The sequence below is a fragment of the Gossypium arboreum genome, chromosome 11 (assembly GCF_025698485.1).
Source record: "Gossypium arboreum isolate Shixiya-1 chromosome 11, ASM2569848v2, whole genome shotgun sequence".
In the NCBI taxonomy this organism is placed as follows: domain Eukaryota; kingdom Viridiplantae; phylum Streptophyta; class Magnoliopsida; order Malvales; family Malvaceae; genus Gossypium; species Gossypium arboreum.
This window is the reverse complement of record NC_069080.1, coordinates 89,509,376-89,581,464: the sequence shown is the minus strand read 5'-3', so window position 1 is coordinate 89,581,464 and position 72,089 is coordinate 89,509,376. Positions and strand designations below refer to the sequence as shown.

Genomic DNA, 72,089 nt, shown 5'->3' with positions numbered 1-72,089 from the left:
GTGACATTCGGCATTACTTAATTAACATTAGAGATGAGTGCATGAAAGGCTAGAAATTTTAAATTGGGTTATGACCTTGATTAGAGCAAGATAGGATCGGCCATGAGCATGATTAAATGGTTCGGTCATTGTTTGGCATAGTTGACCATATTGATTGTTTGTTATAAATGAAGTCAATTGAAATAGTTTTGATCAACTTGTGATTTGGCAATTAAAATATAAATAACCATACATGTAGAATTTATTAAATATATAATTTGTCTTAACGTATACATGCTTATAATTATAAACTTGATAATGCCTAGTAATGTGTTCGGTTGTGCATGAGTAGGGAATATATATATGGTGTTTAAATAACTAGTTATTAAGGTCATTTGTACCTTAACTATATGATATACATGTATTAAATTAAATTGCCTATTTGTTAAGTAATTAAATAAATCTATTTGTTTTAAATTAAGCTCAAGAGCAAAGAGGGTCGAAGTTGGATAGGGGAAAAGAGAAAGTAATTGAGTAGCCTTTCCGCAACCGTTCAAGTATATCCGAGGTAAGTTTTGAATAGTCACATTTAGTACCTAAATGATAATGTCTTGATATGTGTATGATAATTGTACTGCGATCTATTGATTCTATTTGAATATAGTTGAGTGACAAATAATTTATGTTTAAGGCTTAAAGCCAAATAGACATTAGAAGTTAAGCTTGGAAAGTAAAATGGATATATATTCTTATGTATGTTATTGAGCCAAAAGTTATATGAATGGTGCTCATGTTATGCTATTATTTGAATGGAATAAATGAACTATGATTGTGAGATGTTATGTGAATTGAATTTTCTTGCGAATAAGTATACATGACATTCAGTGAATTATATCCGGACTTAGGGTCCACAGGCTATGTGCTGGAATTATACCGGGTTTAAATTCCCGCAGGCTTGTACTGGTAATTGGTTTCAAGTTCTAAGACCTGAAAGGCTTAATGCCAGTAAGTTAAGTAAGATTACGGTATTGAATGTTCACAGTAAACCATCGTCGAGTAAGTACTATACATTTAAGATGTTCAGGTACGTATTACTTACTCATCGAAGAATTGATTTCGAATTGAATCATTAGCATCAAAGAAGAATATATATATAAATATGATTGATGGTTATATCTGCGAATATGAGAATGATTTAATCGGTCATGGTATATTTGTATATGAATTATATGTTAAAATTTCTTTATGTACTCATGTACATTCAGTCAATGATTTTGTAAATTATTAGTATTAAAGAATGATATTTAAGTGTGAATGATTGTTATATCTACGAGTAAAACAATGACTTATTCGGTCAAATTTTGTTAATATATGAGATTATTTGATTTAAATGCATCGTATGAACTTTAAGTAGAAGAAAAATATGTGCTGAGAAATCTACGTATATGTTTATGTGTATTCGGCCATGAAGCAATTTGAATTGAGAATAAGTCTGTTTAAATGAATGTTTCGATTTTCGATAAGTCTTTAATTGTTTGTGATGCTTAAAACTTACTAAGCTTCGAAAGCTTACTTTGTTCTTTATTTCTCTATTTTATAAATTGTTGATTTTGGCCACGGACTCGAGGATCGTCAGCAGTTCATCACACTATCGATCTTTTTGGGTATAGTTATATTTTGGACTCGATATGGCATATATAGGTTAGGCTGATGATAGCGATGTTTTGAAATTGTAAATTTTTTGGCCATACGAAAATGGCGTATAACTTAAATATCAATATGTATTTCAGCTCGATCCCTATTTATGTTTATTGACAATGTGAATGAGATAATTAAATGTTTAGTTCGATAATACCTCTTAGCCTTAATCCGGTGATCGGATTCGGGTTAAGGGTGTTACATGGGGAGACATCGGACTTTGGAATAAATAGTTAAGGAGTGTTGTGGTTCCGTGGGAGAATGTGTATACCTAAGGACAGTGATCTAAGACAGTCGATTCTGCGAGAAGCATATAGCAGCCTCTATGCTATGAATCCTGGCGGAAACAAGATGTATCGGAACTTGCGGGAGCTTTACTAATGGCCTAGACTTAAGCGCGAGGTTATGGAGTTTGTAATCAAAAGGTGAAGGCGGAACATTAGCTGCCTTCGCAATTGCTTCAGCCAGTGAAGATTCCACTCTAGAAGTGGGAGAGGATCACTATGGACTTTGTTAATGGGCTACCCTTGACGCCTACTAAGAAAGATTTGATATGGGTTATAGTGGATCGATTAACCAAGTCTGCCTATTTTGTACCGGTTTGCACCGACTACTCGTTGCAAAAGCTGGCTAGGTTGTATGTAGCGGAGATTGTAAGGTTGCATGGAGTGCCAGTGTCTATAATATCTGATAGGGACCCATGTTTCACTTCGCGATTTTGGAAGAAAGTACATGAGGCGTTAGGTACTAGGTTGAACTTCAGCACGACGTTCGACCCTCAAACTGATGGACAGTCGAAAAGGATGATCTAAGTGTTGGAAGATATGTTGAGGGGATGCGTGATTGAGTTCTGAGGTAGTTTGGAGGACTATTTACTGTTAGCCGAATTCGCGTACAATAATAGTTACCAAGCAAGTATTGGGATGGCTCCATACAGAGCACTGTATGGGCGAAGGTGTCGAACTCCAACATGTTGGACGGAGTTGGGCGAACGAAGAGTTTTGGGGCCTGAGTTAGTAGCCGATACTGAGGATAAGGTAAAATTGATTCGGGATGATTTGATGAGGCCTCGGATAGCAGAAATCATATGCTAACCTTAAGCGTCGAGAGATAGATTATGTAGTGGAGGACTTAGTTTTTCTTAAGGTCTCTCCGTGGAAGAAGGTATTAAGGTTTGGACAAAAAGGGAAGCTAAGCCCAAGGGTCATTGGGCCATATCGGGTTATAAGGCGGATTGGGTCAGTCGCTTATCAGCTAGAATTACCTTCTGAAGTAAGCTAGATCCACGATGTGTTTCATGTTTCCATGCTAAGACGGTATCACTCAGATCCTTCACATGTCGTGGCGGTTGAAGAAATCAAGGTCAGGCCAGACCTAACTTTGGAGGAAGAGCCCATACAAATAATTGATCGAGATGTCAAAGAGCTGACAAGGAAGTCCGTTCTATTAGTCAAAGTGCTTTGGCAGAATCACAAGGCTGAGGAGGCTACTTGAGAACCTGAGGAAGTGATGCAACGTCAATATCCTCAACTATTTGAATCAGGTAAAATTTCGAGGACGAAATTTCTTTTAGAGGGTAGAGTTGTAACGCCCTAAAAATCTCGAAATCCAAAAATCCCGAAATCTTGAATTTTTTTTTTGTACGTAGCAATTCCAGTTAAGTGTTAATTATGCAAGCGTAGGTCTTGGTCAAGGTTTGAGTTTGAATTAAGCGGTAGAAGAAATTATAATTTAATTATGAAAAGAATCAGGGTTGGCAAGTAGTTGGCCTTTTAAATAAAGATAGAGAAAAATAGCATCAAAAAGTCTTGTGGAAGAGTGGCTAAGTGACGCCACTTAGAGTGAAGGGAAGTGGCGTTAATAGCTAGCAAAGAGGTCCAAGGTTCGAATCCTAGCTTAATGTTTTTAGAAGTTTAATTTTGGTCTTCTAGAAGGTTAGAAGTGGCGTGGAAATGGACTCCAAGGGATGTGTTCAGGAGAGAAATTTAAGGAAAAGATCAAGGGGTTATCAAGGAGAAAAACGAGGGGATGAGAAGTGAGGAGCAAGTGGAGCCAAAATGGGAACTTGGGCTTGAGGAGTTCGACCATAAGGGTTATAAATAGGTGCCGAATGCAAGGGTATGAGGCTAATGCCGAAATCTTTTTCTCACCTTGTTGCCAGAAACCTTCTTCCCTAAAAGCCAAAAACCCTTTTGTTTTTTTCCTTTTCTTTCTGCCGATTTCTCTAAAAGCGAAAACACTTGTTCTCCTTTTTATTTTCCTTGTGTTGATTTCTTTGTTTCACTTATGGGTTTAGCCAATTCTTCTTCCTCTCTCCCTTGGTGCTGAATAAGCAATTGTTGCCATTCAAATCTTTAGAGCTGAATACTCTTTGACCGAATCTAGTGTAAGTGTTACTCTTCCAATCGATTTTCTTTGCTAAGTATCGAATATTTTCCCTCACTCTTTCTAATCAACTGTGGTAGGGAATTAGTATCGGATCTTGGATCTTAGCTTATTGTCAAATTACTCCTCAGGTGTTGCGGTATTGGTAAGTATTCCTCTCCCATTAGCTAAGGTGGCCGAATGTTCATAATTAAGGTAAGGGACTTGTGTTGGATACGACTAATCTATTATTCTGGTTTTAATGAGTAAGATTAATGCAGATCTAGGGAGTACGTGATCAAGGAAAGCTACTAAGGATTGGTGTTTAAGGTAAGGTTAAGGTGAGGTTTCGATTTTTGGGTAGAATATGGATTAAACATACGATTAATGAAAGGGTGATATCATTTAAACATACTTTTCACATACATTTCATCAAATCATACAATCGTTATTCAAACTCAATCAATTTGTCCCTAATATGAGCCTACGAGAACCTAAATATGCTTTGGGAGTGGTTCGAGACTAAACCGTTAACTTATGAAATTTTTTCACGAACTTAGAAATTTTTTCACGAACTTAGAAATTTTTTCCTCAAAAGAGGGGACACACGCTCGTGTGTCTCACACGGCGACAAGACCTATCCGTGTCACAAGCTGTGTGGACATTCGAAATGTGACAGCCCAAAATTGACCCTAGTCGGGAGGTGGTTTCGGGACCACAAAACCGAGGCATAAAAATAATTTATAATTTATTTTGATGCCTATAATATGTGTTAATTCATGTGTGACATTTTGATGTTTCGATTTAGAGTTATAAATGTGAATTTCATTAGAAAGGACCTAGTAGTAAACTTTGAAAGTATGATGGGGAAAGGTGTGATGACTAGTAGAACATGCATGCAAAAATAAGGATTTGCATGTCAATTTCCCCCAACATGAAGTGGCCGCCATGGCAAGAGTGGATGGGCAAAACATGTCATGAAACATGTTTTGTTGGTGCATTAGGGTGAAATAATAAAATAAAGAGCATGGGCAAAGAAAGAAAGAAAAATGGTCTCATCCATGCTTCCCCCTTGGCCGTGAGTTGAGAGAAAGGAAAAGAAAAAATTTGGTTCATCCATTCTCATTTTCTTTGGGCTGAAAATTCTAAGAAGGAAGGAAATTTTGCTCCATTTTTAGTTTAGAAGAGATCTAGAAGGAGATTTGGCTATACTTGCATCAAGATTAAGGTATGTTGAGGTTGTGTCATGAGATTCATGCTTGTTTTGGTTGCTAACTTGATGTGCATGTTAGCCATGGTTCAAATCCTTGCTATGCCATGAAAAATGGTATTTGGCCAAGGTTGATATTGTGTTAAAGCCATTGCATGCTAAATGTGAAGCTTCTTGATGATGCATGTAATGATGGATTGACTACTCTTGAAATTTCCTTTTAGTATTCTTGAGTAGGACATTGAATTCTTTGTTTAACCATGACCGAAGTTGAAAGAGTATGGTTGTGATGTATTCGGCCATGGTGCATTCATGAGCATGATTTATGCTTGTTACTTGATTGGTAAAAATTTGTGTTTGGATGGGTATGAACCCCTTGAGATTGACCTTGCACCTATATGTGTATACATGTTTGCACATGATGTATTGGCATGACATATATACTATTTCAAGGTATATATTTGCTTGTGATGATGTTTGGTTATGAAGTACATGAGAGATGTGTATTGAGCTACAATATGTAATCGTTAGTTAGTAAAATGCATGCTGTTTTTGTGTGGTATTAAGTGCATAATTGGCCTCAACATGGACATGCATATTCGCCACATGAGGGAAATTGGTGTGCATGCATTCGGTTAGAGGCAAGCATATTGATGCCTATTCTTGGCTTAGAAAATTGGCTAAGAGGAATATTAACTAATGTGTTGAGTTCGATTCGTGATTTCCTACATATGCGACTTTGATGCCTAATGAGCATATATATTGGCTAGGTATCTTGAATTCCTCTTCGATTCTCAAATGATAAAACCAATTTATTTGTTAAATTAAGCTCAAGAGCAAAGGGAGCTAAATCCGATAAGGGAAGGAAAAGTCTTGAATAGCCGTCGAAATCGTTCGACCACGTCCGAGGTAAGTTTTCGAGTATCGAAACTTAGATTTTGATTCGATTGAATGAAGTAATAAGCAATCGAAATTGTGCCTTTGTATGTGGCCATTGAGCCGAAATGATATTTTGCTAAGTGAATTGTGCATAAAAGTTGTGTTATGAAATTGAAACAAAGATGTGTATGAATGTTCGAGTGATATCGGGCTAAGCCGAAGGCAATTTCATGCGAGTTATGATATCGGGCTAAGCCCAAGGCAATTGGGCGAGTTATGATATCCGGGCTAAGCCCAAGGCAATTGTGCAAATTGTGATATCCGGGTTAAGTCCGAAGGCCTTTAAAGGGTTACCATAACCGGGCTATGTCCCGAAGGCGTTTGAACGAGTAGCTATATCCGGATAAACTTCGAAGGTATGTGATTCGAGAACTTTGAACTTGCTGGAAAATTTTCAGTTAATGCACTTGTGAAATTCCCAACAACAAGGTATGTTTTGTGTGTGCTTCGCACACTATGAGTAAGTGCGTATGAATATTCGCTCTAATGATAAATGAGCTATCGGCATTAACTAGGCCGTTATTTGTGTATGAATATAAGAGTTGGGATTGTGAAGTAAGCATGTCTTTGAGAAATTGTGCATATGAATTATTGTTTAGCTACTTGAATGCTATGCTTTGGTTGTGTGTATATTATGGCTCGAAACTTACTAAGCATAAATTGCTTACTCCGTTTCTTTGTTTCTCTGCTTATAGATTTTGCTCGTTAGCGATCGGATTCGGGATCATAGAAGTTGAAGTCAACCACACTATCAAAGCCCTTTTGGTACTCCTTTAGTTGAGTTTTGGATATGGCATGTATAGGACTACCCTCGGTTGTTTTAAGTACTTGTGATGTATATGTGTACGGCCATGCGAAAATGGTTCGTAATAGTGGAGTATGGAATTAGACCATTTGTGGTTTGTAATTATATTTGGTTTCATGATGTGATTATGGTTTGGAATGAGAGAGTTGGTGACATGATCAGCCATTGGAATGGCTAAATATGATCATATGTGGACCTAAGTATGACTAGACTATAGTTGGTTCATGGGAACTACAATATAGGTAAAGCCTACCTTAAAAACAGATGCTGCCAGCTGCAGTGACGTGGATGTGGAAAATCACCAAAATTTGTAGGAACGGTTTTAAATAGTGAATAAATTATGTGATCGAACCTTGACGAGTCTATTTTCATATGAAAGTAACGAAACGATCATATGAACAGTATACCGAGAGATATTAAAGTTCTCGTGAGACAGGGCCAGAACAGTTTCTGGGTCCCCTGTTGCAACTTTGAAAATTTACCATAAATTATCCAGAATGAATTAGAAGTCATGCCTTATATGTGAAGATTCCTTTTTCAGTCTAGTTTCATTATAAATAAACGGCATCAGTATTGAAACCCTGTACAGAGAGATATTCAAGTTGTAATGCGCGAAGGTCAGTGTAGTCGACCCCTGTAACATGGGTGACTTTAACTAATAAAATGTACCAATTGGTCCGACCAAAAATTCTAGAAATAAATCCATGGATGGATATATGAGTCTAAATTCAAGGAAAATTTACGGAATCAGTTTTGAGTTGTGAAACTCGAGATATGCTTTTAAGGCGATAGCGATGCAGTTTTCAGCTTGCCAGGAATGTCAAATTGGTCGGTGCCATAAGTGGTTTTGGCTTGTTAACCTCGTGTCCGATAATCGACAACGGTCTCGGGTTCGGGTGTTACAATTTTATTGGTATCGAGCTACGGTTTAGTCGATCCTAGGACTACCGTGATATGTTTGGGGTCTAGCTATACATGCCATTAAGTGATAAATTGATAGTGTGGTGATTTCGACAATCAATTTGTGTTTGTTTATAGCAATGGATCCCGATCCCAACCGAGCAATAGCTGATGATGTAGAGAGTGCGCGCGCTTGCTCAGCAAAGGGACAGGCCGGCGGACTCTCAACTTATGGCTAGCAATCCGAATGATGAGGCTAGGCAAGCCTTTTATAGTGTGATGAATGATTGGTTCAACCAATACATTCGAACTAACACTACTGTTCCACAACCTCCATTCCCGACTAATGCAACCCAGACCTACAATACCTCCCAGAATCGACCAAATAAGGTCAAGTAAGCCCCAATCGACAGGATTCAAAACATGGGGCCACTTGAATTTAAAGCTACGGATAATGACGATGCCGAGTAAGCTGAATTTTGGTTGGACAACACTATCCGGTGCTCGATGAGCTATCATGTACACCGATGAATGGTTAAAGTGTACTATCTCCTTGCTACGAGATTCCGCCTACTATTGGTGGAGTACTCGACTTGTGGTGTCTAGAGAGCAAGTAACTTGGGAGTTCTTCCAAACTGAATTCAAAGAAGTATATCGGTCGAGATTTATGGACCAAAACGGAAGGAATTCTTTGATCTTAAGCAAGGTTCCATGTCGGTTACCGACTACGAACGAAAATTTGTGAGGCTTAGCCAGACGAAGGCTGAATGCATTTCTTCGTGTGATGATGTAAACGCTCAAGATGGATGAACGATGATATAAGTGTATGTTGGCATTTTGGAAATCCGAGAGTTTGTGGCTCTTGTTGAGCGGCGTGCAAAGCCGAGGAGCTCAAGATGGAGAAAAGAAAAGCTGAAGTGGGAGCAAGGGAGTTTCAGAAGAGGTCTTGGGAAGCCCTTCCCACATCATCAAAGAAATTTAGAGATGGCTTAGGCGGTCTAGAGACATTTCGGCCTTTTCTAGACGAGACCGCGATCGACCCCCTATGGGCACGCGAGTCACTTGATCGCCAGTGTTGGCAATGATCGTCGAGACGAGCGGAGTGCCAATATTGTGGCAAGTGGCATTCTAGGAGTTGTAGATTCCGTGACCGCTCTGTTACAAGTGCGGATCAGTCGATCATTTCATTAAGGATTGCCCGAGTTTATCTGAACAAAACGTAAATCAAAGTGGGAACCCGGGTGCTACCACAACTCGAGCTAGGCCACCTTGAAATATGGGCAATGCTAGTGGCGGTCAGAGAGGATCTAGAGATGCTACCATCAGATCCGAGGCTCGTGCTCCTGCTAAGACTTATGCCATACGCGCACGTGAGGATGCTTCCTCGCCAGATGTTATTACCGGTACTCTTACTCTCCTTTACACTAATGTGATTGCTTTGATTGACCCTGGTCCTACTCATTCTTATATATACGAAACCTTAGCATCCAGTAAGACTTTGCCCATTGAGTCTCTCGAGTTTGTAATTCGGGAGTTAAACCCTTGGGTCATTACGTGCTTGTCAACACAAATTGTGTAAGAAAAGTCCCTAGTATTTTGAGGTTCTTGTTTTCCGGCGGACTTGATGCTTTTGCCATTCGACTAATTCGACGTCATTCTTGGTTTGGATTAGTTGACCATGCACGATGCGGTTGTAAATTGCAAAAGCAAGACTATTGATCCGAGGTGCGCAAATAACGAGATAATTCGGGATGAGTCTACGGACTTAAAGGGTTGCCGGTGTAATATCGCAATGTTGGCCCGTAAATACGTAAGAAAGGCGTCATGAAGCATACCTTGCGTATGTTCTAGATGACAAGGAGTTAGAAAAGAAACCCGAATCTGTGTCGCTGGTTTGTGAATACCGGATGTTTTCCCGAAGAATTCTTTGGGTTTACCACTGTTCGGAAATAGAGTTTGGCATTGAATTGGTACTGGTACCACTCCAATTTCGATAGCTCCGCATCGTATGGCACCAACGGAATTAAAGGAGTTGAAAGCTCGGTTGCAAGAATTGGTGGATAAAGGTTTTGCTCACCCGAATTTTTCACCTTGGGGTGCACGGTGTTGTTTGTGAAAAGAAGGATGGAACCATGAGGTCGTAGATCGACTATCGTCGACTTAATAAGCGGCGATAAAGAACAAATATCCGTTATCACAGCGATCGACGATTTGTTCGATCAATCAAGGAGCTTCGGTGTTCTCGAAAATAGATTTGAGATCGGGCTATTATCGATTGTGAATTCAAGATTCATACGTACCCAAGATTGCCTTCAGAACGAGATATGGTCACTACGAGTTCCTAGTGATGCCGTTTGGGCTTACTAATGCCCTGCGGTATTTATGGATTTGATGAATCGGATCTTCGGACCATATTTGGATCGGTCAGTAGTCGTGTTCATTGATGACATCTTGGTCTATTCAAGAAATGAGGCCGAACATTTGAACACTTGAGGTTAGTGTCTGCGAATCTTATGGGATAAGCAATTATATGCTAAGTTCACAAGTGTGAGTTACGTTAAGAGAGGTTAGCTTCTTGGGACATGTGGTATCTGCAGACGGTATTCGAGTCGACCGAACAAAATTTCAGCCATACTTAATAGGAAGCCTCAGAAATATTACTTGAGGTTCGAGCTTTTTGGGGCTTGCTTAGGTTATTACCGATGATTTGTAAAAGGTTTCTCAACGATAGCCACGCCAATGACGAAGCTACTCTAAAAGGATGTTAAGTTCGAATGGACGGAGAAATGTCAGAAAAGTTTCGATCAACTGAAAACTTATTTGACTGAAGCCCCAATTCTAGTGCAACCCGAATCTGGCAAAGAGTTTGTCATCTATAGTGACGCCTCCCTACTTGGGTTAGGTTGCGTATTGATGCAAGAAGGTCGAGTTGTGGCCTGCGCGTCGAGGCAATTAAAGCCACATGAGAAAAATTATCCCACCCATGGTCTCGAATTGGCTGCCATCGTATTCGCCTTAAAGATATGGCGACATTACTTATTTGGTGAGAAGTGCCATGTGTATTCGGATCATAAAAGTCTCAAATATTTGATGACTCAAAGAGACTTAAATCTGCGATAAAGACGTTGGCTCGGTATGTTAAAGGATTATGAGCTGGTCTTTGACTATCACCCGGGAAAGGCGAATGTGGTTGCGGATGCCTTGAGTCGTAAATCATTATTAGCTTTACGAGCGATGAACGTGCACTTGTCCGTTCGATCCGACAATGTGTTAGTAGCTGAATTGAAAGCCAAACCATTATTGATACGTCAAATTCGTGAAGCTCAGAAAGTCGACGATGAGCTGGTTGCAAAACGGGCTGAGTGTGTTCCGAACAAGGAATCGGAGTTTCAAATCGATGATGACGATTGTTTGAGGTTGAGAAATCGTCTGTGTGTTCCAAAGAATTCGGAACATATTTCGATAATTCTGAAAGAAGCCCATTGTAGCCGAATGGCAATCCACCCGGGGAGTACGGAAATGTACAATGATTTGAAACGTCGGTTTTGGTGGCATGGTATGAAACGAGACATCTCCGACATCTTTTTGAGGTGTTTAATATGTCAACAAGTGAAAGCGGAACATCAAGTGCCTTCAGGATTACTTCAGCCGATCACGATACCCGAGTGGAAATGGGATCGAGTCACAATGGACTTTGTATCCGAACCGCCATTGTCGTGAGTAAGAAAGATGCGATTTGGGTCGTTGTAGATAGATTGACTAAGTCGGCTCACTTTGTCCCCGTACGTACGGATTTTTCAATGGACAAACTAGCCGAATTGTACGTTTCTCGGATTGTGAGATTACACGGGGTGCCTATTTCCATCGTGTCGGATAGAGATCCGAGATTTACCTCGCGATTTTGGAAGAAGTTGCGAGAGGCTCTGGAATACGGTTGCATTTCAGCACCGCCTTTCACCCCCAAATGATTGTTCAACCCGGGCGGAGGTTCAGATACTTGAGGATATGTTAAGATGTTGCATCCTCGAGTTCGAGTGGTTCATGGGAACGGTATTTGCCTTTGATTGAATTCGCCACAACAATAGTTTTCAATCAAGTATTAAGATGGCACCTTACGAGGCCTTGTACGGGCGTAAATGCCGTACACCATTGTGTTGGACGGAGCTAGGTGAAAGCAAAATTTTCGGGGTGGACTTGATTAAAGATGCTGAACAGAAAGTGATAGTGATCCGTGAAAATCTAAAGATAGCCTCCGATCGTCAGAAGTCGTACGCGGATCTGAAGCGTAAAGACATCGAGCATCAGGTGGGAGATAAAGTGTTTCTCAAGGTTTCGCCTTGGAAAAAGATACTCAGATTCGGCCGTAAGGGCAAGTTGAGCCCGAGGTTCATTGGGCCATATGAGATATCCGAGCGAGTCGGTCCAGTTGCATATCGTTTGATTTTTGCCCCCTGAACTTGAAAAGATTCACGATGTCTTTCAAGATCTGATCCGTCGCACGTAATTAGTCCATCAGAGGCTAAAATTCAATCCGATGTGAGTTATGAAGAAGAACCGATTCATATCCTAGCTCGTGAAGTGAAGGAGTTGCGAAACAAAAGGGTTCCGTTAGTAAAAGTGTTATGGCTCAAACACGGGATGGAAGAAGCTACTTGGGAACCCAAGAGCCCTATGAAAGAGCGTTACCCAAACCTATTTACCGGTAAGATTTTCGGGACGAAAATTTCTTAAGTGGGGAGAGTTGTGACAGCCCAAAATTGACCCTAGTCGGGAGGTGGTTTCGGGACCACAAAACCGAGGCATAAAAATAATTTATAATTTATTTTGATGCCTATAATATGTGTTAATTCATGTGTGACATTTTGATGTTTCGATTTAGAGTTATAAATGTGAATTTCATTAGAAAGGACCTAGTAGTAAACTTTGAAAGTATGATGGGGAAAGGTGTGATGACTAGTAGAACATGCATGCAAAAATAAGGGATTTGCATGTCAATTTCCCCCCCAACATGAAGTGGCCGGCCATGGCAAGAGTGGATGGGCAAAACATGTCATGAAACATGTTTTGTTGGTGCATTAGGGTGAAATAATAAAATAAAGAGCATGGGCAAAGAAAGAAAAAAATGGTCTCATCCATGCTCCCCCCTTGGCCGTGAGTTGAGAGAAAGGAAAAGAAAAAATTTGGTTCATCCATTCTCATTTTCTTTGGGCTGAAAATTCTAAGAAGGAAGGAAATTTTGCTCCATTTTTAGTTTAGAAGAGATCTAGAAGGAGATTTGGCTATACTTGCATCAAGATTAAGGTATGTTGAGGTTGTGTCATGAGATTCATGCTTGTTTTGGTTGCTAACTTGATGTGCATGTTAGCCATGGTTCAAATCCTTGCTATGCCATGAAAAATGGTATTTGGCCAAGGTTGATATTGTGTTAAAGCCATTGCATGCTAAATGTGAAGCTTCTTGATGATGCATGTAATGATGGATTGACTACTCTTGAAATTTCCTTTTAGTATTCTTGAGTAGGACATTGAATTCTTTGTTTAACCATGACCGAAGTTGAAAGAGTATGGTTGTGATGTATTCGCCATGGTGCATTCATGAGCATGATTTATGCTTGTTACTTGATTGGTAAAATTTGTGTTTGGATGGGTATGAACCCCTTGAGATTGACCTTGCACCTATATGTGTATACATGTTTGCACATGATGTATTGGCATGACATATATACTATTTCAAGGTATATATTTGCTTGTGATGATGTTTTGGTTATGAAGTACATGAGAGATGTGTATTGAGCTACAATATGTAATCGTTAGTTAGTAAAATGCATGCTGTTTTTGTGTGGTATTAAGTGCATAATTGGCCTCAACATGGACATGCATATTCGGCCACATGAGGGGAAATTGGTGTGCATGCATTCGGTTAGAGGCAAGCATATTGATGCCTATTCTTGGCTTAGAAAATTCGGCTAAGAGGAATATTAACTAATGTGTTGAGTTCGATTCGTGATTTCATACATATGCGACTTTGATGCCTAATGAGCATATATATTGGCTAGGTATCTTGAATTCCTCTTTCGATTCTCAAATGATAAAACCAATTTATTTGTTAAATTAAGCTCAAGAGCAAAGGGGAGCTAAATCCGATAAGGGGAAGGAAAAAGTCGTCGAATAGCCGTCGAAATCGTTCGACCACGTCCGAGGTAAGTTTTCGAGTATCGAAACTTAGATTTTGATTCGATTGAATGAAGTAATAAGCAATCGAAATTGTGCCTTTGTATGTGGCCATTGAGCCGAAATGATATTTTTGCTAAGTGAATTGTGCATAAAAGTTGTGTTATGAAATTGAAACAAAGATGTGTATGAATGTTCGAGTGATATCGGGCTAAGCCCAAGGCAATCTCATGAGTTATGATATCGGGCTAAGCCCAAGGCAATTAGGCGAGTTATGATATCGGGCTAAGCCCAAGGCAATTGTGCAAATTGTGATATCCGGGTTAAGTCCCGAAGGCCTTTGTGCGGGTTACCATAACCGGGCTATGTCCCAAGGCGTTTGAGCAGTAGCTATATCCGGATAAACTTCAAGGTATGTGATTCGAGAACTTTGAACTTGTTGGAAAATTTTCAGTTAATGCACTTGTGAAATTCCCAACAACAAGGTATGTTTGTGTGTGCTTAGCACACTATGAGTAAGTGCGTATGAATATTCGCTCTAATGATAAATGAGCTATCGGCATTAACTAGGCCGTTATTTGTGTATGAATATAAGAGTTGGGATTGTGAAGTAAGCATGTCTTTGAGAAATTGTGCATATGAATTATTGTTTAGCTACTTGAATGCTATGCTTTGGTTGTGTGTATATTATGGCTCAAACTTACTAAGCATAAATTGCTTACTCCGTTTCTTTGTTTCTCTGTTTATAGATTTTGCTCGTTAGCGATCGGATTCGGGATCATAGAAGTTGAAGTCAACCACACTATCAAAGCCCTTTTGGTACTCCTTTAGTTGAGTTTTGGATATGGCATGTATAGGACTACCCTCGGTTGTTTTAAGTACTTGTGATGTATATGTGTGCGGCCATGCGAAAATGGTTCGTAATAGTGGAGTATGGAATTAGACCATTTGTGGTTTGTAATTATATTTGGTTTCATGATGTGATTATGGTTTGGAATGAGAGAGTTGGTGACATGATCAGCCATTGGAATGGCTAAATATGATCATATGTGGACCTAAGTATGACTAGACTATAGTTGGTTCATGGGAACTACAATATAGGTAAAGCCTACCTTAAAAACAGATGCTGCCAGCTGCAGTGACGTGGATGTGGAAAATCACCAAAATTTGTAGGAACGGTTTTAAATAGTGAATAAATTATGTGATCGAACCTTGACGAGTCTATTTTCATATGAAAGTAACGAAACGATCATATGAACAGTATACCGAGAGATATTAAAGTTCTCGTGAGACAGGGCCAGAACAGTTTCTGGGTCCCCTGTTGCAACTTTGAAAATTTACCATAAATTATCCAGAATGAATTAGAAGTCATGCCTTATATGTGAAGATTCCTTTTTCAGTCTAGTTTCATTATAAATAAACGGCATCAGTATTGAAACCCTGTACAGAGAGATATTCAAGTTGTAATGCGCGAAGGTCAGTGTAGTCGACCCCTGTAACATGGGTGACTTTAACTAATAAACTGTACCAATTGGTCCGACCAAAAATTCTAGAAATAAATCCATGGATGGATATATGAGTCTAAATTCAAGGAAAATTTACGGAATCAGTTTCTGAGTTGTGAAACTCGAGATATGCTTTTTAAGGCGATAGCGATGCAGTTTTCCAGCTTGCACGGAATGTCAAATTAATTGGTGCCATAAGTGGTTTTGGCTTGTTAACCCTCGTGTTAATACACGCAACGGTCTCGGGTTTGGGGTGTTACAATTTTATTGGTATCAGAGCTACGGTTTAGTCGATCCTAGGACTACCGTGATATGTTTGGGGTCTAGCTATACATGCCATTAAGTGATAAATTGATAGTGTGGTGATTTCTGACAATCTGAATTTGTGTTTGTTTATAGCAATGGATCCCGATCCCAACCGAGCAATAGCTGATGATGTAGAGAGTGCGGCGCTGCTCAGCGCAAGGGACAATGGCCGGACTCTCAACTTATGGCTAGCAATCCGAATGATGAGGCTAGGCAAGCCTTTTATAGTGTGATGAATGATTGGTTCAACCAATACATTCGAACTAACACTACTGTTCCACAACCTCCATTCCCGACTAATGCAACCCAAGACCTACAATACCTCCCAGAATCGACCAAATAAGGTCAAGTAAGCCCCAATCGACAGGATTCGAAAACATGGGGCCACTTGAATTTAAAGCTACGGATAATGACGATGCCGAGTAAGCTGAATTTTGGTTGGACAACACTATCCGGTGCTCGATGAGCTATCATGTACACCGATGAATGGTTAAAGTGTACTATCTCCTTGCTACGCGATTCGCCTACTATTGGTGGAGTACTCGACTTGTGGTGTCTAGAGAGCAAGTAACTTGGGAGTTCTTCCAAACTGAATTCCGAAAGAAGTATATCAGTCAGAGATTTATGGACCAAAAACGGAAGGAATTCCTTGATCTTAAGCAAGGTTCCATGTCGGTTACCGACTACGAACGAAAATTTGTGAGGCTTAGACGCTGCTGAATGCATTTCTTCAGAAGCTGTGATGTGTAAACGCTTCGAAGATGGACTGAACGATGATATAAGTTGTATGTTGGCATTTTGGAAATCCGAGAGTTTGTGGCTCTTGTTGAGCGAGCGTGCAAAGCCGAGGAGCTCAGTATGGAGAAAAGAAAAGCTGAAGTGGGAGCAAGGAGTTTCAGAAGAGGTCTTCGGGAAGCCCTTCCACGATCATCAAAGAAATTTAGAGATGGCTTAGGCGGTCTAGAGACATTTCGGCCTTTTCTAGACGAGACCGCGATCGACCCCCTATGGGCACGCGAGTCACTTCGATCGCCGGTGTTGGCAATTTTGTCGACGTAAGCGGAGTCCCAATATTGTGGCAAGTGGCATTCTAGGAGTTGTAGATTCCGTGACCGCTCTGTTACAAGTGCGGATCGGTCGATCATTTCATTAAGGATTGCCCGAGTTTATCCGAACAAAACGTAAATCAAAGTGGGAACCCGGTGCTACCACAACTCGAGGTAGGCCACCTTGAAATATGGGCAATGCTAGTGGCGGTCGAGAGGATCTAGAGATGCTACCATCGGATCCGAGGCTCGTGCTCTGCTAAGACTTATGCCATACGCGACGTGAGGATGCTTCCTCGCCGGATGTTATTCTGGTACTCTTACTCTCCTTTACACTAATGTGATTGCTTTGATTGACCCTGGTCCTACTCATTCTTATATATACGAAACCTTAGCATCCAGTAAGACTTTGCCCATTGAGTCTACTGAGTTTGTAATTCGGGAGTTAAACCCCTTGGGTCATTACGTGCTTGTCAACACAGTGTGTAAGAAAAGTCCCCTAGTATTTCGAGGTTCTTGTTTTCCGGCGGACTTGATGCTTTTGCCATTCGACGAATTCGACGTCATTCTTGGTTTGGATTAGTTGACCATGCACGATGCGGTTGTAAATTGCAAAAGCAAGACTATTGATCTGAGGTGCGCAAATAACGAGATAATTCGGGATGAGTCTACGGACTTAAAGGGGTTGCCAGCTGTAATATCAGCAATGTTGGCCCAGAAATACGTAAGAAAGGGGTGCGAAGCATACCTTGCGTATGTTCTAGATGACAAGGAGTTAGAAAAGAAACCCGAATCGTGTCGTTGGTTTGTGAATACCCGGATGTTTTCCTCGAAGAATTGCTTTGGGTTTACCACTGTTGGAAATAGAGTTTGGCATTGAATTGGTACTGGTACCACTCCAATTTCGATAGCTCCGTATCGTATGGAACCAACGGAATTAAAGGAGTTGAAAGCTCATTGCAAGAATTGGTGGATAAAGGTTTTGCTCACCGAATTTTTCACCTTGGGGTGCACCGGTGTTGTTTGTGAAAAGAAGGATGGAACCATGAGGTTGCATCGACTATCGTCGACTTAATAAAGCGACGATAAAGAACAAATATCCGTTATCACAGATCGACGATTTGTTCGATCAACTCGAAGGAGCTTCGGTGTTCTCGAAAATAGATTTGAGATCGGGCTATTATCGATTGTAATTTAAGATTCATACGCACCCAAGATTGCCTTGAGCGAGATATGGTCACTACGAGTTCCTAGTGATGCCGTTTGGGCTTACTAATGCCCTGCGGTATTTATGGATTTGATGAATCGGATCTTGAGACCATATTTGGATCGGTTCGTAGTCGTGTTCATTGATGACATCTTGGTCTATTCAAGAAATGAGGCCGAACATCTTTGAACACTTGAGGTTAGTCTTTGCGAATCTTATGGGATAAGCAATTATATGCTAAGTTCAGCAAGTGTGAGTTCGGTTAAGAGAGGTTAGCTTCTTGGGACATGTGGTATCTGTGACGGTATTCGAGTCGATTCGAACAAAATTTCAGCCATACTTAATAGGAAGCCTCAGAAATATAACGAGGTTCGAGACTTTTTGGGGCTTGCGGTTATTACCGATGATTTGTAAAAGGTTTCTCAACGATAGCCACGCCAATGACGAAGCTACTCTAAAAGGATGTTAAGTTCGAATGGACGGAGAAATGTCAGAAAAGTTTCGATCAACTGAAAACTTATTTGAGTGAAGCCCCAATTCTAGTGCAACCCGAATCTGGCAAAGAGTTTGTCATCTATAGTGACGCCTCCCTACTTGGGTTAGGTTGCGTATTGATGCAAGAAGGTCGAGTTGTGGCCTGCGCGTCGAGGCAATTAAAGCCACATGAGAAAAATTATCCGACCCATGGTCTCGAATTGGTTGCCATCGTATTCGCCTTAAAGATATGGCGACATTACTTATTTGGTGAGAAGTGCCATGTGTATTCGGATCATAAAAGTCTCAAATATTTGATGACTCAAAGAGACTTAAATCTGCGATAAAGACGTTGGCTCGAGTGTTAAAGGATTATGAGTGGTCTTTGACTATCACCGGGAAAGGCGAATGTGGTTGCGGATGCCTTGAGTCGTAAATCATTATTAGCTTTACGAGCGATGAACGTGCACTTGTCCGTTCGATCCGACAATGTGTTAGTAGCTGAATTGAAAGCCAAACCATTATTGATACGTCAAATTCGTGAAGCTCGTAAAGTCGACGATGATTTGGTTGCAAAAGCGAAATGAGTGTGTTCGAACAAGGAATCGGAGTTTCAAATCGATGATGACGATTGTTTGAGGTTGAGAATCGTCGTGTGTTCCAAAGAATTGAACATATTTCGATAATTCGAAGAAGCCCATTGTAGCCGAATGGCAATCCACCCGGGGAGTACGGAAATGTACAATGATTTGAAACGTCGGTTTTGGTGGCATGGTATGAAACGAGACATCTCCGACATCTTTTTGAGGTGTTTAATATGTCAACAAGTGAAAGCGGAACATCAAGTGCCTTCAGGATTACTTCAGCCGATCACGATACCCGAGTGGAAATGGGATCGAGTCACAATGGACTTTGTATCCGAACTGCCATTGTCAGCGAGTAAGAAAGATGCGATTTGGGTCGTTGTAGATAGATTGACTAAGTCGGCTCACTTTGTCCCCGTGACGCACGGATTTTCAATGGACAAACTAGCCGAATTGTACGTTCTCGGATTGTGAGATTACACGGGTGCCTATTTCCATCGTGTCGGATAGAGATCCGAGATTTACCTCGCGATTTTGGAAGAAGTTGCGAGAGGCTCGGGTACAAAGTTGCATTTCAAGACCGCCTTTCACCCCCAAATTGATGGTCAATCCGAGCGGATGATTCGGATACTTGAGGATATGTTAAGATGTTGCATCCTCGAGTTCGATGGTTCATGGGAGCGATTTGCCTTTGATTGAATTCGCTTACAACAATAGTTTTCAATCAAGTATTAAGATGGCACCTTACGAGGCCTTATGCGGGCGTAAATGCCGTACACCATTGTGTTGGACGGAGCTAGGTGAAAGCAAAATTTTCGGGTGGACTTGATTAAAGATCTTTGAGTAAAGTGATAGTGATCCGTGAAAATCTAAAGATAGCCTCCGATCGTCGGAAGTCGTGCGCGGATCCAAGCGTAAAGACATCGAGCATCGTGGGAGATAAAGTGTTTCTCAAGGTTTCGCCTTGGAAAAGATACTCGATTCGGCCGTAAGGGCAAGTTGAGCCCGAGGTTCATTGGGCCATATGAGATATCCGGCGAGTCGGTCCGCTTGCATATCGTTTGATTTTGCCCCGAACTTGAAAAGATTCACGATGTCTTTCATGTTTCGATGCTTCGACGCTATAGATCTGATCCGTCGCACGTAATTAGTCCATCAGAGGCTAAAATTCAATCCGATGTGAGTTATGAAGAAGAACCGATTCATATCCTAGCTCGTGAAGTGAAGGAGTTCTTGAAACAAAAGGGTTCCGTTAGTAAAAGTGTTATGGCTCAAACACGGGATGGAAGAAGCTACTTGGGAACCCAAGAGCCCTATGAAAGAGCGTTACCCAAACCTATTTACCGGTAAGATTTTCGGGGACGAAAATTTCTTAAGTGGGGGAGAGTTGTGACAGCCCAAAATTGACCCTAGTCGGGAGGTGGTTTCGGGACCACAAAACCGAGGCATAAAAATAATTTATAATTTATTTTGATGCCTATAATATGTGTTAATTCATGTGTGACATTTTGATGTTTCGATTTAGAGTTATAAATGTGAATTTCATTAGAAAGGACCTAGTAGTAAACTTTGAAAGTATGATGGGGAAAGGTGTGATGACTAGTAGAACATGCTTGCAAAAATAAGGGATTTGCATGTCAATTTCCCCCCCAACATGAAGTGGCCAGCCATGGCAAGAGTGGATGGGCAAAACATGTCATGAAACATGTTTTGTTGGTGCATTAGGGTGAAATAATAAAATAAAGAGCATGGGCAAAGAAAGAAAAAAAATGGTCTCATCCATGCTTCCCCCCCCCCCCCTTGGCCGTGAGTTGAGAGAAAGGAAAAGAAAAAAATTTGGTTCATCCATTCTCATTTTCTTTGGGCTGAAAATTCTAAGAAGGAAGGAAATTTTGCTCCATTTTTAGTTTAGAAGAGATCTAGAAGGAGATTTGGCTATACTTGCATCAAGATTAAGGTATGTTGAGGTTGTGTCATGAGATTCATGCTTGTTTTGGTTGCTAACTTGATGTGCATGTTAGCCATGGTTCAAATCCTTGCTATGCCATGAAAAATGGTATTTGGCCAAGGTTGATATTGTGTTAAAGCCATTGCATGCTAAATGTGAAGCTTCTTGATGATGCATGTAATGATGGATTGACTACTCTTGAAATTTCCTTTTAGTATTCTTGAGTAGGACATTGAATTCTTTGTTTAACCATGACCGAAGTTGAAAGAGTATGGTTGTGATGTATTCGACCATGGTGCATTCATGAGCATGATTTATGCTTGTTACTTGATTGGTAAAATTTGTGTTTGGATGGGTATGAACCCTTGAGATTGACCTTGCACCTATATGTGTATACATGTTTGCACATGATGTATTGGCATGACATATATACTATTTCAAGGTATATATTTGCTTGTGATGATGTTTGGTTATGAAGTACATGAGAGATGTGTATTGAGCTACAATATGTAATCGTTAGTTAGTAAAATGCATGCTGTTTTTGTGTGGTATTAAGTGCATAATTGGCCTCAACATGGACATGCATATTCGGCCACATGAGGGAAATTGGTGTGCATGCATTCGGTTAGAGGCAAGCATATTGATGCCTATTCTTGGCTTAGAAAATTGGCTAAGAGGAATATTAACTAATGTGTTGAGTTCGATTCGTGATTTCATACATATGCGACTTTGATGCCTAATGAGCATATATATTGGCTAGGTATCTTGAATTCCTCTTCGATTCTCAAATGATAAAACTAATTTATTTGTTAAATTAAGCTCAAGAGCAAAGGGAGCTAAATCCGATAAGGGAAGGAAAAAGTCGTCGAATAGCCGTCGAAATCGTTCGACCACGTCCGAGGTAAGTTTTGAGTATCGAAACTTAGATTTTGATTCGATTGAATGAAGTAATAAGCAATCGAAATTGTGCCTTTGTATGTGGCCATTGAGCGAAATGATATTTTGCTAAGTGAATTGTGCATAAAAGTTGTGTTATGAAATTGAAACAAAGATGTGTATGAATGTTCGAGTGATATCGGGCTAAGCGAAGGCAATTCTGCGAGTTATGATATCGGGCTAAGCCGAAGGCAATTAGGCGAGTTATGATATCGGGCTAAGCCGAAGGCAATTGTGCAAATTGTGATATCCGGGTTAAGTCCGAAGGCCTTTGTGCGGGTTACCATAACGGGCTATGTCCCGAAGGCGTTTGAGCAGTAGCTATATCCGGATAAACTCCGAAGGTATGTGATTCGAGAACTTTGAACTTGCTGGAAAATTTTCAGTTAATGCACTTGTGACATTCCCAACAACAAGGTATGTTTTGTGTGCCGCACACTATGAGTAAGTGCGTATGAATATTCGCTCTAATGATAAATGAGCTATCGGCATTAACTAGGCCGTTATTTGTGTATGAATATAAGAGTTGGGATTGTGAAGTAAGCATGTCTTTGAGAAATTGTGCATATGAATTATTGTTTAGCTACTTGAATGCTATGCTTTGGTTGTGTGTATATTATGGCTCGAAACTTACTAAGCATAAATTGCTTACTCCGTTTCTTTGTTTCTCTGTTTATAGATTTTGCTCGTTAGCGATCGGATTCGGGATCATAGAAGTTGAAGTCAACCACACTATCAAAGCCCTTTTGGTACTCCTTTAGTTGAGTTTTGGATATGGCATGTATAGGACTACCCTCGGTTGTTTTAAGTACTTGTGATGTATATGTGTACGGCCATGCGAAAATGGTTCGTAATAGTGGAGTATGGAATTAGACCATTTGTGGTTTGTAATTATATTTGGTTTCATGATGTGATTATGGTTTGGAATGAGAGAGTTGGTGACATGATCAGCCATTGGAATGGCTAAATATGATCATATGTGGACCTAAGTATGACTAGACTATAGTTGGTTCATGGGAACTACAATATAGGTAAAGCCTACCTTAAAAACAGATGCTGCCAGCTGCAGTGACGTGGATGTGGAAAATCACCAAAATTTGTAGGAAGGGTTTTAAATAGTGAATAAATTATGTGATCGAACCTTGACGAGTCTATTTTCATATGAAAGTAACGAAACGATCATATGAACAGTATACCGAGAGATATTAAAGTTCTCGTGAGACAGGGCCAGAACAGTTTCTGGGTCCCCTGTTGCAACTTTGAAAATTTACCATAAATTATCCAGAATGAATTAGAAGTCATGCCTTATATGTGAAGATTCCTTTTTCAGTCTAGTTTCATTATAAATAAACGGCATCAGTATTGAAACCCTGTACAGAGAGATATTCAAGTTGTAATGCGCGAAGGTCAGTGTAGTCGACCCCTGTAACATGGGTGACTTTAACTAATAAACTGTACCAATTGGTCCGACCAAAAATTCTAGAAATAAATCCATGGATGGATATATGAGTCTAAATTCAAGGAAAATTTACGGAATCAGTTTTTGAGTTGTGAAACTCGAGATATGCTTTTTAAGGCGATAGCGATGCAGTTTTCCAGCTTGCCTGGGAATGTCAAATTGGTCGGTGCCATAAGTGGTTTTGGCTTGTTAACCCCTCGTGTCCGACACCGGCAACGGTCTCGGGTTCGGGGTGTTACAATTTTATTGGTATCAGAGCTACGGTTTAGTCGATCCTAGGACTACCGTGATATGTTTGGGGTCTAGCTATACATGCCATTAAGTGATAAATTGATAGTGTGGTGATTTCTGACAATCTGAATTTGTGTTTGTTTATAGCAATGGATCCCGATCCCAACCGAGCAATATCGATGATGTAGAGAGTGCGGCGCTTTGCTCAGCGCAAGGGACAGCGCGGCGGACTCTCAACTTATGGCTAGCAATCCGAATGATGAGGCTAGGCAAGCCTTTTATAGTGTGATGAATGATTGGTTCAACCAATACATTCGAACTAACACTACTGTTCCACAACCTCCATTCCCGACTAATGCAACCCCGCACCTACAATACCTCCGATGAATCGACCAAATAAGGTCAAGTAAGCCCCAATCGATGGATTCGAAAACATGGGGCCTTGAATTTAAAGCTACGGATAATGACGATGCCGAGTAAGCTGAATTTTGGTTGGACAACACTATCCGGTGCTCGATGAGCTATCATGTACACCGATGAATGGTTAAAGTGTACTATCTCCTTGCTACGCGATTCGCCTACTATTGGTGGAGTACTCGACTTGTGGTGTCTAGAGAGCAAGTAACTTGGGAGTTCTTCCAAACTGAATTCGAAAGAAGTATATCATCGAGATTTATGGACCAAAAGCGGAAGGAATTCCTTGATCTTAAGCAAGGTTCCATGTCGATTACCGACTACTGAACGAAAATTTGTGAGGCTTAGCCAGATGCTGCTGAATGCATTTCTTGAAAGTGATGTGTAAAGCGCGAAGATGGACCGAACGATGATATAAGTCGTATGTTGGCATTTTGGAAATCCGAGAGTTTGTGGCTCTTGTTGAGCGGCGTGCAAAGCCGAGGAGCTCGATATGGAGAAAAGAAAAGCTAAAGTGGGAGCAAGGGAGTTTCAGAAGAGGTCTTGGGAAGCCCTTCCCACATCATCAAAGAAATTTAGAGATGGCTTAGGCGGTCTAGAGACATTTCGGCCTTTTCTAGACGAGACCGCGATCGACCCCCTATGGGCACGCGAGTCACTTGATCGCCGGTGTTGGCAATGATCGTCGAGACGAGCGGAGTGCCAATATTGTGGCAAGTGGCATTCTAGGAGTTGTAGATTCCGTGACCGCTCTGTTACAAGTGCGGATCGGTCGATCATTTCATTAAGGATTGCCCGAGTTTATCTCGAACAAAACGTAAATCAAAGTGGGAACCGGGTGCTACCACAACTCGAGCTAGGCCACCTTGAAATATGGGCAATGCTAGTGGCGGTCGAGAGGATCTAGAGATGCTACCATCGATCCGAGGCTCGTGCTCTGCTAAGACTTATGCCATACTGCGCGCGTGAGGATGCTTCCTCGCCAGATGTTATTACTGGTACTCTTACTCTCCTTTACACTAATGTGATTGCTTTGATTGACCACGGTCCTACTCATTCTTATATATCTGAAACCTTAGCATCCAATAAGACTTTGCCCATTGAGTCTCTTGAGTTTGTAATTCGGAGTTAAACCCTTGGGTCATTACGTGCTTGTCAACACGTGTGTAAGAAAAGTCCCTAGTATTTCGAGGTTCTTGTTTTCCGCGGACTTGATGCTTTTGCCATTCGACGAATTGACGTCATTCTTGGTTTGGATTAGTTGACCATGCACGATGCGGTTGTAAATTGCAAAAGCAAGACTATTGATCTGAGGTGCGCAAATAACGAGATAATTCGGGATGAGTCTACGGACTTAAAGGGGTTGCCAGCTGTAATATCAGCAATGTTGGCCCAGAAATACGTAAGAAAGGCGTGCGAAGCATACCTTGCGTATGTTCTAGATGACAAGGAGTTAGAAAAGAAACCCGAATCGTGTCGATTGGTTTGTGAATACCGGATGTTTTCCACGAAGAATTCTTTGGGTTTACCACTGTTCGGAAATAGAGTTTGGCATTGAATTGGTACTGGTACCACTCCAATTTCGATAGCTCCGTATCGTATGGCACCAACGGAATTAAAGGAGTTGAAAGCTCAGTTGCAAGAATTGGTGGATAAAGGTTTTGCTCACCGAATTTTTCACCTTGGGTGCACCGGTGTTGTTTGTGAAAAGAAGGATGGAACCATGAGGTCGTGCATCGACTATCGTCGACTTAATAAAGCGGCGATAAAGAACAAATATCCGTTACCGCGTATCGACGATTTGTTCGATCAACTGAAGGGAGCTTCAGTGTTCTCGAAAATAGATTTGAGATCGGGCTATTATCAGTTGCGAATTCAAGATTCATACGTACCCAAGATTGCCTTCAGAACGAGATATGGTCACTACGAGTTCCTAGTGATGCCGTTTGGGCTTACTAATGCCCCTGCGGTATTTATGGATTTGATGAATCGGATCTTGAGACCATATTTGGATCGGTTAAGTAGTCGTGTTCATTGATGACATCTTGGTCTATTCAAGAAATGAGGCCGAACATCTTTGAACACTTGAGGTTAGTCTTTGCGAATCTTATGGGATAAGCAATTATATGCTAAGTTGACAAGTGTGAGTTCGGTTAGAGAGGTTAGCTTCTTGGGACATGTGGTATCTGACGGGTATTCGAGTCGACCGAACAAAATTTCAGCCATACTTAATAGGAAGCCTCAGAAATATTCTTGAGGTTCGGAGCTTTTGGGGCTTGGTTATTACCGATGATTTGTAAAAGGTTTCTCAACGATAGCCACGCCAATGACGAAGCTACTCTAAAAGGATGTTAAGTTGAATGGACGGAGAAATGTCGAAAAGTTTCGATCAACTAAAACTTATTTGATGAAGCCCCAATTCTAGTGCAACCCGAATCGGCAAAGAGTTTGTCATCTATAGTGGCGCCTCCCTACTTGGGTTAGGTTGCGTATTGATGCAAGAAGGTCGAGTTGTGGCCTATGCGTCGAGGCAATTAAAGCCACATGAGAAAAATTATCCGACCCATGGTCTCGAATTGGTTGCCATCGTATTCGCCTTAAAGATATGGCGACATTACTTATTTGGTGAGAAGTGCCATGTGTATTCGGATCATAAAAGTCTCAAATATTTGATGACTCAAAGAGACTTAAATCTGCGATAAAGACGTTGGCTCGGTTTGTTAAAGGATTATGAGTGGTCTTTGACTATCACCGGGAAAGGCGAATGTGGTTGCGGATGCCTTGAGTCGTAAATCATTATTAGCTTCTGACGATGAGCGTGCACTTGTCCGTTCGATCCGACAATGTGTTAGTAGCTGAATTGAAAGCCAAACCATTATTGATCGTCAAATTCGTGAAGCTCGAGAAAGTCGACGATGATTTGGTTGCAAAATAAATTTGAGTGTGTTCGAACAAGGAATCGGAGTTTCAAATCGATGATGACGATTGTTTGAGGTTGAGAATCGTGTGTGTTCCAAAGAATTGAACATATTTCGATAATTCGAAAGAAGCCCATTGTAGCCGAATGGCAATCCACCCGGGGAGTACGGAAATGTACAATGATTTGAAACGTCGGTTTTGGTGGCATGGTATGAAACGAGACATCTCCGACATCTTTTTGAGGTGTTTAATATGTCAACAAGTGAAAGCGGAACATCAAGTGCCTTCAGGATTACTTCAGCCGATCACGATACCGAGTGGAAATGGGATCGAGTCACAATGGACTTTGTATCCGAACTGCCATTGTCGTGAGTAAGAAAGATGCGATTTGGGTCGTTGTAGATAGATTGACTAAGTCGGCTCACTTTGTCCCCGTCGCACGGATTTTTCAATGGACAAACTAGCCGAATTATGCGTTTCTCGGATTGTGAGATTACACGGGTGCCTATTTCCATCGTGTCGGATAGAGATCCGAGATTTACCTCGCGATTTTGGAAGAAGTTGCGAGAGGCTCTGGAATGCAGTTGCATTTCAGCACCGCCTTTCACCCCCAAACCGATGGTCAATCCGGCGGATGATTCGAGATACTTGAGGATATGTTAAGATGTTGCATCCTCGAGTTCGATGGTTCATGGGAGCGGTATTTGCCTTTGATTGAATTCGCTTACAACAATAGTTTTCAATCAAGTATTAAGATGGCACCTTACGAGGCCTTATGCGGGCGTAAATGCCGTACACCATTGTGTTGGACGGAGCTAGGTGAAAGCAAAATTTTCGGGTGGACTTGATTAAAGATCTTTGAGCGAAAGTGATAGTGATCCGTGAAAATCTAAAGATAGCCTCCGATCGTCAGAAGTCGTACGCGGATCTGAAGCGTAAAGACATCGAGCATCAGGTGGGAGATAAAGTGTTTCTCAAGGTTTCGCCTTGGAAAAAGATACTCAGATTCGGCCGTAAGGGCAAGTTGAGCCCGAGGTTCATTGGGCCATATGAGATATCCGAGCGAGTCGGTCCATTGCATATCGTTTGATTTTGCCCCCGAACTTGAAAAGATTCACGATGTCTTTCATGTTTCGATGCTTCGACGCTATAGATCTGATCCGTCGCACGTAATTAGTCCATCAGAGGCTAAAATTCAATCCGATGTGAGTTATGAAGAAGAACCGATTCATATCCTAGCTCGTGAAGTGAAGGAGTTGCGAAACAAAAGGGTTCCGTTAGTAAAAGTGTTATGGCTCAAACACGGGATGGAAGAAGCTACTTGGGAACCCAAGAGCCCTATGAAAGAGCGTTACCCAAACCTATTTACCGGTAAGATTTTCGGGGACGAAAATTTCTTAAGTGGGGGAGAGTTGTGACAGCCCAAAATTGACCCTAGTCGGGAGGTGGTTTCGGGACCACAAAACCGAGGCATAAAAATAATTTATAATTTATTTTGATGCCTATAATATGTGTTAATTCATGTGTGACATTTTGATGTTTGATTTAGAGTTATAAATGTGAATTTCATTAGAAAGGACCTAGTAGTAAACTTTGAAAGTATGATGGGGAAAGGTGTGATGACTAGTAGAACATGCTTGCAAAAATAAAGGATTTGCATGTCAATTTCCCCCAACATGAAGTGGCCGCCATGGCAAGAGTGGATGGGCAAAACATGTCATGAAACATGTTTTGTTGGTGCATTAGGGTGAAATAATAAAATAAAGAGCATGGGCAAAGAAAGAAAAAAATGGTCTCATCCATGCTTCCCCCTTGGCCGTGAGTTGAGAGAAAGGAAAAGTAAAAATTTGGTTCATCCATTCTCATTTTCTTTGGGCTGAAAATTCTAAGAAGGAAGGAAATTTTGCTCCATTTTTAGTTTAGAAGAGATCTAGAAGGAGATTTGGCTATACTTGCATCAAGATTAAGGTATGTTGAGGTTGTGTCATGAGATTCATGCTTGTTTTGGTTGCTAACTTGATGTGCATGTTAGCCATGGTTCAAATCCTTGCTATGCCATGAAAAATGGTATTTGGCCAAGGTTGATATTGTGTTAAAGCCATTGCATGCTAAATGTGAAGCTTCTTGATGATGCATGTAATGATGGATTGACTACTCTTGAAATTTCCTTTTAGTATTCTTGAGTAGGACATTGACTTCTTTGTTTAACCATGACCGAAGTTGAAAGAGTATGGTTGTGATGTATTCGCCATGGTGCATTCATGAGCATGATTTATGCTTGTTACTTGATTGGTAAAATTTGTGTTTGGATGGGTATGAACCCCTTGAGATTGACCTTGCACCTATATGTGTATACATGTTTGCACATGATGTATTGGCATGACATATATACTATTTCAAGGTATATATTTGCTTGTGATGATGTTTTGGTTATGAAGTACATGAGAGATGTGTATTGAGCTACAATATGTAATCGTTAGTTAGTAAAATGCATGTTGTTTTGTGTGGTATTAAGTGCATAATTGGCCTCAACATGGACATGCATATTCGACCACATGAGGGAAATTGGTGTGCATGCATTCGGTTAGAGGCAAGCATATTGATGCCTATTCTTGGCTTAGAAAATTGGCTAAGAGGAATATTAACTAATGTGTTGAGTTCGATTCGTGATTTCGTACATATGCGACTTTGATGCCTAATGAGCATATATATTGGCTAGGTATCTTGAATTCCTCTTCGATGCTCAAATGATAAAACTAATTTATTTGTTAAATTAAGCTCAAGAGCAAAGGGAGCTAAATCCGATAAGGGAAGGAAAAAGTCGTCGAATAGCCGTCGAAATCGTTCGACCACGTCCGAGGTAAGTTTTGAGTATCGAAACTTAGATTTTGATTCGATTGAATGAAGTAATAAGCAATCGAAATTGTGCCTTTGTATGTGGCCATTAAGCGAAATGATATTTTGCTAAGTGAATTGTGCATAAAAGTTGTGTTATGAAATTGAAACAAAGATGTGTATGAATGTTCGAGTGATATCCGGGCTAAGCCGAAGGCAATTCTCTGAGTTATGATATCGGGCTAAGCCCGAAGGCAATTAGGCGAGTTATGATATCCGGGCTAAGCCGAAGGCAATTGTGCAAATTGTGATATCCGGGTTAAGTCCGAAGGCCTTTGTGCGGGTTACCATAACCGGCTATGTCCCAAGGCGTTTGAGCAGTAGCTATATCCGGATAAACTCGAAGGTATGTGATTCGAGAACTTTGAACTTGCTGGAAAATTTTCAGTTAATGCACTTGTGAAATTCCCAACAACAAGGTATGTTTTGTGTGTGCTTCGCACACTATGAGTAAGTCGTATGAATATTCGCTCTAATGATAAATGAGCTATCGGCATTAACTAGGCCGTTATTTGTGTATGAATATAAGAGTTGGGATTGTGAAGTAAGCATGTCTTTGAGAAATTGTGCATATGAATTATTGTTTAGCTACTTGAATGCTATGCTTTGGTTGTGTGTATATTATGGCTCGAAACTTACTAAGCATAAATTGCTTACTCCGTTTCTTTGTTTCTCTGTTTATAGATTTTGCTCGTTAGCGATCAGATTCGGGATCATAGAAGTTGAAGTCAACCACACTATCAAAGCCCTTTTTGGTACTCCTTTAGTTGAGTTTTGGATATGGCATGTATAGGACTACCCTCGGTTGTTTTAAGTACTTGTGATGTATATGTGTACGGCCATGCGAAAATGGTTCGTAATAGTGGAGTATGGAATTAGACCATTTGTGGTTTGTAATTATATTTGGTTTCATGATGTGATTATGGTTTGGAATGAGAGAGTTGGTGACATGATCAGCCATTGGAATGGCTAAATATGATCATATGTGGACCTAAGTATGACTAGACTATAGTTGGTTCATGGGAACTACAATATAGGTAAAGCCTACCTTAAAAACAGATGCTGCCAGCTGCAGTGACGTGGATGTGGAAAATCACCAAAATTTGTAGGAACGGTTTTAAATAGTGAATAAATTATGTGATCGAACCTTGACGAGTCTATTTTCATATGAAAGTAACGAAACGATCATATGAACAGTATACCGAGAGATATTAAAGTTCTCGTGAGACAGGGCCAGAACGGTTTCTGGGTCCCCTGTCGCAACTTTGAAAATTTACCATAAATTATCCAGAATGAATTAGAAGTCATGCCTTATATCTGCAGATTCCTTTTTGAGTCTAGTTTCATTAGAAATAAACGGCATCAGTATTGAAACCCTGTACAGAGAGATATTTAAGTTGTAATGCGCGAAGGTCAGTGTAATCGACCCCTGTAACATGGGTGACTTTAACTAATAAACTGTACCAATTGGTCCGACCAAAAATTCTAGAAATAAATCCATGGATGGATATATGAGTCTAAATTCAGGAAAAATTTACGGAATCAGTTTTCGAGTTGTGAAACTCGAGATATGCTTTTTAAGGCGACAGCGATGCAGTTTTCCAGCTTGCCTGGGAATGTCAAATTGATCGGTGCCATAAGTGGTTTTGGCTTGTTAACCCCTCGTGTCCGACACCGGCAACGGTCTCGGGTTCGGGGTGTTACACGAAATAGGAGCACATGGTCGTGCCCCAGCTCATATCCTACCCCGTGTCCAAACAAGTGAGCTTACTGACTTGGGTCACACAGCCAATACACACGCTCGTGTGGCTAGCCCGTGTGCCCTAAAAATGGCCATATACGCTCGTGTACCAGGTTGTGTTAGGCCGTGCCACACCTGTGGGGTATACTGACTTATGCCACACGGCCAAGTCACACGCCCTTGTGTGAGGCCGTGTGGAACATACTGACTTGATTTCTAAAACCACACCAGGAGACATATGACCGTGTAACATAACCGTGTGTCACACACGGCTGAGACACACCCCTGTGTCTCTGCCCGGGTGGACAAAAATAGGCTATTTACCAAGCCAATTTGTCACCCAAATTTGAGCGTACCTATTAACTTGCACCATCTCAAAACATAAATAGGCAATTAAACTAGCCAATTCAAACATGAATCATGCATATTCTGTATTACATTTCTCAATACACACCAGTAGTCAAATAGACCAATTCATTTATACCAAAATCTCACAAATATATTTCATCAATATAGCTACTCAAAAACATGCATTCTTTACTTTGGTTTACTAGCAACTAACATTACCAATATCAACATTCAACCATTTAACAATTTCCATAGCAACCATATATATACATATATGCACATAACCAAATCCACCATATTAAGCCAACACTCATGGCCATATTTACAAACTAAAACATATTTCATTACAAGTCATTACAAACAACCAAATTCACTATCAACCCATAATCAAAATGACTCAAAATACCTATACATGCCATATACATAATATACCAATGTTCAAAGGTACCAACTGATAGGTAGATAGTGTGAAGCGAACTCCGACGATCCCCAATTTCGAGCAAAATAAACTTAGTCACTATAACACGAGAAAAATAAACAAAGTAAGCTATAAAGATTAGTAAGCTCGTATGAAATAAACTTAATGCATTCACATGAACATAAATCAATAATTTGAATACATCAATATGTAAAATTCATTAACTATCAAACCTTTCAAGTACTCATTCACAAAACTATATACTTTCATCATCATTTCTTCGATTCAAAGCTAAAATGGTTTATACACATACCTGTACCATCTCATACCAATTTTGTATACATTCCCATCTTTCATTTACCCATTGAACTATTCAAAATAAAGTTCGGATACTCAAGAATCTCTCACGATAAGTACCTATATCATGGCCCATAGCCAAATCAAGGTAACTTATCTCCGAAGTTCTGATATCATGGCCCAAAGCCAAAATCACCCAATATGTATGGCCCGAACCCAAATCGATTTATCTCTCACCCGAAGTGCTATATCATGGCCCGAACCCAACTCAAAGTATCCCTAATGACATGTCACTAACATCCTAAACTATTTCTAAAGTTCAACCGGGATTTCGAATGTCGAATCGTCGTCAAAATACTATCATTCATATCCACAGTCTCGTATTTGTAATTCATGCAATAACAAAGCATATAAGATGCATTTGTATTGAAATTTATTGCATACGAACTTACCTTGAATGTGGAAACAACGAAACGAGTCGATTAGTCGATAACTTTATCTTTCCCCCGATCTAAGTCTACATTTCTCCTATCTTGATCGAAATATATTCAAATTTGACTTATTCAATTATCTATTCATTCAATTTAGTTCAAAACACACTTTAAAACACATTTACATTTTACTCCACATTTTTCACATTTTTCACAATTTACTCCTTATTTCATAAAATCGCAAATTAATGAAATTTCAATTAAACTCATGCTAGCCGAATTACTATTATGCCATTAGCAACCCATATTTTTCATTTATTTCACATTTTAACTACTATCTTTACACATTTCACAATTTAATCTTTAATTTGCATTTTCACTAAAAATCACTTTACAAAACTTATTTAACTATCATCAAACATTCATAATCTATCATAAAATATCAAAATACTCATGTATTCATCTATGAAAACATTAAAAATCTTTAACAGTTTTGCAAAATAGTCCCTGAGCTAGCTAGACTAAGCTGTAACGATCTCAAAAACACAAAAATCATTAAAAACGGGACAAAAATCATACCTAATTGAGCATACAAAGCTTGACCGAATATCAACCCCTAAAATTAGCTATTCTTCATGTTACAAACGGCTAAAGAAGAAGATGACTGAAAATTAATGGCTTTTGTTTTATTTAATTAAACTTTAATTACTAAATGACAAAATTAACCTTATTATTAATTCAAAATTTCAATTATGCCAAGCCATTATCATCCACTATCTAATTAATGGTCTAATTACAACATAAGGACCTTAACTTTAAGGTTCTATAGTTAAATTAACACCTTTAACTAACAGAACAGCACTTTTGCATTTTACGCAATTTAATCTTTTTTTATCAAATTGAGCAACCAAATGCTAAAATTTCTTAACAAAAATTTCACACCATCATATATTCATCTGTAAACATTAAAATAATAATAAAATAAATATTTTGACCTCATATTTGTGGTCCTAAAATCACTATTCCGATTTGACTAAAAACGGGTTAGTACAACGTCTACCCTTAGGGATTTTCGTCCCTAAAAATCTTACCAGTGAATAGGTTAGGATATTGTTTTCTCATAGCTTTCTCGAGCTCCCTCGTAGCCTCTTCGACACCATGACATTGGCATAAGACTTTTACTAAAGCTATGTGTTTACTTATCAGTTCTTTGATCTCTCGAGCTAGAATTCTGATTATTTCTTCGTTATACGTCATATCAAGTTGAATTTCAATTTCTACAAGAAAAATTACATGTGAAGGATCCGATCTATATCGACGCAACATCAATACATGAAACACATTGTGGATTTTCTCTAACTCAGTCGACAAAGCTAGTCAATATGCTTCTAGCCCTATTCTTTCAATAATCACATACGGCCCGATGAAACGCAGACTCAATTTGCCTTTACGATCAAATCGAAGTATTTTTTTCCATAAAGATACTTTCAAGAATACTTTATCACCAATCTAACAAGTTCAGCACCCTGTGGTATCTCAGGAACCTGTTGAGGAGTAGGTAGGGGAGGTCGGTGTATAACAAGGTTTATTCTCGGATACTAGGTAAACCATTCATTCACCATTTGAAAGAAGGATTGTTTTGTCTCCTCACTTCAGCCCTCAGACACGAGTCTTTCACTACCAGACGCAAACGCAACTTTTTGAACTGAAGCTGAAATATTGCTCTCAGTTTTCTCGGATTCAGCTCTAACTCGATTGGATGACATTATTAAATGAAAAACACGTTTAAAATGATCAAGAATCATTATACTATCACAATTTATATAATGGCATGTATAACTAAACTTGTGTTTGCTACGTCAAATCTGAGAATCGGCTAAATCATAGCTCTAATACCACTAAATGTAACACCCCTAACCCGCATCCGTCGTCAGAACAGGATTTCAAAGTATTACTAGAACTTTCAAAATATTTTACAAATAATTTATATAAATTACTATTCATTAACCGAGACCATTCAAAACGTCTCTTAATTGAACCCTCGAGACCCAATACGAGTATTAGAATTGAATCGAGACTGAATCGAGAACTCTAAGAATTTTTCACGAAATTATAAAAATTTTTCAAGGTACAGGGCTACACGCCAAGGGACACGACCGTGTGACCCTGAGACACGCCCATTCTAGAGGTCGTGTTCGACCCCGTGTAACTTTTTGACTTATCCACACAGTCATGCCACACGCCCATATTCTAGGCCATGTAGCACAAACAGCTAAGACACACGCCCGTGTGTTCAATTTTAAGCATTCTGGTTCTCAAAATTAAGGTGTAGAGGACACACGGCCTAACCACCTGCTCATGTTACACGGCTGTGTGTCACACATGGTCTAAACACACGCCCGTGTGTCTGCCTATGTGGACAAAATGAAGCCATTTCTAGCTTCATTTCTTACCCAAAATTTCACCCAAGACCTGCACTTGAAACACACATCCAATACCAACCATTCCAAACATTTCTAAGCATTCAAGTTAAACATTTTCCATCATTCATCATGGCGTACCATTACATGCATATGTGTTTATAAACTTACCTTGGATTAGCTTAGGCATTAACATCATTTGATTGCATATACTTAACATATCACATATGAATATATCATAATAACCTACTTAATTATACCAAAATAAGCCATTACTAGTCATTCCAATGGCTAGGCTACAAAACATCATTTTCATGCCACTAATTGTCAAGTTGTCCTATACATGCCATTATAACAAAATAATTTAGCCATATATACACCCAAAATAACTAGTTGATAGTGTGACAATGCTTCGATAATATCCAACCTTCGCGAGCTTTCGAGCACTATAAAATAAGGAAAATAAAACGGAGTAAGCATTATATGCTTAGTAAGTTCGTATAACAGAAACTAATCTTACCAATCCCGTTATTAAATCTAAGTATACAATATCATGTTTTCCATCCATTTGGTTAAATTGCCTAAACACTTACATTCAATCAAACATGTTAGTTACAAGGTTTACATATACATCAAGTAAAGATAGATAAGCTCATTATGCAATACTCTTTTAATACATTATCATTTCATCTCATAATTCTCATGCCATGTCAAGAGTTTTATATCCGTTAAATTATTGAAATTTAAATGGATACTCAAGTAGTACATTCGAGGTGTACGATTCAATAATCCGTTAATTTCTTACTCAAGGGTACCCAATAGGGCACCAAATCAAGAAACACACTCTCGAGTCACATATCGTGTAACAAGATTACCAGTCTAGGCTAAATCTTTTATATAACGTAAGCTCAAAAGAGTTCAATTAGGATTACTGGTCCTGGCTAAACCCTAATCGTAACGTATACTTGAGAGGTATTATATCCGAATTACCCGTCCAGGTTAAATTCTTTCTATAACAAGGTAAATAGGATTACTCGTCTAAACTAAATCTCATTCGCAACAAATGCAGGATCTTATTCGTTTCAAAAAAGCGCATATATTCATCGGAATTCAATATTCAATTGGGACTTAACCTTTTTTCACCATATCAAGCATGTATTAAATTTCTCATTATAGCATTCAAGTAATGTATATTAATATAAGTCACATTCCATACAACACAAAATTCAATTAAACATATTTACATGCCTGATTAAGTTACACGAACTTACTTCGACACTTGTTCGCGTATAAAATCTACTAATCCGAAACCTTTTTTTTTCCTCGGTCTATCCTCGAATTTGTGTTGTCCGGATCTATATAAATAGCTTTAATCATCAATTTCCCATATTTTATATTTATTTGGACTCAATTTTCGTCCTAAGAAAAATTACCATTTTGCCCCTAACTTTTTCATAAATTCTAATTTCATCCCTAGGCTCAAAAAATGAAACTTGTACAATTTACTCCTTATTTCAAATCTAACCAAAATCTCATTACAAATTTACAGCACATGTATTAATAAAAATTTAAAATTTTTCATCAAATTTCATAAGTTTACACTTTAGTTCCTAAATCATATTTTCATCAAAAACCACTTTATAAAAGTTGTTTATCTATCAATAACCTTTTATTTTCTACCATAAATTTTTAGTTTTTAGCATATGCATCCATGACCCATTTTTTGTACTTTGATAACTTTTTAAATTAATTCCCCAAATAGATAGTTTAAGCTATCTCGGTTTCAAAAATATCAAAATTACTAAAAACGGGACAAGGAACTTACCCAATTAGGCCATGAAATTTTTTTCTCTCTCCTAGGTTTCCATATAATTTTGGGGTTGAAGATGACAAAATAAGATGGTATTTTCTTTTTATCATTTTTTAGTTAATTATTTATTTTAATTTTCAATTTAGTCCTTCCTCTTTTTCTAAATTTCTATGGATGAATCACCAGAAATCTACATACTTTTCTTTAATGGTCTAATTACCATATAAGGATCTCTAGATCTGAATTGCATAACTATTTAATCTTTATAGCTACTATAATTCAACTTTCGCATTTTATGCGATTTAGTTCTTCTTGTTTAATCACTTAATCGATAAAAATTTTGTATCAAATTTTTCACACGACATATCTAGATAATGCGGACTATCTAATAAAATTTTATTTTTGGGTCGAATTTTTAGTTCCAAAACCATTGTTTCGAATTCACTAAAAATATGGGTTGTTACACTAGGAGTGAGCTAATACATTTTGGGACCGTGTAGGAGACCATTAGAAGGTGCTATAACTCGATTCTAGCAACTGGGTTGAAACACGAAGCACTAGATGTCGCAAAATAGGGCGCAAAATAGAAGAATTTAAAAAATGTCTTCAATGTCGCAACATACCCCTAAAGACATCAGGTCCTATGTCGCAGCATATTATCTTTGATGTCGCGAAATAAGACCTGATGTGTCATTACATCGCCTCTGTACGGGAAATATTTACGAGCCAAGGGTGTTTTGGTCCGCACAATCAAATGTTAATCATGAAAATGGCAACTAATCCAGGGTTAAGGACAACAGCCATTTTAAAGTCTATAAATAGGCTCATTTAACACATGTTATGGACATTATTCGTAATGTATAATTTTCTCTTTAGATTTAGTCTTTAACTTTTTTCTCTTCTTAAGTTTTAGATTTTATTTCCATTCTTGTTATTTACTTTTATCAGGAGATCAAGTTTGGAAAGTACAATCAAACTCTATGAGGATTCTGCTCTTAATTTTAATATAAATCAAACTTATTCTAAACTCTATTCTCTTGAACTGCGTTTTATGTTTATTCTCTTTTTTTAAGTTTATATTGTTTATGAGATCATGAAGAACTAATCCCTGTGGAGAATTAGCAAGTGGAAATGTGATTAATTAACTTTTTTTGTAGGGGATTCTTAGCAGGTCAATTGTTCAAGAGAGAAAGAACATAAAACCTAAGGTTTGACAATCCTAAGAAGTCATTAATATGGCAATTAACCCAGATTTGATATGGCCTATTAGTGAACACCTTAATCCTAAACCAATCTAGACTATAAGATTAAAAGATAACTAGTTCTTTCTGACTTGGTATTCTAATAAAAGAATCGGAGGATCCTACTAGGGTATTTGATTAGTTGATTGAACAATTGTAAGCAATTCCTACATATACGATGTTTTGCTTTCTACTACCAAAGTCTTTTGCATGGAAATGGAGAATATAATAAGGTCTTTTTGGTGAAAAAAAGTCATGGGAAACGAGGAGATCACCATGCACACTTAAGAAAGAGGGTGGTATGGACTTTTGTAATTTGTCGTATGTTAATGTTACATTATTGGCCAAACAGGGTTGACATTTGTTACATATTCCTCATTCTTTATTAGCGCAAACTTTGAAAGCCAGATATTTTAAAGACTCAAATTTCTTAAATTTCAAGTTAAGAAATCTACCTTATTTTATTTAGTAGAGCTTATGGGCTACAAAAGGGCTCCTTCATAAGGGTTTGTGATAGACGATTAGTGATGAGAGGAAAGCCTCTATCTAGGATGATGCTTGGGTTCTTGGCAATGAAGATTTCAAAATTCAGAATACGGAGTCTAATTTGGCTCTAACTCCAAGTACAGTTGCAGAGCTCATTGATTCGAATACAAGAAAATGAAGAACCGAATTAATTCATAATACCTTCACAGAGAGAGATGCTGAGAGAATTTTATGCATTCCTTTGTCGATGAATGCGCAAAAAGATCACATCGTATGGCACGGAGAGGCGACAAGGGAGTATTCCGTTCGGAGTGGGCATAAACTACAATTACAAGATGTGCAGACTCAAAAGACAACAAATTTATAGACAATTTTCTAAGAAACTGTGGAACTTAGATCTACCTCCAAAAATTAAAATTATAAACTGAGGGATTTCTTGTAATTATTTGCCCACTTTTAGAAACCTACACTATAAAAGAATGATGGGATGTGCAAATTGTTGTAGATGTCAAAGTGGAGCAGAAACGATGGAGCATCTATTATTTTGTGAATGCCAAAGGAAACATGGGAGAAGCTTAATGTTACTTGGCCTATAGCAGAAGCAAATACTGAATACAAAGTTTGGATTAAGAACATGTTCGAATCTAATTCTTTGTGTAAGTGCAGATTGATAGCATGTGCAATGTGGGCAATATGGATGTTAAGAAACATATTCATTCGTAAGGGATAAGGTTACACGCACACTTACCAGGGCGAAGGTTACAGTCAGGTAGATGGACAGCTCCAAACGGGCCGACAGTTAAAATAAACTTCCACGCTGCGTTTAACAGGCAAAGAAAAAAGTTTTGCTCCGAGTTAGTGATACGAAATGAAAAGGCAGGGGTTTTTGTTTAAAATCGTCCTGCATGAGAACATATCATTCGTTTTTGTAGCAGAAGCGATGGCGTGCCTCTAGGCGATTCAGCTAGGGTTAACTCTCGGACTGCTGGGAGTTGTAATTGAAGGAGACGCTCATTTGGTGATTTGTAAACTGCAAGCAGAGTAAGCAGACAAATCTGAAATCGAAGTCTTTATTAGATATTAGAGCAGCTAGGTTCAAGATTTAAATCTTGTGTTTTTCGATTTGTTCACAGAGAATCAAACAAGGTTGCTCATATCCTAGCTACAGAGGGAATCAAGAGGAGGGAGACCACTTATCTAATCAATGTTTTTCCTTCTTTTGCATTGGAGGAGGTGGACGTTGATCGGAGATGGACGAAATCTCTGAACGGAAGAAGATGAAGAAGAGCCCTAGAGAGATTGAATCTGAAATGGAATGGGTAGGTGAGGAGATGATTAAAGGTGCGTGATGAAGAAGGTTTTTGTTTCTGATGGAAGATTTGATGGCCAGTAACGATAATAACTTTCTTTGAGGTTTCCCTAGGTTAATTTGTTGTTTTTCAGGGAGGGGGTTAATTAATCGATTACAGTTGGAATAGTTTGATGTCTCTAGAGTTACCTCCGAATATCAAACTGGATCCAGGCTTTGTTTTCTTTTCACTTTTTGGTCTATGTCCTTTATTGTCTTTGAACCTTTTTAACTTAGTTTGTAAGTCCTTTTGGACATGTTTAATTATTAAATAAAGGATCCAGGTATTTCTTTCAAAAAAAAATTTGAGCTTTCTAAATGTATTAAATAAATAATTAATTGAACGGGTTGCTTCGATGACTATTATGATGCTTCGGATTCGACTAAGTTTTCGGGGCAAGAATGCTACAATCAATTTTCCATCCTTCAAATAGCTTTCTATTTTTACTTTACTCTTTCTATTAAAACTTTATGAAACAAAGTGATTTTGAACTGTTACTTTCTAAATTCTTATAATTCATGTTTTAAACTTTTGATTGTACTTTTAAGTATGTAATACAAATCTACCCGGATTTTTGCTAAACTCTTCGAAACATTTTTCCTGCCCATTCTAGTTCTTTTATTTTTAAGTTTATTATTATTATTATTATTATTATTATTATTATTATTATTAATCAGGTATTATTTTAACTTTTTTCTCTCTTAGGCTTTCTTAGTTTCCAAGTATGTTCAAAATTATCGTTCAAAAAACCGTTTGAATAAGCAATAAACAATTCAAATCTCTAATTCGATTTATTAGATTCAGGATTCCACATCATTTAGTATTAGACCTAGGCTTCTAAGTGTTCGAAGTTGAATTTTTATTCCGTTTGTAGATTTTTTGGCGCCTAAAGTGAAAAGCAGGTCGAAACCTGCAAATCAACCATTTTTTTTACTGAATTTGCGGGTTTTTTCTTCTTACTATGCGATCTTATTCCGCTTATTACTTGAAATTTGTTGCTTTCATTCATTAAACACACACACACAAAGAAATGTTTTCTGTTAAAAAGAAGCACAACAGTTACGCGCAGTGCTTGCTTTGCTCTAATAGTATGAATTCTTTTATCCCATTCGCATTAATTCTGTAACGCCCCTAACCCGTATTCGCTGCCAGAATAGGGTTTCGGAGCATTACTACCACTTGCAAATCACTAAAAAAAATTCACTTAAATACTTATCAATTCAATGCATCAATAAATATATTACCATTCAATCAATGGCTTGGCACTTGCCTAAGCATCAACAACAATACTTGTTAGTGTACTTACACATATTTCATATAAATTCTTATTTTCTCAATATGTCATATTTGAATTTAATACTGTCTTAACTTACATATTTTCCTTATGTTAACATAAAAAGATAATCTCATATGTACATGTCATGATACATATCATTCTCTTACCGTTTCTTTAATAACATATATCATTCATTTCATTATATCAACATTTCATGCACCATCATTTCCTTATATCTTAGGTATATTTATTTCGGTAATGGTTCGTATTAAACTTAACATAATTTAAATTCCATGTACCTATACTTATTTCATTTATCTATCTTATAAATTATTTCATACAACTATTTTGTACATTTATTTCCATATGACCAATTCTCGTAAACATTTCACATTACCATTTTGTATAACCAATTCATTTAACCATTTGTTATATTACCTGAATATTAGTTGTTCAACAGATATCTTGGCGTTTCTCTTCCACGATCTTATTTATCTTCGACATGATGTCATAGTGTCTTTCAACTATGGTCTTACTTATTTTCTGTCATGTTGCCATGGTATCATTCAACCATGGTCTTATTCATTTCCCCGTCACGTTGCCATGGTATCTTTCAACATGGTCTTACACATTTCATGTTACGTTGTCATGGTATCTTTCAACCATGGTCTTACACTTTCAACCATGGTCTTACACATTTCATGTCACGTTGCCATGGTATCTTTCAACCATGGTCTTACACATTTCATGTCACGTTGCCATGGTATCTTTCAACCATGGTCTTACACGTTTCATATCAGGTTGCCATGGTATCTTTCAACCATGGTCTTACACGTTTCATATCAAGTTGCCATGGTATCTTTCAACCATGGTCTTACACGTTTCATATCAGGTTGCCATGGTATCTTTCAACCATGGTCTTACACATTTCATATCAAGTTGCCATGGTATCTTTCAACCATGGTCTTACACGTTTCATATCAGGTTGCCATGGTATCTTTCAACCATGGTCTTACACATTTTCTATCATAAAGCACACTCCCGCGAACCTCATTCTTACAGTGGGATTACCAGTCCAGGCTAAATCCCCTGTAATATAAACTCATAGAGTATTGTCGGGATTACCGGTCGAGCTAAATCCTCGCAACGACAATTACTCTAATGAGCTTGGATCTGAATTACCATCAGAGCTAAATTGAGACCCTAGTTCGGATTACCCGTCCGGCTAAATCCATTTACACATATTCTTCGGAGGGCTATATCAGGTTAGAATCACCCGTCCGGGCTAGATCCTTTTTACCTTCAATTCCTTTTCAGAGATCCATCGAATTTTCCTTTCATTCAACCGGGATTTCTTCTCATTTTATCAAATATATCAATGTTTCATCAATTTTCATATAATGAACATTCAAATCATATTCATATCAAAAACATGCATTTCAATTATTTAAGAATATAATTCAAGTTACATGAACTTACCTCATTGATTGTTCGTGTTTATGATTTCATTATTTTGATATATTTTCTTTTCCATGATCAAGTCTTGTATTTGTGTCATCCGGATCTTTATAAATAAATTTGATCATCATTTTCATTCATTTCATATTCTAATGCATTTAATTAATGCTCCAAGCAAAAATTACCATTTTTCCCCTAAACTTTTAATTAATGACGATTTCATCCTTAGGGTCAAGAAAATAAAATTCTTGCAATTTAATCCTTATTTCCAGCTATTATTATCATACATATCGATAACAATCCATGAATTCTATAAAATATCAAAATTTTTCACAATTTCAACACTTTTCAATTTAATCCTAAAACATGTTTTCCCGATCTTGAACTGAATTGATAATTTCGTTAAATTTTGTAATTTAAATAATAAAATAATCTATTTCATGCAATTTAGTCATTTCTGACATTTTTACAAAATTGCCCATAAAGTTTTACTTTTATTCATGCAAATTAGCCATGCTAGATGAATATTCATACATATTTTCCTCCTCCTCCTCTCCATTCCACATCCTTAATTTATATAACATGCAACAAGTAACATTATCAATAATTTCACTATTTACTTATATGTACATTCAAAACTGTCCATTTGCGTCATAGTCACTAAATTATTTATATATTAAGCTACAAAACTCGAAATTAAGATCCGTTAATTTTTCCTGAAACTAGACTCAAATGTCTTCTTACCATAAAATTTTCAGAATTTTTGGTTTAGCCAATTAGTACAGTTTATTCATTAAAGTCTCCCCTGTTTTGCTATTTGGCAGTTCTGACCACTCTTCACTAAAGTTTAATTATCTCTTTAAACAGAATTCAAATGATGTTATAATTTGTTTCTTATAAAATAAACTCATTAAGGAATTTAACCATATAAAGTATGTAACAAAATTATTTTGTATAATTTTTAGTGATTTTTCCAAGTTAGAACAAGGGATCTTGAAATCATTCTGAACCAGTCTCACAAAAATATAAATATCTTAGAATACAGAATTACTTTACTTTCTCTATTTATTTTATATAAAAATAGACTCAATAAGCTTTAATTCCATATCACCCTTAGCTTCTAATTCAATTTCTATCATTTTGGTGATTTTTAAAGTTAACCTATTACTATTATCTAAAACTACTTTAGTGCAACATATTGATTACCAAGTTTATAACACTCCTATTTCCATTTTCTACCATATTTCCCATTATTTTCTCTCATTTCCCTTCACTAATATATCAAAAACATGGAACCATATAAAAGAAAACTCTACATTAACATTAATTCCATGCTTTTTCAACAATATTAGACTTAAAAATATATTGAAATCTTAATGTTCTTACCTTTTCTTATTAACTTCAATCTTTAACTTGATTTTTCTTTCTCCTCCAGCTTCTATTTCTTGAATCCAACTTGATATTCTTGCTCCCCATCATCTCCTTGCTATCTTTCTCTCTTGATGGCTATAGAAATTTTTTCAATTTTTAGGTGAGATTAATGAATTTTTGGTGAAAGGACTAAATTGTAAAGAAAAAAAACTTCTTTTCTTCTTACTCTTTCTCAGGTTGGTTTGCATGGAAAGGAAAGATGATGAAAATTTTTCATCTTTCTTTCCTTATATACTAAATAAATAATAAAAAATAATATTAAATATCTCATAAAATATTAATAAAATAATATTTATCTAATTAATTAATTTAAAATATTATCAACATAATCATTACATTCTAGAAATTTCTCTCTTACTAATTGACTATTTTGCCCTTCATGATTTTTTAAAATTCTATCCTTAAGTCATCATTTAATTTGATAAAATTACAATTTAGTCCCTCATAGTTCTTCACTTATTCAATTTGATCCTAATTTATCCATTTTCCTTAATTTCTAGATCATTCTACCCTTAAAATATTTACACTATTGGTCTTTCAATTTTTCATATTTACACTTTTAACTCCTTAAGTCTTGAGTATTTACTCTTAAGCAACAAAACTTTTTTAACTTTTACAATTTAATCCTTTCCTGAATCAAGATATCATAATTTACTTTCCAATGTTGCCATAACTCAAAACTTCCCTTTTTATCACTTTATTTCCTTATTTTATTATATCAAGGATAATATATTACTGAAAAAATTTTCAGGGTATTACAAATTCACTCATTTGGTAGCAATTCTGGCCATCAAATTTCAATAGCCGCTACTGGCAAGAACGCTGTCTTAGATATAACCAATTCCAACCTGCTATGAGACCGTTCAAAGAATCCTTGCACTGTTTGGAATGGAAAGGAACAAGAAAAGCACTGCATAAATGCAAGGGCAATGATAGCTTCTGTTGTTAATTAGAAAAATTACAACTACGTTTTTTATGCTTTACGGTAAAAAAATGGCAGGAAATTGCATGGCTCATATGTAGTGAATAGTGGAGCACCGAGAATACATGCACATCCCAACAGGGGACAAACTATAAATGCCAAACACCATTAAGATAAGTGCAAAGTTTCAAAATTGTCTAAACATCTAACTTAGCACATAGCAGCAAAGACACAAGCACGATGCTAAAACGAGTAAATAAACTGTTTCAGGCACTAGATTTTGAATCATCACAGCTGGTACAAAGTGGTCACACATGCAGAAGTGCCAATATCATATGTTAAACTTCTAAAACAGAAGCAACAAAATATCTACAGAGTTAAAAGTCACTACTTAACCCTACTTCCAAGGAATAAAACACATAAATATCAATTGAAAAGGTTAGCATTTTTCAGAGGTGCTGAAACTAGATAAAGAAAGGGGACAAATGACAAAAGATGTAATAGCCTGGATAACTGTAAAAATAATAGCACAAAAAGACATAACCATCCCTATTTCTTTTAGCTCTTCTGAAACTTTTCCACATATGCCTGCAACAGAATAAAAATTTGTAAGCTCAGCATGTTATGCATAAAATGGAACAGTCTTAAGATGAAATAATCAAATTATGAAAAGCATTTCTACCAACTTCAACCATGGACATTGGAAATCTTTCAATGAGTTTATACTTATCTGACAATAAGCACGTTGAAGGTCCCTGGCTACTAGCAAGTTATTGGGTGATAACTAATCACACAAAACAGACACATGATGGCTAAAATGAAAGACAGAAACAAAATGCTGCGCAAAAGGGAAAAGACAACAATGGAAAGGCCTTATGCTCTTCCCCCTACCCCCCCCCCCCCAAAAAAAATAAGAATAAAAATAAAAACTCTAAACCCTTCAATTTAAAAAAAAGCTGCACTCACCTGTACAAGTTTGCTAAGCTTTGGTTTTGAAAATGACAGATATTGATCAATTTTTTCAGGTGTTTGCGGAATATTAGTCCCTTGAACTGTAGCAATCACTTTGTCAACAACCTTCTTCACAATGTTTTTGTAAGCCTCTTTGCCAATTTGACCTTCCTTCCATGTCGGTTTGAGGAGATCCTTGACAAACTCAACGAGTGCAAATTTAAATGCACGAATTCCCTTACTATCCTTGTTCTTCTTGGCCTCATCAGTCTTGTCATCAGCATCTCCACTCTCTGATGGGCCATTCTCCCCTTCAGCTTTCTTGGTTTCCTCAACTCCTTCATTTTTCTTCTTTGCCTCAGAACTTGCAACAGGCTCCAGCTGATTTGGCTTATGGCTATCAAAATCAGGCTCTCTTCTGGAACTGAGATCATTATGATAATCATCATCATTATTACTACACAAAAGAGATGAAGGTAACAACTTATTAGCCGATAGTTCAGGTTGGCCATCAGTATTTTTCTCTGCAACAGGCTGTATTGAAAACCCCAAAGGCTTTGTATCTGTGCCCTGCTTCTTGGCAGGCTCAATACTGTCAGATATAGGGTCATATATTTTTGGGAAAGTAATGTCTTGATCTGGCTGTAGATTTGGCATGGAATCTGGCTCAATATGACTTCCAGAGTTTGCAATAGACGTCACCTGCATTCCATTATGGGCATTAAGAGCAGCATGAAGTAATGGAAGTTGCTGCCCCTTTCCAAACAACTGAGCTAGAGAGGCTGAAAGATTGGTAAGTTGGGTGAGCTGCTCATTGCTTACCATAGTCTGAGTTGACTTAGATCCAGAATTACCATGTAATACATTAGCATCCCCAATATTTAGTTCATTGCTTCTTTTCTCCTCATGAAACAGCAGGCCGTTTTGGGCATCTTCCTTAGTCACTTCATTAGAAGGGATTGTCACTTGACTTTGTCCAACTGCATCTAAGTTTGAACAAGGTAAAGTACTCGGACTTGGCCCAGGCTGGTCAAAGCTTGGCAATGGCGTGTTGTTGATACAAAAATTTAGAACAATGTGTGAATTGGAAGTTGTGTTAAGAGCATTGCTGACACATGGCAGTGCTACACCACTGCTGCACCTCATCAGGTGGTCCTGGTGAACGTTAGATTTCTCAGTTAACATTGGCTGCAAAGCTGCAAGCCCATCATGTACCTGACCTGAGGCCTCTTCAGTTATATTCCTTTCTTGAGAATGTAAAAGTGTTTCGACAATAGCTGGTTTTGAACCATGAGTGAGTTCCTTTTTAACAGAAGACTGTATCTTGTAATTCCACTCAGGGGACATTTCCATATCACCAAGCGACTCTTCAGCACCTTTTGGTTCTGATACACCAATATTAACACCTGAATTTTCTATCTTCGTTGGAGTTTGTTCATCCTTGTCAATATCAACTGTTTTATACTGCACATCAGCCTCAATGTTCTTTCCACTGACATCATAGTTGTGCCGCCATCTCTCATCCATGGACCAATTAGAGAATCTTGGTTCAGAGGCACCATTTTTTGCAATTGTGTCCTTGCTGAACTTTGTAGCCCCTAAGTAGGCACCTGTATCACTCCATTTTGAACCAGTCCATAAGTTGTTCGCATCATTTGAAGCCTCAGCATCACTCCATTTTGAACTAGTCCATGAATTGTTTGCATCATTTGAAGCATCAAGATCACTCCATTTTGGACCATTCCAGGGTATCTCAGCTTCATTTATCACATTAGCATCACTTCTTTCAGGAGCATTCCAAGATTTATTCACATTGAATGAAGCATCTGTATCTCTCAATGTTGGACCATCCTGCAACCTATCCACATTAATGGAACTTGGACACCATACACCTCTATCACCACGTGACCTTCTATCAGGACTTGCACGTGCCTGACCATGATGAGAAAACCTACAATATTTTCCATTATGACAATTTCCAGAAGCAAAGAATTTGCAAGGAATATCACTGCTTCGACGAGCTTCACGCTCACCATCACGATCTGGAGTTCTAATTCTGTTCCGCTTGGTGTTTTCCCTTTCACTACTAATCTCATTCGTTGTTCTTCTACCAAAGCCATCAGTAGCACCATCATGAGCAAACCTACATGATGCACCCCTGCGGCAGTTACCTTTCAGAAAATCAGTGCAGCAATCAGTAGATCTTCCACTCTTAACAAGGTAATCTTTACAATCATCGTGAGTAATATATTTTGAAACACCAGCTCTCTTTTGTCTATTATCCCAACCATCCTCACGACTTTGAATATCTTGGTGAAGAAAGTGACACTGACTGCCTCTCCTGCATCTACCAGCCATAAAATCTTTACATAATTGAGTTGACACTCCAGATCTGTTTCTGGTTCTCTCATGTAATCCTGATTGCCACCGAACGCTACGAACTGGACTCCGGCTCCTGCTTCTACTTCGACTTCTGCTCCAGCTCCTACTCCTGCTTCTGAGGGTAAAACTAAGATTAGGAGACAAATTAAAAATCCATATTATTCGATAGAAAGATGAGACGCAAGCAGAAAGATGAAGAAAACAGAATCCTTTATATTGTGTTGAAAGAATTACGGTGAGATGCAACCTCAGTAACAAAAAAGATTTAAGAGAACCAGCAAGGGGGGAAGTCACAAACTGGGAAAAATAATATATTTTGTGTAGAGAAACATTTTCAACATAAAATGAAAATGCAAAAGAGAACTAATAAGTATATGATTTTAATTTTCATACGGAACATTGAAGAATTATTACATACTGATCTCATGGAGTCAGGTTTTACGAATGCTATACTAACAACCAGGATACCATCAAAAGAAGATAATAACCAAGGATAAACAGAGTAGACAATCCAACCTGTGAGACCCATTCCAATCACCTTTAGGAGAACTGTGGCGTTTTTTAAGCCTCCAATCATCAAGACCAGGTGACATTTTCATGCTGTAAGTCTCATCCCCGTCCCATGGAGTTGTAGTTTTCCAATTTTTAACAAAGTCATTGTTATCATCCTTTTCACCACCTCTGCTTCCATGAAAAGATTCCCTTGAAGGCATTCCATGCTTAGATTTCATCATGTCACCGACTCCGACAACAGACCACTTGTCTTTCCTACCAACCTCTGCAGAGAAATATCCATGTTCTGATTCTCTATCATGAAAAGGCGCACTGACTTTCGCAGACCAAGCTTTATCTCGTACATTTTCAAGAGAATATTGTTGTTCCTCTTTTGAATTCCACTTAGAACCACGTTTTCTGCTTCCACTCATCTCACCAGTAACAGGAATTCTTATCTATGCAGTATGATCTGGAAGTACGAAATTAAGACATTAATAAACTGCCACCCTCCATATGTCTCATGACAACCATTAATTTAATTCAGGATCCAATTACATGCCAATCAATCTCATGTCCACTCTGCTGCGAGATTTAATTCCCTATGGGGCAAAAACCTGATTCCATTAAACAGATTCCAAATTTCAAAGTAACAAAAATCAGGACAAGAACACAAAAATAAAGATATCCCACATTCAGAAGTCAATGTGCAGTTATAATTGCAAGCACTAGTGTCCAGCATTAATATACTGTTTGAAACTAGATTCTGCTCAATTTCACCGTTTGATTTCTGCAAGAATATTTTGCCTAGGGAAACTGCTACTCAATGATAGAATAAGATAAAATGCTATACCAAATTGCTCCTAACACATGAGAGTAAATTTAATTCCGGCTCCTGGTAGGAGTCTCTGCATCTGAGGCCTGAACCAAAGATGTCATCTACGCAATATATATACGCTCAAAGTTACATTAGGTATCTGGATCGAGAAATCAAGCTTACGGTCGAGCCAGGTTGAGTTTTCACACAAAAGCATCAGAAAAACATTCCCTATAAACTAGTATTTTATTTGTAAAAGTAAATTTTTTTCTTTGTGCATGCAAATTTTTTTTAAGTGTATATAACAACCCTTACAATCTAATAATCAACTATCAAATTTGATGTCCTGTTTTAAGTTGACCATGCAAGACTAATCTTTTTAAGCCATGCACGAAGTTCACCAATTTGAAGTGCTACAAACCAAAATTAACTTAAAAGCTGACACACATTTTGTGTGAATAAACCATAGAAGCTAATAGTCAAAACAGTGATATGTAAAACCATACAAAATTTTCAACAGTGTACATTAAGGTTTCTGGTTTCTTATACTGATATTGGTTATCAATTGCACAAATATTATCAGTGCTTAGACCTTTTTTATACAGCTGATCTCTATTCAATCAATGATCTTACTTAGTACTATAATCATAAAAGGTTATGCAACTAAGGGTTCCAGCATTTACCAAATACATTTATTAACATATGAACAAAAAGCAATTTTATCAATCGAATTGTTATAAATATTCAATTTAGCTGAAAACTAGCATGCATATCGCACATAACTAATTCCAGTCAGGAAAAGAGTAAAAAATAAAAAGCTATAGAATAATAGACAAAGAGTTGAAGCAACTTTTGTTCTAAGTATCATCCTTCATGTTGCACATACAAACTACATTAAGGATATATCTCTATGAAATGATGTTTCAGATTAACGAACTGCAAAATATCTTAACAGAACACATTAAGAGGGCATTGGGTTTAAGCAATGTAAGATTGTGTTTCGTAATAGGACAACGGGAATGTAAGATTACAGGGTGGAATGTACAGTATGTTAGATCGACTTGTTTGGTTCATTTGGATGAAATCTAAGATTCAGGAATTTAGTTCACAAAATATAATATTACTTAAAAGTACAATTTAATAAATTGACCAAAATTCAATATTTTTATACTATGACGTCTATTGTTTCACTGTTAAGGGAAAGAGAGTTTTTTGTTTTTAATTGAACATAAATTTTATTTGGAAAAAAGGTCTAAACTAATTAAAATAATAATAATAAAACAGTAAATCAGTCCAAAATTTAAGATTACATACATAATTTACGATTACCTAACGAATATGTGATAGTGAGATTACACCCTCTATTAGAGCATACTGACACTATTTAATAATGTGAGATTACAAGATAACCGAAATGTTGAATATTCAAGCACCATAATATTATTCCGGAATGTAACATTACGGGTCATAATGTAAAATTCAGCTAGCCAAACACACCCTAACATTTTCAACATAGAAGATTCAGAAAATAGTGCTTATAACTTCTCAATCCCTTCCAAGGAAATGTTAGTAATACATGATTCATCCTAAGTAAAAGACTATGTCATAGTAGAACAACTTACCGGGCATAGCATGGCTTAAAGTTAATTTGTTACACTAGATCTCAAGTGCCACCACTTTAAAATGCATGGTAGCAATACTATCAAGCCTTCCTTAAAATGTAATTACACATCTCATAAAGCTTTCATTAGAACATAGTGCCCCCCCTCCAAAGTCATATATGCACTTTAACTTCAAAATGGGGCAAGAGCATTTTCACCTAGCATATGTTAAAGAAAAGTGAAAGATGTGATGAATATAGTAAGATTCAGCAAAAATTGCTTATGTTATACTTATATATGAAACATGTAGAGTATAGACTAAAGCATTATTTTGCAGTAACCAAGTAAAGGAGAGAACATCCAAAATGAAGAGAGATGCACTCATATTGTGCCCACACCAAAAATTAAATAGATAAAATTTAAAAACTCTTCAACTCATCCAAGAGTCTAATAAAAATATCTAACCAAAAATTGGTGAGATTAAATTTTCCATAATGCGGAACATGAAGCAGTTGCACAAGTCTAAAGGTCAAATACAAATAATGACCGAAAGCTCCATTAGCACCTTCATGAATTGTTAAGAATCCATGCGGTATGTGCAGGTACAAAGAGATAAGTGCATATTGCAGTAGCAGAAAGCTCTAGTAGCCCATGACCTATGCCTCAACATTATTAGGCATAGAATATCCTCAAATTTAGCAAGTATACTTGCATGACTGGGCGTAAATTTAATCAATACAGTAAAAGAATTCTAAATATTGAAAACCATACACCCATAAAGACATGAACTCTAATTGCTCTTAACAATACCACTAAAACACAAAATTTGTATAATCCTAATACATAAATATAGCAATTCTCATGAAGAAAACTAATTTTAAATTTTGGGACACAAATCAAATTTGAATTATGACGGTAAAACAAGCCACTTCCATGTAAAATCTCCAATTCAACACATAAATCATCTGGAACTTCTTGTTATACAGAAATGACCACTATCTTATATAATTTCTCAGCTTTATATCACATAGAGAAGTACATTCAAGTTACGTACTTCTAAAAATTTGTTCCAACCAACCAAACCACAATCTTTAGCCATTTCATGCATAGAAGCAACATCTTCCTTCTAAACCCATCCTTCACTTCAAAATGACAATGATATTGAACATCAAAAGGATTCAGCAAAACAACATCCAAAGATTGAGAAACTCTTTATTCTTGAATTATGATCTAGATTTTTATATGCCATGTCGAAATCTTTGGCACTCTCCACTAAACAAACTGCTATAAATGCATAATATGGGTTCATATCCAATATGTCACTTGAGGAAGGAATTCCTTTGCAAAAACAATTGCATCAGTTATGGAATGCACTTGCTAATTCCTCCAACCACTGACCTTGTAAGAAGTACTGCAGCAAAATTATGTCTTATATTAGAACCCTGGCAAATGTACTCCCATGAGATACATAGAACTATAGCATTCACAGGACTATCTAACCTGATATCCAACTCATGTTGTCTGGGAATGGAAATAAAACGTAATAAAGACAAATGCAAACAGACATCACAAACCCCAAAAGGAAATATTGTTAACTACCCGAATCAATAGGTGCCTAAATACCATTCAAACAACGAAAAGATAGTATACAACTATCACAACTATATAAAATTTTAAAATATAATTGATTATGGCACACCCACAAAGTGGGTGAAAAACCAAATTATGTAACAAATATATTTATAAAAAATTGATATAGAAAACAATAGAAGCTTTGGTTGAAATGGTGAAGTAAAGATGTTAAAAACCATATCTAAATAATATAATTTACTTTGTAAAGCAATGATACTTCAGTCATTACTCAATTGTGTTGGTGCCCAATTGACTCGTGACACCAACTTAGTCAAAGGCTTAATATATAATAAAGATTTTTCACAGGTATAACACATGATATTTTAACAAAATTTTCTGAAAAACCTATAAAGTTCAACATGATGGCAATGTTGCTAGTCAGCTACAATGCCCAGTAATCCTACTATTTTTTCTTTCCATAGCAAAACATTTAGTGCAAAAGACCCCTCAGTAAGATTGAGTAACTCGCTATCTGAAAGAGTAGAATATCAGTTAGCTTAAGCTTAGAGTTCAATAATCCAATCTCCTAACTAAGAAACAAAGAAAAAGCTATGAGGTTACAATCTGCGCAAAATAACTAAAATAGCAAGTTGTTATACTTTATTCTCATATTTTTACGCAAATATCCACTCCATCAACTGTTTCCTATTTGCTTCTAACTCTTTCAATCTAAAACAGAAAATACAATCACAAGAAAGAGAAAATTATTTAGCACACAGTGCACAAGAACTCAATTGCTTGAAAAACAAACAAGAAAGGAAAAAATCTATCAAGGATTTTCAACATTCAGAAAAATTCAACAACTCAATCAACTATAACCACCCTAAAAGTTCCTTACTAGAAAACGGGAAAAAAAATTAAAAAGAACTTCCAAGGTCAAACCCAAAGAAACCCCAGATATCAATAGAGATCCATTAATCAAGAGAGCTAATGGAACCCTAAAAGAACCCTAACTAGTCTTCCTTGTAAAAATTAACCCGAAGTTCTATAAACAAAGACTAGTGACAAAACCCTAGAAACAATCGAAAAAGAGTCAGATAAAGAGGACTCACCTTGAGAACAAGAAGATTTAAAAATGTAAGAATCGAGCAAAAGGGGAGAGAAAAGATGAGTTGAGCCGCCAATTGATTTCAATGGAGCGAATAAGAGAGTATGGATTTCGAAAAGTAGACATGGTCAGCTCGAGTGCTCCACTAGGTATATAAAATATTACCAATATGTTGCTAGATTTTTTTTTTCTATTTTTTTTGGTAAACTACAATAATCTACTTTAAATTAGGCTGTCTATTATTTTGTTTACTTAAAACCATTTAATCAATTTAAATAAAATAATTGTGCGAATTAATTATAATTATTAAAATTTATTTTAATAAATTATTAACTCATTAAGTGAACATGTATTTGTTTTATTGACTTTTGATTAAAGTTTAAAGGCATTTATATAAACTTTATGGGGAAAAGTTTTAAACTATTATAAGGAGGTTCCTAATTAAAAGTTAACAAAAAAAAGTCACGTATCAGTCATTTAATGTGTCACATCATCAATTTGTTAAAAGAAAACAAAATTTTAATTACTATAACTAATTTACACAATTATCTTAGTTAGAATGATTAAATTAAAAAAAATTAGAGTAATAATAAGATGAAGCCTATTTCAGGGTGATCTATTTTTTCCTTTGTCCTCTTCGAGGACATTTCGTTCCTTTCTTGTTGAATTTTTTAAAAAAGTGAAATATATAAAAATTATTTATGATTTGTTTTGCTTTAAAAAAATAAATTATTTTCATATTTTGAAATATCAATTTTTGGAAGAGCAAAACAGGAAAACTATTATTATGTACTAAAAAGTTGATAGAATTATCTATCTCATGCATTTAGTATTTAAGTAAGCTGTAAAACTGAACATGTCTTCGTCATAATAAGACCTTATCATATGAGAGTTATTGTATAGACTTGGTTTTCATAAAAAGTCTAATAACCAATTGTCACACCTCGCAGACAAGCTTGGAAGTTTTTGTCTCGCAAGTGAAGGATTCGCTACTGTTCTAGCAAACTAGGTATTCGCCAAGAGTCAGGCGAATTGGGTGTTCGCCAAGGTTTTGGCGAGCTAGGGGTTTAGCAAAAGAATATCAGCAAGGGGATTCGCCGATAGTAGTGTATGCCTAAAGAGGTGGTAAAGGGTTCACCAGATCCATTACCAAGTTGGGTTCGCCAATTTCTCTACGAGGTAGGTTCGCTAAATGTGTGGGCGAGCTGGTGTTCACCAAACTGTTTGGCGAGCTGGGGTTCACCAGTCTTGCTGCGAACTAGGGTTCGTCGATCAAAGATACAATTAGACTCAAATGAGGAAATAAAGATTTAGTGAATTTAGGAATACTTTACGTACAACTAACAACTTTCCTAAATTAAATAAGGCATCTAAAGATTATCAAGACTCTTAGGTCTATAAATACAACATTTAATTTTGTGAATTATTCACTGAATATTTTTCCATCAAAGTATATGTTCTAAGTTCAGATTATAGCCATCAGGGTAAGTCTCTGTCTTGTTGAGTGTGATTGTCTAGGTTCGCATTGCATGAATTCTATATGTCTTGTTCTGCTTAAATAATAAATGTGTATGTTGTCGTGAACTAGTCGGACCGTCTTCTAGCAAGGATAAAGGCAAAGCAAAACTCGTTTAAGTTTCTTCGTTTTCCATTGAGTGGCTTGGAATTATTTGGGGTATGTTAACTGCCATATTGTTTAGTTTATACTAACATGTTTTCAAATACGGTTTGAAGATATGATTTTTAAAGCACAGTTTTTTGTAAGATCCCATACAAGCTAAGGATTTAAATAATGTTTTCAGAAATGGTTTTATAAGTTGTGTATCAGCGAAGCTCCCCTTATGAACTTATGGATAAGGTGTGTATTAACGAAGCTCCTCTTGTGAGCTTATGGATAAGTTGTGTATTAACGAAGCTCTCAAGAGCTTAATGATAAGCTGTGTATCAGCGAAGCACAAGCCAGTCTTGCAACCTAAGGCAGACTCTAGTCATAAGTGTGAACTGGTCTTGCAAGCTAAGGCAAACCTTGTTCAAAGAAAAGGTTTTTCTTGAAAAGTGTAAGATGGCTTCATGATTTTAGGGCAAGCCTAGACTTAGTTTTTAAAAGGTTTTTGATACACAAAATAGGTCCCACGATTTTAAAGTGAGCCCTGCCAATAATGTTTTAAGAAAAGGCTAATGAGTTTTCAAACACTTTTTTAAGCATAACCTAATAGTTTCTGATTATTCACTAAGTTCTTAAGGAACTCACCCACTCCTTTCTTACTCATTCCTAGGTACGTAAGTCGTGAATAGCGTAGGCGAGGTTGATGATTGGGCAAGGACGCTCTTGAGCAGATATTAATGAACATGGGTTAAAGGCGATGGGAATATTGTTATGGGTTTTAGATTTATTTATGATTTTGTGAATCTAACATTGTTAATTCAAGATTGGATATTTTATTCTGTTACATTTCCAGTTTATTTGATTGTGAACCATGTCTTAAGGTAATTAATTTTTTCATGAACAAAATCAATGTTATCCATGTATGAGAGTATTATGTTTTATTTTTATGCAAGACATATTTATGCTTAAGTGTTTGCAAACTCTGTATGCTACGTGCCACAATTACATGCAAAACCCTGTAATAATTTCCATATTTATATGCATACCCCTATAGTGTTTGTTTTATTACTTGCGAACCACTAGTAAAATATCCGAACCCATAAATGTGCGACCCCGTGTATTTATATGAACCATGATCCTTTTAACTGCAAAGCCTATTTATTTGTAAAAGCATGATATCCCTGCAAACTAATGATTTTATACGACCCTTAGTTTTGAGCAAAGCTTATACCTTAGGAGTTATGTGAACCCTTACACTATTGTTTTCATGCGAAGTCTTTTATGTATGCGAGCCTGAAATGACAGAAATGTACAACTGTATACAATCGCAAAAAATAATAAAGTGACAAGTAATGTCAAGTTATCATAACCACAAGGGCTGTGCAAGAAAATATTTATGAAATGCAAAATTAAACAATTTGATGTTGGAGGATATATTGGTTTGAAGTGGTTTTATAATAACTAAATATCAACTAAATAATTTAACTAAAAAAATAAAAATAAATTATTCCAATGCATGATTTCTAAAAGATGAGTTTAATCAATATGACATAAATGTGTTAGATCAATTTTATTCTTTTTAACTTAGAATAATTAAAGTTGTGTTCATGTTGTTACGAATAATTTCATGACAACTTGGTAATTTGCTAACTAATGCACATACTTACCTACTAAAACTCAATAACATCTTGACCATATCTTTATGTCAATTCAAACGGTTAATCAAATTTTAATAAGCAAGTAAAAGATTAAGTGAAATAACAATATATCTCTATATTGAAACAATTTAATCACAATAATCTTGCAAGTTATGTAAGGCTAATGTATTGTTTAATATCATCGCTAATTTAACCCTCAGCTATATTAGAAGTTAAACATGCACCAATTAAATATTGCGTCCATTAATTATAATTTTAATCCGTTTAAATAATTAATTCAATTGTTACCGCCTTTCTCTCCATCAGACTTGTAATTAATCTTAACCCAATTTGTGTTGAATCAAAATTAATTATAAAATATGTTCAATAATTATTATTGGACCGTCCATGACTGGAAAAATAATTAGCTTTACTCTTGGGCCACTTGATACAAGAATTGCCTCAACGGTTCAAGCTTTTCAAGGTGACTGCCGAGCTAATTTTCACCCCTTCTGCAAAATTATCAAAAATAAATCAAATTTGTGTAAATTTAATATAAAATTAACTAAAATTCAATATGTTCATAATTTAAGTGCAGTTTAATTATTTAATGATTAAAATATGAATTTTGACAAAAATTACTACGAAACAGTATGAATTATCGCTAAAAAGGAGTTGAAAAAGTCTATATATTTTTGTGTTTTCACACCCCAAAACTTAATTCATTGTTCGTCCCAAGTAATGCACTTGAAATCACCTTTGAAAAATTCTTCAGAAATTATTTCTCCCCACAATTATAAGTTTAGTGTAATTATGCCCAAGGACAAGAATTTTGAAATTATGCAACTCAAGTATACATATTGTTCGAATTATTCTCAATTATTATCATGATAGCAAGAATAGACTAAATACTTTCTCAATAAGATATGCTAAATTATTACCAAATTTTTAGTCCCTCATTTAAGACTAAATTGCAATCAGTAAGTTTAATTTATGTCTTTATATGTTGAATTTAATAATTTCTCTCCACTAATGTAGCTAGCACAGAAATCTGAATAAATAGATCTTTTAAATAGGTTGTAACGTGGCTAGGCTAGGGTAGTTAAAAGATAGATACTTTTAAGCTATAAACCCTAGACTCAGCCTGCATCAGACCTTCGAAATAAATACCTTCAAATTCACCAAATCATTTTGCATTTGAGTTCACATGCTCTTTGTACATCTATTTCTTTTGAGTACATACGCTCTTTCCTTTTTCTCTTTCTTTTTTTGAGCATATTACTGTATGTAATACAATTTTGAGCATTTGATACTTCTTCTCAACTCCTCCAAAATCGAGACATGAATTTCCATTCAAATTTAAAACTTTTCTCATACATTCATATCGTCCCTAAAACGAGCCTACGAGGCCCAAAACATGCATTAGAGGTGGTTCGGGACTAAACCGAGAACTTTAGAAAACTTTCCAACACTTAGAAAATTTTCTTGTTTTTGATGGTCACACGCCCGTGTGTCTTGGAACACACCCATGTCCTTAGCCTATGTAACTCTCTATTTATGACGTCATCAACAAAATAGGGTCACACGGCCAAGTCACATACCAGTGTGTTAGGCCGTGTGGAGAATTTAATTTTCATGAATATTCATAAATAAGGTGCAGACTTTACACGGCCAGGGCACATGGCCATGTCTTAAGGTCGTGTCTCTCACACAGCCATGTCTCGTGCCCATGTGCTTACTATTGGGCATTCTGTTTCTCAAAACTAAGGTACAGGGGACACACGGCAGGATCACACACACATTGGGGCAGACCGTGTGTCACACACAGCCTAGACACATGTCGGTGTAATCGATTATAATGGAGAGATTACGGTTGTTAGGCTAAAGTTAAGACATGTTAAATTATGCTTGCAAATTGATATAGCAAACAATGTGACTGAATAATTTATAACTATGAGGTTTATAGCAATTTATATTATTTTTTTCTGTGTTTATATTGTTAGACTTGGTAAATAATTGGTAAGAGTTGTTTATTAAGTTCATTAAGCTATATAGCTTACCTCCTTTCCTTTCCCATGTTTTATAGTGCCGTAAACTAGCTCGAGTTAAAGATCACCGAAGATCCTATCACACTATCAAGCTATCATTTTGGGTATTGATGAATTCAAGTATTTTGAGTTATGGCATGTATAGGGACTTAGTCTTTTGGTCATAAGTGTCATTATGATTTTAGCCAATGTAATGACTTGTAATCGTCAAAGGCTTGTTTTGCTATTTGGCCATGTAAGTTGGCTTATATTGGCAACGTGGTTGTAAGCCTAAGTATATTTATATATGTGTTAATGCCTTTGGTGATATGATCATGGTATGCATGGTGAATGTGAATTATTTGGAAATGTGATTTATGGCATGAATGTGAATGTTTGGTAATGTGGTCTATTGATGAGATGTAAAATTTGTGTGTACAATAAGGTAACTAGAAAGTAGTTAAATGAAGCTTAATGAAGGTGAAATTGACAGAATGATTTATGGCATGATAAATGTTGTGTATATGATAAATGTTGATTTGGTATTGATATGTGATGGTCATAATTGTGAGTGGTTCATGGTTCATTTTGTATATATATAGCCTTGAAAGTTGGCTAATGTTGGTTATGAGTATATTTGTATTAATGTCATTTGTGATTGTGGAAGCTTGCATAATTTGATGTGGAAAGGTTGATGTGACATCCCTAATTTGACCCTAGTCGAGATGTGGTTTTGGGACCATAAAATCGAGTTATAAAATTTATTAAATATTAAAATTCATATCTACTATGTGTGATAGTGCATGTGTGAAATTTTGATGCTTAAATTCATTAGTTGAATGTGAATTTTAGTCAAAGGGCTTATGTGAGAAAAAAAAAAAAAAAGTTATGAATTAATTTGAAGACTAGTTAGTGCATGATTCTCAAAATGGGGACTTGCATGTCAAATACCCCATTTTGAGAAGTAGTGGCAACCATAATGACAAGGGTGCATAGAAAATGAATTCAAGAAAGTATATTAATATTATATGGCCTTAATTTATAAAGAAAAAAAAGATAAATAAAACATGGTGGGGTGGAAAAAAAAAACAAAGTTTGGTTCATTCTTATTCTTCATTGCCGTGGTGAAGAAAGAGTAAGGGAGTGAAGCTCAAATAATCGGTCATATGCATAGATCTATTCTAAAGGTATGTAATGTGATTTTTGTCAAACTGATTATGAAATTTGGTTGTTAATGACATGTGGTAGATAACCCATGATTTTTAATTCTAGATTAAGTGATGTTTGTAAGGATTTTCAAAGTTCATGTAAAGCTTACCTTTGGTCATATTAAGGAATGGTAAATTGGTTGTAATATTATATATATTTTGATAGTATATTAGATGGTTTGAGATTTGAGCTAGTTACATGTGCTAGTATGAAGATTTATGGGTGTTTTAGAATCGGCCTAAGTGTTTTAGTCATTAATATATATATATATATATTGCCGAATATATGCCTAAGGAATTGGTTAAGTACATTATTGTTCATTGAGTAAGTGATTGAGGAATGGTTAGAAGAAATTGAATGTTAAACTAGTTGATTTGTTTATAATGTCCGATTATGATCATTTATAGAGATGTGAATGAATTGTTGTTATGTGAATAAATATTTATTTGATGATATATATATATATATATGTATTCGGCAATGGGATAAAATGTGTATTAAGGTAAGTTTCATGGTGATTATGCTTGTGATGTTGGGTTAATGTTCGACATTGAGTAATGTGGGGTAAGGTGATTAATCGGCTATGAAATTAGCTAAATTGAATAGGTATGTTTAATGATATGCTTAGTGTAATGTATAATCTTATAACTCGGTTTGGTATGGAGACAAAGGTTAGATGTATGATTGGATTTTGGTATGTGTTAAATTGGTTAATCAAAGATTTAATATGACGAAATGTTAATGAATAACATAAATGGTTTGCACCTTAAATAGTTGAAATAAAGCTTGCCGATTATGATTAAATGTTTAAATTGTAATGGTCATATATAGGTATATATATATATATATATATATATATATGTATGCCTTATGTATGTACCATGTACACAAAAGGACATTCGGCAATATGATTAAATTCATGTATAAGAAAGCATGATAAATTAAGTGACTCTTTGCTTGTGAAGGTGAATTAGATATAGATTAAATGATATGTGATTGCCAAATGTGATTGTTAAGTGAATAATATTAGTTAAGTACTTAAGCAAATCTATTGTTTTACTTAAGCTTAAGAGCAAAGAGGATCAAAGTCGGATAGGGGAAAAGAGAAAGTAAACGAATGGCCGTGGATATCTAGTCGTCGACCACTTCCAAGGTAAGTTTTAAGTGATCAAATATTGAGTAAATTCAATCATAATAGGACATAATGAGTTGATTTAACAAGATGTGATGTGGCCATCATATGTTTTAAACTTAAATGGTAAGTACATTAGTGTTTGGACTTGGAAATTTAAGAGCAAATTGTAAAAATCTGCTTAGGACAGCAGCAGTAGTGTGATTTTGAAAATCACCATAAATTGTTGGAGTGGAATTAGAGTCTGAATAAAATATGAAATCAAAGCTCAATGAGTCTAGTTTCTTATAAAATAAACAGTGCAAGCAAAGGAATTTCCTATAGAGAGATATTTAAAGTTGTGTGTGATAGTGTCGGAATGAATCTGAAATCCCTGTTTTGCATTTAGAAAATTATTATAAATAGTACAAAAATTGTTATAAGATAAAATTTATATGCTTAGACTCCTTAATAAGTCTAGTTTCAAATGAAATCAAATAGAACATACTTTGAATTTTGTACAATGAGAATTTTGATTCGTAGTAAAGACTGGTCAGGTTAGTCAAACAGTGAAACAGGGAAACTTTAAGAAAAATCTGGTATTGATTGGCCAAACCTAAAATTCTGAAAAATTTATGGATGGAAGATATACGAGTCTATATTCAGGGAAAATTAACGGCAAGTGATTTGGAGCCTTGTAGCTCGGTTATAAATAATTTAGTGACCATTGGTCAGGAAAACAGCTTGTAGTGAATATGTGATTTTTGTTGTAAACATGGATAAAACTTGTTTTAGTTGCTCATAAGCTATTGATTAAACCCATACTTGAATTCTAATTGTGATATTGTAAAATGATATATGAGTGTTAGATGGATCTTTGATATTAAAATTTGTAAAATTTGTAAGTTTATGAGTATTCGAATATGAAATGATAGTATGGCGTGAAATTGAATTATTCATTGGAAAAGTGATTGATGTAGATTCGACCAAGACCAAGTCTGTACATGAAAGTGTATATATATGTGATAAGGCCTAATGGCCGATGTGATGAATGTGAAAGTGTGTATATATGTGATAAGGCCAAATGGCCAATGTGATGAATGTGAAAGTGTATATATATGTGATAAGGCCTAATGGTGATGTGATGAATGTGAAGGTGTATATATGTGATAAGGCTTAATGGCCAATGTGATGAATGTGAAAGTGTATAAATGTGATAAGTCCCGAAGGGCATTTGTGTGATACTATATCCGGTTAAAACCCGCAGGCCTTATCGAGAATATTATCTTGATTAACGTCCATAGGCTTCGTGCTTGTACTATATCCGAGCTTTAAAGACCCGACGGCTAAATGCTAGGATTCAAGTAAGACTTTGATATTGAGTATCTGCAATAAGTTACCATCAAATAAGTGTTATGTATTTAAGATGTTGGTCGTATTACTTACTCATCGGTGGAGTGATTTGAGGTGAATTATCGATGATCGAAGGGTAAGTAAATGTGATTAATATTATGACTCCAAATATGTGAATGATCTAATTGGTAATGGTATGCCTGTATAATGAAGTATGTGATGAAATGTTCTTATGTATTAGAGCATATTCGCCCAAAAGCCTTATGATTTGAGTATGGGTTGGGCTAAATGTACCAAGACAAGGTAAGAATTATGTTTTCACATTTACGTATATGTGATAAGGAATATGTTTATTTATTTATGTGCCTCTGATAATTCAAGATTTGTCATGTTGAAATACTTAAAAATAAGGGTGTGATTATGAATAAGTGGAAAGGAACATGGAAAGTTGAAATTTGACGAAGAATGTGCTTTGGAAATATTTGACCATCTAGGTCACTATTATTCGAAGGTATATATATATATATATATATATATATATATATATATATATATAAGATGACCAAGTAATTGTCTATTGATATCATGGTTCGAGATGAAGCTCTAGATTAACTTCATCGAGCAGTTGAAATGAATGACCAATGACGGTGAATGAGAACACTTTGTTTTGCTTAAAACTTACTAAGCTCGCAAAAGCTTACTCTGTTCAATTATGTTTTGGTGATAGGTTGTGGATTCTGACTACCAGCTCGGGGATCATCAGCACTTCGTCACACTATCTACCATTGCGGCAACTATGTAATTAGACTTAGCTTATGGCATGTGTAGGATAGGCAATATAGTAGAATGATATTATGACTATTGTATATAAGCCATACGAAAATGGCATCTGTTGGACGTTTACTTAAAGAAGGGAGTTTAAAATTTTATTCTTCCGATCTTATTCCTAATTTCTGGTAACACCTCATCCTATTCCGGTGACGATTACGGGATAGGGGTGTTACAGTTGATGTTTTAAGGATGTTTGAAAATGGTATGAGAATGACATGTTATTGTCTTGGTTGTGATTATTTGGTTGCTCTTCATGCTTGAGTTTATGCCATGTGATGTAAATATGTGCAAGTGAGGGTGGCAAAATGGCTTGGTAAATAGCCTTGTTTTTATCCACACGGGTAGACACACGGGAGTGTGTCTAGGCCTTGTGTGACACACGGTCAACCCCATGGGCGTGTGATCCCTGCATCTTAATTGTTACAAAACATAAAGCTTAGTATCGAGCACAAAGGCAGAGACATAGGCGCGTGTCTCAACCGTGTGAAGGACACGGCCTCTAGACACGGGCGTTTGTCTTGGCCGTGTGACTTCAATTTGTTCTTGGATGACAAAAAAAGAGTTATATGGGCTAGGGACATAGGCGTGTCCCAATCCATACGGACGTGTGACCTCTGTTTAGCAAAAATTCTCTAAATGTCGTAAAATTTTCTAAAGTTCTCAGTTTAGTCCCGAACCGCTTCCAAAGCATGTTTTAAGCCTCGTAGGCTCATTTTATGGATGGTGTGATTGATTGTTAAAAAGTTTTAATTTGGTGAAAAATTTACAACTCAGAATGTATGTTTGCTTGTGTTTACATCCGATAATGCCTCATACCCTATTCCGACATCGAATACTAGTAAAGGGTGTTACATTTAGTGGTATCAGAGCTATGGTTTAGTCAATTCTCAGACTAACCTAACATGTGTGAGAGTCTAGCTATACATGCCATATATAACCTATGATAGTGTGATATCTCCCGACTCTGACGAAATTGTTTTATTGAGACAGAGATGCCTTCCAACCGAGCTACTTTCAAAAATGCTGAAAGTGATACTAAGATATTTGAAAATGTGTTTGTGATGAGTCGAAACTTGGAAAAGTATGAATAAGAGTTCATGATATGTATGTGATGATGCGTAAAATGAAATAACCATAAGTTGAGAAATATGGGTAAAATGTCATTGTTCCGGTTGAACGTTGTGTTCAATGGATTATGGTGATTTTATGAAACAAAATGAAAATTTATATTGTGATAAACTCATTCATGTTTGTTTGGTGTTCATATGATGTTATGTGCTTGACTTGTTTTATTAGTGAATGCGATAAGTAAACTTACTCAAAATTTATAGAATGTATGTATGAGTGCACTTGTTTGAATAAGATAATCGGAAAGTTCATGTAGCTTAAATATGTATGTTGATTTGCTAGAAGTGAATTATATAATTGTGATGATATTATGATGATGATAAGTGTTAAGTCACATGTGTGTATACATATATATGAGAGTTGAGTTAGAGGCTTTACGACCTCAGCCCCTTACCAATATGGTATTTTATAGCAAAATTTTAAGATTTATGTTGAATGAGCTTACAAGTGAGAGACTAAAGAGTTCAGTAGCGAAATAATTAATAATGTGGTCAGAGTTGAGAATAGTTTGGCAAGTGAATACAGTTTTGGAAAAGATGCTGGGTTAATCTAAAGATCATTCAGATTTCGCAATGTCACGGTTAAAGAAAAAGTTAATCTCGGCTAATCGACTCATTCATGTATGATGTCTAAGGTATGTATTTGCTAGAATTACTTCCAGATTGATTTTCATTAGTGAATGGAATAATATGGGATTAGTGATGACAGAGTTAGTCAGAGAAATGATATTTGAATCATAATGATGCCTGAGTGTAACAGTTGAAATTGAATAGATTATGATGATCTCTTCTGAGTATTTTATTTATTCACTTATCCTTAGAGATATATGCGATTACTTGTTTTCTGATGAAATTCTTATCGTATGAGAATACTAGCTGATTATAATTTTAGATGAAAGTACCGTTGGTCTGGTTGGTTGATGATCAGCATATCTTATCTCTCTCTCTTTGGGGTTCTATTCTATTATGTTTGGAATAAAAGTTGATGGTGAAAATTTATGTGAGGCTATTCTTCTATTTCTACTGGATGTTGTTTTGTTTTATATGTATATATTTGGAAAATATATTATCTCTATTATAATTGATTCCAGAGTGTGTAAGCATTGTTTTTCTTCTGGTTTTCTCTGAGGAATCATCAAGATCTTTATTATTTTCTTATGAATTACGTTCTCGGATTTCCAGTATGGTATCGCATCTTGGATTTCTTTATCTCAATTTTCTTATCATCATTATTTCATAAATTATCAATCATGGCTCATCTTTAAAGTGTGTACTTTGGCTTGTGATAACTATGTCTATTATGAGTGTATTTTTAGTTCGATCATAGGAATGTGGTGATTCTCGTATCAGGATTTCTCATTTTTACAACATGAATATATGATTGTTTGAAATTTTCGTTAAGAAATTTTATCATTTGAGTGCTAAATTTGATAAAAAAACTAAATCGCGTAAAGTGTAAAAGTGATGTTCTAGTAGCTAAAGGTATTAAATAGCTATAGAACCTTAAAGTAAGAGTCCTTAAGTGGTAATTAGACCATTAGTATAATAGTGAATGATAGTGGCATGGCATTTGATGAAATTTTGAAAGTTTTTAAAGGTTATAATAGTAATTTGGTAATTAAATGATAATTTAATAAAACAAAAACACAAAATATGTTTCATTCATCTTTCTTAACCGATTATAGCAAAGAAGAAATCCATTTTTAGGGCTTGAAGCATTCGGTCATCTCCTAGCTTAATTATCAAGAAAAACAAAATCGGATCTAGATCGGGGGAAAAACAAAGTTCTTGACTAATCGACCAGTTTAGCCGTTTTTACATCTGAGGTAAGTTCGTATGTAATAAGTTTCATTATAAATGTATTTTAAATGCCTTGATATTGCATAAACTGTGAATATGAAACTACGGGCATGTTCAACAATGATTCAACGACGGTTCAACATTGGAAATCTCGGTTGAACCTTAGGAATAGATTTGGAAACTAGTGACATGTCATTAGGGATTATTGTGATTATGTGATCTAAGTGCTGGTCCTATACGTGTAACACCCCTTACCTGTATTCAACATCGGAACAGGGTACGAGGCAGTACGAGGCTTAAACTCAAACAAACACCCAAAATCAAGACATGAATTTCCATTAAAATTTAAAACTTTTCTCATACATTCATATCGTCCCTAAAACGAGCCTACGAGGCCCAAAACATGCATTAGAGATGGTTCGGGACTAAACCGAGAACTTTAGAAAACTTTCCAGCACTTAGAAAATTTTCTTGTTTTGGATGGTCACACGCCTATATGGCTTGGAACACACCCATGTCCTCAGCCCGTGTAACTCTCTATTTATGACGTCATCAACAAAATAGGGTCACACAGCCAAGTCACATGCCCGTGTGCTAGGCCGTGTGGAGAATTTAATTTTCATGAATCTTCATAAATAAGGTGCAGACTTCACACGGCCAGGGCACACAGCCATGTCTCGTGCCCATATGCTTACTACTGGGCATTTTATTTCTCAAAACTAAGGTGCAGAGGACACACAGCCGAATCATACACCCATGGGGGTAGACCGTGTGTCACACACCACATGTCTGTGTGTCTACCTGTGTAGACAACTTTGAGGCTATTTTCCAAGCCAATTGCCACCCTTATTTACTCAAACACATACATAATTTCAAGGGCATTTAACATGGCATAATTAAGTGCTTAAACATTATCAATTAAGTCATGTTCATGGCAACACCATATCAACTTATACATGCTCATCTTACCATACCTTGTTAAGCCAAGTTTATCAAATCACATGCAATATGTAACATCAATTTACTCTATTTTACACATTCATATCTTAATTGTCATCATGCCATTTACTCACAATTCTATCATCAACTTCCATGATCACATTCACAATTCAACCATGCCAAACAGTTTTAATCACAACATGTATGGATTTAGCACATGCATGGATATATGAATAGGTTTCCCCAATAATCAATATGAACCATATCTCATGGCCATATACAAAATGAATAGTCAAGTCATTATTAGCCAACACATTGGACCAAATTAATATGACACATAAACAAAAAGACCAAGTCCCCTATAAAAGACCAAGTCCCCTATACATGCCAGATTCAAAATGCCAAAACCAATTATACCCAAATGACTAAGTTGATAGTGTGATCGATACTCCAACAACTTTTAATCCCTGAGCTAGCTTGACGACACTAAAAGGAATAAAAGAAAAGAAGGGGGTAAGTTTTAAGCTTAGTAAGTTTGCATGTAAATAATAAGCAACATTAAACATGTATTAACATACATATAGCATATTATAATTTTACACATACTCATCAAATGATTGTAGGCATATCTTACTCATTTGCATCCTTACAAAAAAATGCATCATAAACTAAGCTCATATCTCATGAGTCTTGCGTACGTACCTATACCACTTCATAACATAATCATAGCCTTTCATATCTTTGGCAAAATCTTCAAGTTACCCGTTGAACCACTTGGAATACTAAAGGATACCCGGGGAAATCTCATATATATAATAAAATGCCAATGCCATATCCCAGATATGGTCTTACATGGGATCACATATATCGATGCCGATAGCCCAACTATGGTCTTACATGATATCTCGTATCGATGCCATGTCCCAGACATGGTCTTGCACGAAATCAAATATCGATGCCATATCCCAGATAAGGTCTTACACGAAATCACACATAACCCTAATGTCATGACATTTGTATCCTATCTATTCCTAAGGTTTAACCGGGAATTTTACCATATCGAATCCTCATCGATCGTATTCATAACAATAATTAAACAATTCATGCAATATCAAAATATTAAATGCATAAGATAAAGTTGCATTATTTACACACGAACTTACCTCAATACAAAATATGGACAACTAATTCGATTTAGTCCAAAATATTGATCTTTCATCGGTCTAGGTCTGGACTCCTTTTTTCTTGTTCTATAATATAAATTTAGCTTATTTAATTATTATATTGTTCAAATCAGTCCAACAACCATATTTTGGCAAAAATTATAGTTTTTCCCCTAAACTTTTACATATTTACAAATTAGTCCCTAAGCTTGTAAAATGAAATGTACTCATTATATTTGTTACCCAAACCTAGCCAAACCTATATCATGCTTGTACCAGGCCACATTTTCACCAAATCACATTTTTACTACCCATTTTTACAACTTTTACAAAAAGGTCCTTTTTAGGTGTTTTCATAAAAAATCACTTAGTAAAAGATGTTTATTACAAATCAAATATTCATATTCTTCCATTAAACATCAAAATACATGCATGCCACACATGGGTCAAATTTCAAACATGAACCCTACTTCAAAATATGGCTAGAAATAAGTAAATCGGGTTACAAGGACTTCAAAAATGTAAAAAAACATTAAAAGCGGGGCTAGGATTGACTTACAATCAAGCTTTAAAAATGAAGAAACCCTAGCTATGGTTCCTTAAAATTTTTGCCACAAGAGGTTGAAGATAGACATGATTGTTGCTTCATTTTTCCCTTTTAATTCTTTTATTAACTAAATGACAAAAATGTCCTTTGTGCTAAACTTTAAATTTTACCAATTCATGCCCATTTTTGTCCATAAAAATACAAATTGGTCAAATTAATATTTAAGGACCTCTAATTAATAATCCATAGCTATTTCATGCTTAAAGCTTCTAGAATCACATATTTTGCAACTTTTGCAATTTAGTCTTACATGTCAAATGCGATACTTTATCAATAAAATTTCTTCATGAAATTTTCACACAATCATTAAAACATATCATAGACCTCAACACATTCATAAAATAATTATTTCTACTTCAGATTTGTGGTCTCAAAACCATAATTCCCGACTAGGCCCAAAATTGAGATGTTACAGTACGTTGTACTGGTGCTAGAGTATACTGGCATGTGTTGCGGTTACTTGACAGCTTGTGTGAGAAGCACCATGTAGCTACGTCTTGGCTGACAACTTGTTTGAGTAGGCCCGTTGATAGCTCTAGTGTGAGCAGTATATGTGATATGAGATTTAGTTGGCTTCAGACCATGTTATTGGCACTTTGGTGCGAGTTTCCCGAGTACTAATAGTATTCCAAATGGTTCAACAGGTAAATGGAAGACGTGATTGTATATGAGATTGATACGAGATGGTACAGGTATGTACATGAACCGTATAAGCTTAAATTGAAGAAGTTGTGAAGTTCATACATAAGATTATGATTGAAAATGTGAAAGGTTTGTTAGTTAAATGAACTACATGTTGATATGTTGAATTTGATGATTTGTATATTTATGTTAAGATTGAGTTTATTTCATACGAGCTTACTAAGCTATATAGCTTACTTTGTTTAATTTTCCATGTCTATAGATATTTCAAAGCTAACTCGGATTTGGAGATCATCAGAGACTTCATCACATTATCCAACTATCAATTTGGTACTTTGAGCTTGTATTTTGGTCATATGGCACGTATAGGATTATGGTCATTTTGTTATGTAGTTTGATAATGAGTTGAGTCATTTGAATTGGCTTGTAAATGCTTATGTTTTGGTTTGTATATATAGTCATGAGTATTGGCTTAATTTGGTTGGTTTGATTATGTATATATATGTGTATATATGGTTTGTATTATGAGTGTATGGATGGATATATGATGCTTGTGAATTATGAAGATTCTGGAGGTTAAATGGTTGACATTAGAGTAATTATACGCTTGTGATTTTGATGCATAATGATGCATGTTTAGAAGTGTATAAATAGTTGAATTATAAATGTGAATTTGGTATAAATGGTATGGAATGCTTTGTGATTAGTGTGCATAGAGAATGGAAATATAGATTGTACATGAATTATGTTTGGATTGGTTGACTGAATGCCTATTATATGCTTTGTTTTGGTGCCTTTGAATTTGGTGTAGGTGTATACAAGTTTGGGTGGCAATTTGGCTTGGTAAATAGCCTATTTTTGTCCACATGGGCAGAAACACGGGCGTGTGTCTCAGCCATATGTGGCACATGGTTATGTTACACGGCCGTATGTCACCTAGTGTTGAAATTAAAATCAAGTCAGTATGCTCCACACGGCCTCACACATGGACGTGTGACTTGACCGTGTGGCATAAGTCAGTATATCCTACATGTTTGGTACGGCCTAGCACATGGCCTGGTAGACGGGCGTGTATGGCCATTTTTAGGGCACACAGGTGTCTGTTGGCCATGTGACCCAAGTGAGAGAGTTACAAGGGGTCAGACACGGGTTGAGACACGGTCATGTGCTCTTAATTTGAATGTCCACACGGTCTGTGACACGAGCATGTCTGTTGGCCGTATGAGACACATGGCTGGGCCACACGGGTGTGTGTCCCTTGTTTTTGAGAAAATTTTCTAAGTGTTAAAAAGTTTCCAAAGTTATTGGTTTAGTCCCAAACCACTTCCAATGCATGTTTATGGCCTCGTAGGCTTGTGTAGGGACAAAATGATTGGTTGTGAACTAAATGTATATGATTTGACTAATTGTATGTGAAATGTATGTTTAAATGTGTTATAAGTCTGGTAATGCTCTGTAACCCTATTCCGACATTAAATATGGGTGAGGGTAACACAG

At 36.6% G+C, this 72,089-nt stretch overlaps 1 protein-coding gene and 2 long non-coding RNA genes across 21 annotated transcripts; 1 reads left to right on the top strand and 2 right to left on the bottom strand.

The window, feature by feature from the left end:
- Positions 1-35,800: 35,800 nt before the first annotated feature.
- LOC128284214 (uncharacterized) lies at positions 35,801-40,063 on the bottom strand. Of its 2 annotated transcripts, XR_008274585.1 has the most exons (3): positions 39,930-40,060; positions 39,383-39,503; positions 35,801-36,090 (listed from the first exon to the last, which is right to left on the bottom strand). It is a non-coding gene; the product is annotated as an uncharacterized LOC128284214 (long non-coding RNA). The 2 variants fall into 2 exon arrangements; XR_008274586.1 differs by lacking the exon at positions 39,383-39,503 and having other exon boundaries at positions 39,930-40,063.
- Positions 40,064-40,096: 33 nt separating this feature from the next.
- LOC128284215 (uncharacterized) lies at positions 40,097-40,833 on the top strand. Its single transcript, XR_008274587.1, has 2 exons — positions 40,097-40,222; positions 40,315-40,833. It is a non-coding gene; the product is annotated as an uncharacterized LOC128284215 (long non-coding RNA).
- A 5,037-nt stretch (positions 40,834-45,870) lies between these two features.
- Positions 45,871-54,768, bottom strand: LOC108482982 (zinc finger CCCH domain-containing protein 38). Of its 18 annotated transcripts, none has more exons than XM_053021060.1 (6): positions 54,545-54,768; positions 51,882-52,078; positions 49,467-50,059; positions 47,391-49,065; positions 46,584-47,270; positions 45,871-46,205 (listed from the first exon to the last, which is right to left on the bottom strand). In XM_053021060.1, the coding sequence occupies exons 3-6, from the start codon at positions 49,874-49,876 to the stop codon at positions 46,176-46,178; spliced, it is 2,802 nt and encodes a 933-aa protein (XP_052877020.1). In that variant the 5' UTR covers positions 49,877-50,059; positions 51,882-52,078; positions 54,545-54,768; the 3' UTR covers positions 45,871-46,175. The 18 variants fall into 18 exon arrangements, with proteins under 18 accessions (XP_052877020.1, XP_017641619.1, XP_052877021.1 ...); XM_017786130.2 differs by having other exon boundaries at positions 49,467-50,044; XM_053021061.1 differs by having other exon boundaries at positions 49,467-49,914.
- Between the last annotated feature and the right edge of the window lie 17,321 nt (positions 54,769-72,089).

Coding starts and splice junctions, on each gene's coding strand:
- LOC108482982 (XM_017786124.2), bottom strand. CDS start 49,876: ATGAGTGGAAGCAGAAAACGTGGTTCTAAGTGGAATTCAAAAGAGGAA. Junction 49,066..49,466: donor GATTGGAATGGGTCTCACAG/GTTGGATTGTCT, acceptor TTTTACCCTCAG/AAGCAGGAGTAGGAGCTGGA. Junction 46,206..46,583: donor AGCTTAGCAAACTTGTACAG/GTGAGTGCAGCT, acceptor ATTCTGTTGCAG/GCATATGTGGAAAAGTTTCA.